Here is a 69,590-nt window from a genome sequence, read left to right on the forward strand (position 1 = left end):
GCCCTCCCCGTGGAGACGGGCACTGTCTCACTATGATGTGCTGAGAAGGAGGTACGCAGGATGCACAGATCCGTACAGTCCAGTCGCTGGCTTCTAGCAAGAGAGAATGAGTCTCACTCACAACATTCAAGCTTGCCGACTTCAGGTTAGGAAAACCACCTCCATGTCACTCTTCCCAACTCCTGAATGTCATCGCGAGAATAGAGTCTCCTCAGACCAATCTGCTGCTACAGAGTGTGTGTGTGTGTGTGTGTGTGTGTGTGTGTGACTTGAACCAAGGGGCATGCTATCTCAGAACTATGCTTTACAACAACTAACTAGAAGTAGGATTGGTCTGCACTTTCCCTACACACTTTCCATCCTCCTCCCCTTAAATGTGCATTTCTAGTTAAAGAAGACCAGTGACTATTTTAAATTCACAGCGCCACTTCCCCCACGTACCCGGCTCCAGGTGCATCGCTGTGTGGCCGTTCACCATCCCACTGGCCACGTCTGTGTCTCCCAGCGTGAGGACCACCGGAGGCTGGAGCTCGAGCTCCTCCCGAATTCTGTCCAAGCTGCTCTTCATCTGAGAGGAACTTACATAGTTAAAATGCCACTTCATCTTCTGAATGATGCTGTCTGCAGAGAGAGCCCACAGTGAGCATTTCATTAGGGCGTCACAAGGCAGTGCACAGAGCCAAGCGGACACTTCCGCGCGAGCCCAGGGACCCGCCGGAGCACGGAGGCCGGGAAGGTACACGGGGCCACGCAGCTACTACTGAGCAGCACGAGTCTGATCTACTCTGCAGAGCAGAAGGGTAAACTGTGACTGCAGAGAATCAGTCATCCATCACAGGACCACAGCACCGAGGGTGTCAGGCAGGAAGGGCCGGCGTCTCAGCTCGGCTGCCGTGACAATTCACAGAATAAACTTGAAAATGGGAATAGTAATTCCTGATTTATCTCACACAAAAAAAGTCTGTTTGAAATGACAAGTGAATATGAGTATCTTGTGCAAACTAGGATGAGATCCTGGTTTGCATTCTTCTATGTTAATATGAGTCTATTACCAAACCTTAGGAAGCTTTCAAAGCCTCACACATATTGGCAAAGTGAACTCGTGTCCAATTCCACAATCAGCATGCTCTGACTCATTCTGCTCCTACTCAGTAACGCTCCACGGGGCGCAGTGAAAGGTGTGCTGCTTTGTAAGGAGGCCCGTGCAGAGACGAGGGGAGAGAAACACGGCGCCCACGTCAACCGGCGGCACGGCTTGCTGCAGTTGTGGTCCACCCAGGGACGGCACACCCTCTTCATGGGAAGAAGCGGGGCTGGGGCCAGTGGCGACTAAAGCCACAGAGAGCAACTGGGAGCCAGCTCTTGGTCTAGCACAGGCCAGCCGGGGAGCTGCATGCCAGGGAGCTCCCGAGCTCCTTCAGGGGGCACTCAGAGGGCACTGGTCCCACTTTTTTTGCAGGTCTAGGGATGGAGCCCTATTTTTTTATTTTGAAACAGGGTCTCACTAAGTTGCGGACGGCCTAAGTAGCTGAGGCTGTCTGCAAACCTTGATCCTCCTGTCTCAGTCTCCCAAATACTGAGATTACAAGCGTGCACCACCACACATGGCTTAAAAATACAACTTTTAAAAATCATAGCCATGTCAAATTAGCCTAAGAATTTCTTCCTTCCTTCCTTTCTTTTTCTGGTTTTGTGATACTGAGGATAGAAGCCAGAGAGGGTTCTACCTCCAGGCAATACCCCCAGCCCTGTTTTATTTTTTGTTTGGAAACAGGGGCTCGCTAGGTCGATGAGAGTCTCACTACTTGATGAGGCTGTCCTCGAACCTACGATCCTCCCATCTTAGTCTCCTAAGTGCTGGGCTGTGCCACCACGCTCTGCTCAGCCTAAGAATTTCAAACACTGCTGCTCACTGTCTGCTCCCCCGGGGCGAGTGAGCTGCTCTGGAGCAGGAGCCGGCAAGACTTGCCAACAGTGCTGGGTGGTAAATATCGACGTCCGGAGGCCTCCGTGGTCTCCGTCATGACGGCGCAATCCAGCTGTTTGGCAGAAAAGCACCCATAGGTGACTTGCACAAGACTGAGCAGGTTGGTGCATCTTCACTTAGGAGATGCGATGTCTTGAGAGGCCTGCTCTTTGGGAGACTGCGTTTGTGGTGATGGCGCACTGAGGTTTTTGATTAATCTCATTAAAGAGACACTGCTCATTCCAGTATTTCAGAACAAATCCCACCGTAATGCTGGGCTCACACAACTACTGAGGACGCTGATACGGCTCGTACATCGTGCTTTTTGACTTGTTTTTCTATGACTGTTGTTCGTCTGTTTATAGCTCACACCCGTGACTCCTGTTAGTCGACCTGAGTGTTGATGCTGTAGCCTATTCTACTGTGTAATCTGCCTATCGGGTGCTCTGTATTTTTTATTCCTCTTGAATAAATCCCCCTTGAAAATGTAAATAAACATATTTTAAATACTGTTTCAATTAAAAAAAATAAATAAGAACGCGCAGGGCTGTGTCTCGCGTCCCTGGCAAGCACAGGCGGCTGCCTTCTGGGCCAGCGTTCACTGCCCAGAACGAGCCACGCAGGCTCCGGCCAGGCGGTCCTCCACCTCGCCAGCCTTGGAGCCGCGAGGAGCCAGTGTCAGACCCAGGCTCCTGGGCCTCACGGGCAGCCGGAAGCCGCCTCCGTGGTCTGTGGACGCGCCGCCACAACTTTCCGTGATGGCCAAAGCCAAACCTAAACCATGCGTTCACGTGCGCAATGCCGCGGGGGAGACCAAGAAACGTGGAGGCTGCTACAGACCAAACTGGAGAAAAGCGTAAGGCCGGGAGGCGAGGCCGATGCAGGTGGTGTCGTAGGAAGCTGTGAACTCCCACCAGAGGGTTTCCAGGAAGCAGAAGGCCATGGCTGCCGGACACTGGCGGGAGCAGATAGCCATGCACGCCACGTCCCCAGAAGAAGAAAAACTGAAACAAAAAGGACATCTGGGTTACCAGGCGCGGACGGCAGAGCGCCCCACCGCTGGGCACAGGCCTGGCCGCAGCTGCCTGCGACAGCTCCCGTCTCCTCAGCTACAACGTCTCCCACCGTGTGTTTCTTGGGCTGCCTCTCGGATGCCTAGCAGTGTCAGCCACCAACAGCGTGTGGTCACTCTTGTGCACGCATGAGGGAAGTGTGTTCTACAGGGGAATGAGCCTCAGTCGCTGCACAGAGAACAGCGCCGGCACCCACCGACGGCAGCAGGCAACTGGGGCCAGGTGCCTGGGGCTCCGCGCACACCCTCGCCCTTCCTGAAGCTGCTGCTGTAAACACACACCTTGGACCGCTGTGTGACACCACACCTACTTTGTGTGTGTATGTGGGCACTAGGACTGAACCCAGGGGCATTCTACTCTGCGCCGCAAGCCCCAGCCCTTTCCACTTTTATTTTGAAATGGGGTCTAAGTTGCTGAGGGTCCTGCTGATTTGCTAAGGCTGGCCTCAAACCCGGGATCTGCCTGTCTCCGCCTGCCTTCCGGATCCACTTTAACATGTGTCCCATCCGTGCGTGTTACCTCAACCGGTGTTTAAAAGTAACCGAGGTTTTGCTGATTTCTGAAACCACAAAGTGCACGCTTACTGTATGGTGAAGTCACGGGTTTCGGCACAGCCCCGGCCAGGATGCTGGGCCAGCCGCGAGGCTAAGGTCTTGAGCCGTCTCCTGCATTCCAGAAAGTCCTGGGAGTGGTAAAAGTCAGTAGAGGCCGAGAGCGGTAGTCCATCCCTCACCCGCACCACGCTGGCGAAAAGGATCATGGACATGGTCCGTGCGCGAAGTCATGAGGGCACCTGAGGGCGGCAAGGGTGGCGCGTCAGTGGGGCCGTTGATGGGCCAGGCTCTTCAGGTGTCCCGGGTTGCCCCACCCGGCCCGCTATCATTGCAGACGAGGCCTTTATTGTAATTCCCCTGTCCTCTCCCACTGTGCCATTCTCCTCCCTCCTTTTCCTTCTCTCTCAAGAATCTCTCCCTCTCCAGAAGCAGGCCAACTGGGATGAGGGCACAGGGACAGCGAGGCAAGAAGACAGGGCCAGCGGGGCACAGGAGCGACGGCCGCCATGACAGACTGCAAGACATCGCGCAAGACAGCCATGAGGGACAGAAGGGCCCGGCGCAGAGGCGGCAGGGACCTGTGCGCCCGGGAGGCAGGTGCCAGGCAGCTTAGCTGCTGTGTCTTCACCTGTGAGGAGACTGAGGGAGGCGTAGGGTTCTGAGCACCTAACCCAGTGCCCCCGGCGGGGAGAGCAGAGGAGAAGGGGGCCATGTCTGCCTCGACTGCTGCAAATGCTTGATACGGAGCCAGGCCCCATCACGACTGAGTCCCTACAGGTGGTTAAAGGGAGTCATTTAGCAAATTATAATACAGCGAGATACTAAATATTTGGCCAGGATAAGTGAGTGCATGAAGAAACCAAAGAAAACAGACCTGAGCCCTCAGGATTCCTTAGGCAAAACAGAAAAAGTGCCTCTCGGGAAGCGAGCAGGCGGCCGGGGTCAGCTGGCAGAGGTGGCGGGTCACCCGTCAACTCCGCCGATGCCCCACAGGGCAGCACCTGCCCATCCGCGGGGCGGCCCTGCAGCTAGGGATCAGTGAGGTGGCCAGAGCAACTTTCACGGCTCTTCAGATCATGCTTCACAGATCCCGTCTGTCGGATGTTCTCCTTGGTCGGATGTTAACAGGTCGACCAGTGGGCCTGTCTGCCAAAGAACTCTGGGGGTGCAGCCTGACTCTACATCTCAATTCTTCCTCATCTCAAATCCAGGAGCATCAGGTGCCGACGCTGTCTGCCTGCTCCTCGGCACAGTCTTCACTGGGTCTGCAATGTCGCTCCCCAAGTCCACTTCCAAGTCCAATCCAGGACTGCCTGATTCACTGGTGAAATGAAGCCCTTCCCAGGCGTGCCCAGCTGGGGGCGCTCTCCCCCCATGTCAGCACTTAGAAACCTACCGCACAGTCAGTTCACTGTACCAATTTAGCATGTCCACTACCTAAGAGTTAGTCCAAGAACAAAGTCCACGTCTGCAATGGATAAGTGAAAGATTATTCAATGGTATATGCACAGAAACTGCAGGGGTACACCGCCCACTGGGGCCATTTCCCCACACCTTCCCTCGAGAAGGAAAAATATAAAACCCCCAGGAAAAATCCCTCCCCACAAAAGCCACGGAGCATCAACAGGGCCAGGCCAACTGCAAGAGGGCACCGTGGGCTTCAGCCAGGCACAGCCAATGCCAGGCCTTCGACTCCAGAAAGGAAATCGGGGACAGGAGTAGAGGAGCAACGCACTGTCAGCTACATGCTCACAAATGTTTGAAATATTAATATAAAACATTTTTAATGCTGGGCGTAGTGGCACAGGCCTATAATCCCAGTACTTGGGAGGCTGAGACAGGAGGATCGCGGGTTCATGGCCAGCCTCAGCTTCTTAGTGAGGCCCTCTGCAACTTAGTGGGACCCTGTTTCAAAAATAAAGAATAAGCTGGGCGTGGTGGCACACACTTGTAATCCCCGCGCTTGGAAGGCAGAGACAGGAGGATTGAGCAGGTTCGAAACCAGCCTCGCTAGCTTGAGACCCTTTTCCAAATAAAAATATAAAAAATAGGTGTCTGAAAGTGTAGCCTGGAGGTAGAAGGGTTCCATCCCCAATACAACAACAACAAAAGAATAAAAAATTGGGCAGGGGGGTGTAGCTCAGAGGTAGAATGCTCCTGGGTTCAATTCCCAGTACCACAAATAGAGAGAAGGGGGAAGAGAGAGGGAGGGAGGAAGGAAGACATTTTAAAAAATTATAAAACATGAGGTTTTAACAGAGATAGGTTAAGACTATAAGATCAATTTGAGACCAGGGCTTATAACTCCAAGAGCCTTAAACCATGATATGGAGACACTGAGAAAGGAGGTGGAGGAAGAGGAAAAGGAAGAAGAAAAGGAGGAGGAGGAGGAGGAGGAGGAGGAGGAGGAGGAGGAGGAGAAGGAGGAGGAGGAGGAGGGGATTAATACTAAAAGGGAGGATCTCATCTTCATGGGACTGGACATTTGTGATTTGAGGTTATGAGCTACTTGAGACAATCTGTAAGAAGAATTCTGAGCACTGCTCAAAGAAGAAAGAGGTTCTGCTTCCGGAAAGAAGGAGAACTTTTCCCTACTTCTCCTACTGAACACAATTCTAAAAGGGCATTTTATGTAAAATAGACATAAGCAGATTCTAAACAGTAGAGAGAAGAATGCTGACTGGGTGGGGTTCTGGGACCTAGCTCACTAGGTATTCTTTATGCCTCATGCATCCCAGACTTGGTGCTGGAGACACCAGCACCTCATAAATGACAAGCGGTAGGGAAGAGCAACGCCAGAGCCACTGCAGCCACAAGCCAGCTCTCTCTGGCCCAGGAACTGGGGAGCAGAGAACGTTTAGATTAAAACTCTCTTTCTTCTAGCCCCGCCAGCAAAGGCCAGTGGAGAGCCAAGCAAGCCTTCTACCTGTCCTGCAGGACCAGGCGCCTGTCCTCCGCCCCTACCTCACCGCGCAGCAGTGCACAGAGACCAACAGGGGCTACATGGAAGAAATGAGCACCCCACACTCTGCCCACAAGGCAACAAGAGCCCATCTCCGCCAAGCAGCCATGGGCAGCCCCTTCCCCCAGGAGGTCCACAGAGGCCATGCGGTCAGCCTGGACTGTTACTCTTCCAGAGTGGTGTTGACAAAGGCCAACTACAATAGACCATTTATTCTTTTTAATTATAATTCTTAACATAAACTAATTACAAATTCCTGAGATTCACTCTGATATTTTCATAGTGCACATATGATGCACTGACCGTGTCCATCATCCACCCTTTTACCTTCTCCCGGCCTCCTCCTTTGCCATCTCACCCCATCCCTCCTCCCAGCCCCTAATAACCACCTCTTTTCTTGTGTGATATTGGAGAGCTACACCTTTGGCCCTTTTTAAATTTTTGAAACAGGGTCTCACTAGATTGCTGAGAAGCTAAGTTGCTGAGGCTGGTCTCACCTGTGATCTTCCTGTCCTAACCTCCCAAGTACTAGGATCACAGGTGTGATCCTTCTCCTTCTGCTCTTCTTTATCCTTCTCCTCCTCCTTCTTTTTTGGTGGTACTGGGGATTGAACCCAGAGGCATTCTACTCTGAGCTACACCTCCCAGCCCTATTGTGTGTGTGTGTGTGTGTGTGTGTGTGTGTGTGTGTGTGTGTGTGTGTGTTATGTATATATGGTACTGGGGATTGAACTCAAGGCTACACCTTCAGCCTTATTTATTATTTATTTACTGTGGTACTGAGGACTGAGCCCAGGGGCATTCTATCTCTGAGCTACACCTCCAGTCCTACTTTATTCTTTATTTTGAAACAGAGTCCTGCTAAACTGCTGAGGCTGGCCTCAATCAAGCCTCTGACTCTCCTCTCTCAGCCTCCCAACTACTGGGATTGTAGGTGTGTACCACCATACCCAGCTCAAACCACTACTGTGCTAATTTACTTCTATTTAGCAACCTCAAACCACTTCCTACGGCTTCCCTTTTCAAGCTTTACTAAACTCATCTTAACCAAGAACAAGTTTCCTTTGAAAAATTTAGTAAAGATTTGCCTTATCTCCCCGGTAACTTTTTTTTTTTTGGGGGGGGGCGTGTCACAAACTTTCGCCCGATTACTTTTATCACTGGGACTATTCTATCCGCACCCTTGGTTCCCGCAAATCCAATTCTTCCCCGAACGCTTTATTCTCCTGGCTCTGGAGGTCTACGAAATGGACACATGACCTGTCCAGGTCCATCCTACACCTGATGTTCAGCAAAGCTCGGTCGGGGGTGTCCAGCCTTGGACGCAGCAGGTCCCACGGTGTCGGCCCGCTAAGAGGAGTTTGCAGTTGGCCGACAGTGGCGTGAGCTTCGCGCACATGCAGGGAAGGCGACTCCTCCGGCGGAGGACGGCCCGCGCGTGTCCATCCCCGGGATCGGTGCAGGTGCGGCCGAGCCGAGCGGGTCCGGGGCCGCAGGACGGACCCGGGAGCCCCGCGCCCCGCGGGCGCAGAGGCGGCGGGCCAGGCCGCCTCCAGCTCCAGGCCCGCCCCGCGCCCGCCGCCCGGCCAGCGGCCCTCGCCCCGGCGCCGCGGCCCTCACCTCGCCCCGACGGCGGCTCCGGAGTCGGCGCCCGCCGCCCGCGCCTCCAAGGCACCCCCAGCCCGGGGCGGACCCGCGCAGGTCACCGGTCCCGGCGCAGGTCGGCGGCGGTGCGCACGCGCGAGCCCTGAGCCCCCATTCGCTGCTGCTAAGCGACGCCCGCACCCAAACCGACCAATCCCGGCGCGCCCCCGCCGCCCGGGCTCCGCGGAGTCGCGAACGCGGAGGTTTTTAAAGGGATGCGACCCACGGCCCGGGGGCGTGACCCGACCGCGCCTCCCGGGCTCCTCCGGGTCCCCGGCTCTCACCCGCACGGGTCTCAGGCCCCGGCCTGTAATTGGCGTCCGTGGAGGATCCAAGAGGCTTCGTGGTCTAGGCCCGATTCCTGACGGGAAGCAGACACGGCCGCTGTCTGCAGGCGGGAGGCTCCGCGTGACCGAGCGACACTCCCTGGGCGTAGGTTTCTGAGGTCTGCCCGGCTGGGCTGGGGGCCCGAGATAGGCTAACGGAAGGGCACGGCCCACTGCCAGGCTGGAGGAGCTGCCAAAGTCCGACCCGGGAGCGACACACCCCAAGCTGGGGGCGGAGACTCCCGCAGAAGGATGGATGGATGGATGAATAGACGGGGAGGGAGGCTGGGCAGCACGTTTGCCCTTTATTCTTTCAACAAGTACTGAAGACCCACTGTGTTCCAGGCACTGGACCCAGCACGGAACTCCTGGTACTTAACACTGTGCCAAGAGAGGGGGCAAGCCAGGCGTGATGGTGTATGCTTGCAATCCCAGCACTTGGAAGGCTGAAGCTGGAAGATGGCAGGTTCCAAACCAGCCTCAACAATTAAGCGACATTTTGGAAAACTTAGCAAAACCCTGTTTCAAAAATACAAAAACAAAAACAAAAAAACCTAAAATGTCTGAGGTACACACAGCTGGGAAGTAGACTGAGTTCAACCCCCAGTACACACAGAGAGAGAACAAGAACCAGCTGAACACCCGAATAAATACAAACTACTCATCAAAGAGAAGTGGGGGGTTTTGAGAGAATTTACAGGCGCTTCTGGCATCGACTCGGGAATCCGGAGTATTCCGGAGTAGCAAGCGGTCACTAGGCAAAGAAGAGAGGAAGCAGTAGCTTACTTAGACAAAGGAGAGAGGAAGTATGCTTAGGCCGGCATGTATAAAGGCCTCTCTGTGTGAGGCAACAGGGTTCCTTTGATGGAGGAAGAAAGCCAGCTGGGGGTGGAAGGGTAATGGAGAGTTTGTACTTGATGGAACAAAATTTTAGTTGGGGAAGATTTAAAAGCTTAGAAAAGCCAGGCCAGGTGGCACAGGCCTGTAATCCCAGTATTTGGGAGGCTGAGACAGGAGGATCTCAGGTTCAAGACCAACCTCAGCAATTTACTGAGACTCTTATTTCCAAGTGAAAAAATTAAAAAGTCCATCTGGAGGTATAGGTCAGAGGTGGAGTGCCTCTGGGTTCAATTCCCAGTACCATAAATAAATAAGTAAATAAATTAATTAATACTCTGAAAACAAATGGTGAATATGGTGATGGTTGCGATACAGTGCAAATGTCCTAAATAACAGAGGTGTGTGTGTGTGTGTGTGTGTGTGTGTGTGTGTGTGTGTGTGTGTGTGTGTGTCCAGGGATTCTACCTTTGAGCTATACCCCCATTCCTATTTTATTTTACAACAGGGTCTCACTAAATTGCTGAGGGCCTCATTCAGTTGCTGAAGCTGGTCTCAAACCCTGATCTTCCTGTGTTTGTCTCTCAAGTCCTGGAATTACAGGGATATGTCACCAGGCCCAGTGAATGTCTAAAATGGCAAAATTTATGTTATGCATATTTTAGTGCATAAAGAAAGAAGGAAAAAGATGCAAGGACTAGGAAGTAAAGGAGTGGAATGAGAGCCCCTCCAGAGAGCAGAAGGCCCAGACCATGGGGCCCTTTATACAGGCCACCACGGAAGGCTTAGCCCAGCAGAAACCTGGCCCAATTTGCATTTTTTTAAAAAACCCTTTGGGTGCAAAAGTCAAAATATAGAAGACTCAAAGGAAGCTGTGCGGGAGCGGAGTGTGTTGGCTCACACTTGTAACCCCAGTATTAGAGAGGCTGAGACCAGAGGATCGCAGTTTTGCGGCCAGCCTCAGGTACTCAGTGAGGGCCTCTGCACCTTAGTGAGATCATGTTTCAAAACAAATAATAAAATAGGGCAGCCAGGTGTGGTGGCGCACGCTTGTAATCCCTACGCTTGGGAGGCTGAGACAGGAGGATCGCACAGGTTCAAAGCCAGCCCCAGCTATTTAGTGAGGCTCTCAGCAACTTAATGAGACCCTGTTTCCAAATAAAATATAAAATAGGTCTGGGAGTATAGTCCAGAGGTAGAAAGCCTCTCGTTCCACCCCCAGTACCACCAAAATAAAATAAAATAGGGTTGGGGATGTAGCTCAGAAGTAGAATGCCCTTGGCTTCTATCCCCGTACTGCAAAAAAAAAAGAAGAAGAAGAAGAAGAAGAAGAAGAAGAAGAAGAAGGAGGAGGAGGAGGAGGAGGAGGAGGAGGAGGAGGAGGAGCAGCAGCAGCAGCAGCAGCAGCAGCAGCGGCTGTGTTTGGGCTGGCCAGGAAGCCATCCTCCTCATCTGGGCCAGAGAGCGCGGAGCTGTAGTGTGGACTGGGTGATAAAGAAGAAGAGAACTGGGCAGACTGCAGAGGCGTGGAGGAGCAAAGTCAGCAGGGCTTGGTGATGGTTGGATGTGAAAGGGGATGAGGAAGAGCCGAGCATGACGTCGCTGTTCAGCCTTGGAGGATGGATGGATGGCAGAAGGACTCACAGATATGGAGAACAGGGGAAGGAGACCCGAGTTGGAAGAGAAGGCTGATGACTAGTTTCATCTTAGACAAGTTGGACTTCAGGCACCTCTGAGACTGCTGGTTAGGATGCTGTGGCATTAGTTTCAGGTGTCGACTAGACTAAGGGATACCTAGATGAGGGATAGGGCAATATTAATGGATGTACTTGTGACGGTGCTTCTGGAAGTGGTTGGCATCTGTTGCTGAGGCTGGTCTCTTTTATTTTTTGTGATACTAGGGATTAAACTCAGGGGCATTCTACCTCCAAGCTACACCCCTAGCCCTACATTATTTTTTATTTGTAAACAGGACCTCACTAAGTTGTGGAGGCTGTCTGTGAACCTGCAATCCCCCTGTCTCAGCCTCCCAAGGACTAGGATTATAGGCATACTCCACCACATCCCATAAGAGCTACTAACTTTTTAAAAGGAGACATTTTAAGCTGGGTGTGGTGGTGCACACACGGTGGTGCATACCTGTAATTTCAGTACTTGGGAGGCTGAGACAGGAGGATGGGAGGTTCACCGCCAGCCTCAGCAATTTAGTGAGGCCCTTTGCAACTCAGTGAAACCCTGTTTCAAAAATAAAGAATAAAAAATAGGGCTGAGGGTGTAACTTGAAGGTAGAATGCCCCTGGGTTCCATCCCTGGTACCTCAAAAAATTAATAATAATAATAACCTTTAAGTGAGGCATAGTGGCTCACACTTGCAATCCCAGCATTCAGGAGGATGAGACTGGAGGACTGCAGTTTGCAGACAGCCTCAGCTACTTAGTGAGGCCCTCTGCAACTTAGTGAGACCCTGTTTCAAAATAAGGAATACAAAATAGGGCAGGGAGTACAGCTCAGAGGTTGAATGCCCCTGGGTTCCATCCCTAGACAACTAATAATAATAATAATAATAATAATAATAATAATAATAATAGGTTAGGGGTATAGCTCAGAAGTAGAATGCTGATAGGTTCAATCCCCAGTAACACACACACACACACACACACACACACACACACACACGTCAGTCTTGCTCTCACTCTCCTGCAGCTGGAACGCCATTTTTTCTCCTGCTATGCCACCAAAACACTAGGCTGTCCAGCACCCCAGGTTCTCAGGACTCCTGCCTCAGACTAAGAGTAACACCACCACCTTCCAAGTCAGGACGGACTTCACGGAGCCTCCCTACTTCTCAGATCTCCAGCTTATAGATGATCTACTATGGGACTTCTAGCCTCCCTAACTGTGTGAGCCACTCCCCCCCACAATTCCTATCACATCCCTATAGAGAGCCTATCCATCTCTCTGGAGAACATGAATACAGATGTCAGCACAGGGGCTGGACATGCCAGTTGCAGTTCAGTGTAGATGTTGGACTGAAAACCGGTTTCTGGAAGCCCTCACTCCCTGGCTGGGAATAGAGAGGCTTACATTACAGAGAGCGATTGCGGCTGGAAACAGAGGAGCACTGTGTAAGTGGCCATGATGGCCCCAGGTGTCACTGCCCCGTGGGATTGGGGCCCTGCTGTGGCCCCTCCTCCTGAGTCAGGACTGGCCTGTTTGACAGGTTGTAACAGGCACCAAAAAGGAAATCCGGGAGATTCTGTGCTGGGAAGGGAGATAGAAAATGCTGTTGTGGCCAGGCATGATGGCACACACTTTTAATCCCAGTACTTGGGAGGCTGGGTACAGGTAATGGCCACCCTCAGCAACTTAATGAGGCCATCTGCAACTTAGTGAGGTCCTGTTTTAAAACAAACTAATAAAGTAGGACTGGAGGTGTAGTTCAGAAGTAGAATGCCCCTGGATTTCATCCCCAGTATCACAAAAAAAAAAAAAAGGAAAATGCGGTAGTCCGTGTGGTAGGGCTAGATGGAAAGGGAAAGGCTGGTGCTAGGCCTGCAACATCCTGACGCTTTCATGTGGAGCCTTGACTCTCACCTGTGCCATGCGAGCCTTAGAGTAGGGCCCCGAAACCTCTACTCCCCACTACAACTCAGACACTTGCTCTCTGACCTGACCTGTCCTTCGGCAACTGTCTGCGCTCCTCCCGCTGCTCTCTGGCCCGTGGAAGCCTGCAGTTCAGGTGTCTCTCTACTTTGCTCTGTTTATCAGCCCTCCTCGGTTTTCCCTTCCCACCCATCAGCTGAGAGTCCAGGGGCCATCGCTTCCATCCCCTGCACAGTCACCTTCGGCCACACCTTCCTGGCCCTGCTCCAGCCCTGGAAGCATCCGACCCTCGGCCTTCCCTAAATCTGCTCCGGGGCTGTAAGCGCTGTTGCACAAAATCTCACCCCGCACACCGATCGGTGTTACAGATGCTGCCAAGCTCAGCCGGCTCCTCAACGCCGGCCCGCAGTCCTGGGCTTCACCAGCCAGCTCTCTCTCTCCAGTTCTCCCCAACACCAAATGCCACGTCTCCCCCAACTCGCAACCCTCTCTGCTCTTCTGCACCCGCCGGGCACCGTCCAGTGCTGCCCATCAGCTCCCAACGCCTCTGCCCAGGGTTCTGGCGCCAGAGGCACCAGGGTAATGTGGACTTGGAGCCCTGTGATCCGAGAACGTTGTTCACGCCAACAGCCTTAGTACACACGCCCCGAGCTCCAGGAGCAGAGGACGGGGCAGGCGGACAACAGACCTGGCAGGGTTCCCACGTTAGTTATCTTCACGGACCTCACAAGAGAACGCCGCCCAAGATCCCTGAGACTCGGGCCGAGGCCTCGTTGAGGCCCGCCCCCAAACAAATGACGCCATTGGCCCCGCCCTGCAACCAGGAGGCCCAATCAACGCCGAGGGCGTGGCCCCGTCCGTCGCAGCCCCGCGTCCAATCACAAGTGACGTCCCTGCAGGCCCCGCCCCGCAGGCAGGAGGTCCAATCAGCGTCGAGGACGCAGCCCGCGGGGGCCCGCCGCGCCCAGCTCGCGCACGTCTGGACGCGCGGGGAACAGCGTTTCCCGGGCCGGCGCCGACGAGGTCTCGGGATGTCGATCGCTTTCGTGCCAGACTGGCTGCGGGGCAAGGCGGAAGTGAATCAAGAGACTATCCAGCGGGTGGGTGTCTACACCGGCGGGAGGGGAGCTTCCTGGAAGGGTACGCCGGTCAGGGTGGGATGGGGACCGCGGCGGCTGGACGGCCGCAGGGTCGGTGCTTACGTCACGCACTGGCGTCCGGTCTTGCAGCTCCTGGAGGAGAATGACCAGCTGATCCGCTGTATCGTGGAGTATCAGAACAAGGGCCGAGCCAACGAGTGTGTCCAGTAAGTGGCCCCGTGTGGTTTTGCCGGTGTGAGCAGGAGACTTGGGTGGTGGGCCGCAGAGGAGCCTCACTTTACAGCCCAGCACAGGAGCCCAGCCAAGAAAGAGGCTGCCACCTGCCCGAGACCACAGATAGCCATTGCCATTCTAGAGCCTCGAGCAGGTGTGGGGCCCTCCTTCCAACTGGATTATTCTCGCTACAAAGCCGCTTTCGCGAGAAGCCAAGCCGGCCGACGACACCAGGGATGGGGAGGGGAGCACAGGAAGACCAGGCTCAGAAGATGAGAGCCGTGGGCGCCTTTACCATCATGGGTTTCTGTTTTATACCCGCCCCCATTAAGTAAGAAAGTCAGATCATTTGACTGCGAAAGCGCCTTCCCTTTCTTTCTTTCCTTTCCCCTCTCCCTCTTTCCCTCCCTTTCTCCCTCTGGGGATGAAAACCAGAACCCAGGGCCGCATGCATGGTAGGCAGGCACTGTACCATTGAGCCACACCTCCAACATCTTCCTCTCCTTTCCAACTTGCAGTCAATCTGGGACACACATGAAGACCGAGAGACAAATTCCAAGGCAAAGATAAACGCCACATAGTAATTTGACGTGCATGTTAGCTCAGATACGGAGAAAAGCAGAGGCTGAGTCTCTTTCAAAATCTAGCCCAGGAGTTATACTCTATTTCTTACAATATTTTTACTAAAAATAATGTTTTAAGAATGCCATGCTTGCCGGGCGTGGTGGCACACGCTTGTGATCCCCACGCTTGGGAGGCAAAGACAGGAGGACTGCACAGGTTAAAAGCCAGCCTCGCTGGCTTGAGACCCTGTTTCAAAAAAATGTGTGTGTGTGTGTCTGGGAGTGTAGCCCGGAGGTAGAAGGGTTTCCAGGAACCCCAGTACCACCAAAATAAAATAAAACAAAAATAATGCCATGCTTTGCCTACTCCTTTAAAAAAGTCACCTGCAGCTAGGCATGGAGGTGCACACCTGTAATTCCAGTACTTGGGAGGCCGAGACAGAAGAACCGCAGATTAGGGGCCAGCCTCAACAACTTAGCAGACCCGGTTTCAAAACAAAAACTAAGAAATAGTAGCAATATCCATTTAGGGGTCTATTTGTTTACCGTGACACTTGGTAATTTTATTTTTTACAGTTTATAGTAAACACTTTCTCATTTTCCTATATGGAAAGTGATTGCAAACGTTTGACTTCCTAACCCAGGAGTAAGGAGGTTATCTAAATCTCCTGGTGGACTTTTGCACAAGGCCCTGCTTCCTGAGCGGTTCTGATGTGTCTCCTGAGTGGGAGCTCTCCGCTGTGTGGGCAGTGCTGCTGACTTGATCATGGAAGCATCTTGGCCCTTCCTGAAGTTTATTCAGCAGTACTGGGGAGGACCAGGCAGTGTGTGAGGCAGAGGGAAATCAGTAGCAAAGAAAGATAGCCATTCTGCTCGTACAGAGCTGACGTGCTAGACTCTAGAATCCCTCTCGGGATGAACTATATAATTAGGCACATAATAATGGGCGCTTTGAGAATACAGCAGGTTGGGTGTGTAGCTCAATGGTAAGACACCGGCCGCATGAGTGGGGCGCTGGGCTTGGTAGGGTAGGTGTGTGGGGTGCTGTTTTACCCAGGGCATCTGCAGTAAGGTGACGCCTGAGCAGAGACCTAAGGTGAGGGAACGGCCATGCTGGTAAGTAAAGCGGAGAGGGATGGGGTGGGAAGCCCTGGGAGGAGCGTGCTGGCTGGCGTTCTGTCACAGCAAGGCCACTGTGGCCAGAACTCAGCAAAAGGAAAGCCAGAGGCGGTGAGGCCAGAGGTCACCGGGGCGTCCACCCATAGGGCCTTGGGGCGCCAAGAGTGGCTCAGCTTGCCTTCAGTGAGATGGGGGCCCTTTGTGGGTTTAAACAGCTAGGCTGTGATCTGGACTTTGCGTACAGCAGACTGCTCTCTGGAGAGTAAAGAGGGGCTGCAAAGGCAGCGCGAGGTGACTGCTGCTACAGGCTAAGCAAGAAATGGCGGCTCAGCCTCGGGGTGCTGTGGAAGCGTGGGTGGGAACGCGCGATCTCCACGTGCTCCCTGGGGATGTTTGACAAGAACAGCTCAGTCGATGGACGTGCCGGCCCCCCGGGTGGGTGACCGCAAAAACAAGCCTTTAATCTTGGCCCGTTTTCACTCCCAGGTACCAGCATGTGTTACACAGAAATCTCATTTATTTAGCTACCATCGCAGATGCCAGCCCCACCAGTACTCCAAAACCAGTGGAATGATCTCCCAGTTGGCTGTGGTGGGGAGCGACCGGGTGTAGCCTCTCTCCTACAAACGGACACAGGATCTTGACAGCTCAGCCGCTCGGAATGCCAGTGAGACCCCCATGGTTCCTCTCCAGTGTGGCAGTGCCAAGAAAGCTGCTAACGACTGTCTTGTCTGTGTAAATATATATTTTAATAATTAACCAAACCACTCAACAAGCTGACCTCAGGTTTCCTCTCCTGGAAGGGGAGTGCATTTCAAGACTTCTGTTCAGTTGCAACCTGAAGAGGAAGCTTAGCAGGAGCTGGGGGTGCTCCCTACTGAGACCTTGCCAGAGGACATCGGTGTGCTCCCTACCAGTGTGCAGATATGCTCCCTTACGGCTCTTCTCAGGTTCTGTGAAATAAAGCTTCCTTTTCCGTGAAAGGACGGTATGGAGATCTAGAAGTTTCCACGAAATATCTGTTCTATTTGGTTTCTTCAAAAACTATAAGGACAGCCGGGTGTGGTGGCGCACGCTTGTAATCCCAGCATTTGGGAGGCGGAGACAGGAGGATTGCGCAGTTTCAAAGCCAGCCTCAGCTGGCTTAATAGACTGTTTCCAAATAAAATATAAAATAGGTCTGGGAGTGTAGCCAAGAGGTAGAAGGACCCTGGGTTCCATCCCCAGTACCACCAAAAAAAATTAAAAAATAAAGAATAAAAAATCGGGCTGGGGGTGTAGCTTGGAGGTAGAATACCCCTGTGTTTCATCCCTGGTACCACACACACACACACACACACAAAAGTAAGGGCTTAATATTTATAAGGCTATTATAAATATTATATATTATACAAAGTAGTGGTTCCTAATACCTAGTATCACTTGATAACAAGTGGTGTGTGCTTTTTAAATTATCACACAATATTGTCTGTCGACTCGTCTGGATAGAGCCAAAGATCCACACGTTGTATTGTGCTGAAGTCACCTCAGCAAGTCTTTGCAATTCTCCCCCAGCCCTCTGCTACTTTCAAATAACTAGGCTATTTGCTCTAGAATTTCTCATGCTCTGGATTCATCCTGTGTCCCTCTATTCTCATCAGCTATGTTCCTGTCACCCGCTTCCCTGTAAGTTGGTCTGGGAAGTTGCTCAGACGCCGGTTCTTTTTCTTTTGGTACTGGGGACTGAGCCTTGGGCCATTCTATCGCCAAGCTACACCCCCAGCACTTTTTGTTTTCTATTTTTTGTTTTGAAATGGTCTTGCTAGGTTGCCGAGAGTCTCTTTAAGTTGCTGAGGCAACCATTCAATGTATGTTAGCTATCGAGGGCTCTGGCCTCTTCTAGCCCTTGGCAAAGCTCAGCCTGCTCCTTTGCTGCCCTGCCAGTCTGCTATCCTTGCCATCCATATGGTTTAACCCCCCCGGGAGTTGTCCTCCCCACTCAGCCATGCACTTGGTGCCACCCTCTACCACCTGGTACAAGGGGACTGCCCATGGGCCTGGTTCGGTCAGCAGATGTGTTTCTAGCTCTGAATTAGTTGCTAGCATCTTAAAAGCGTTCACCCTGAAGTCTGGGTCTCTAGCAATGCAGGGCTTGCAGTGCCACGCGGCGACCGTCAGCTGGGGTGGAATAGCAGCCGCCCCTCTCCTGGGCAGCTTGACCTGCCTGTGGGGCCTGGCACTCGCGCAAGGACACTGGCTGGATGTGAACGCCAACTGGGCTGCCGTACCATCTTGAGCCCCAGGCAATGCCTGAGACAAGTGCTTGGAAGCCGGCAGACTGTTTGGGAGATGCCTCAGGAAGCAGGAGCAGCAACCGAGCAGAGTGGGACTGGGAAGGAAGAAAGGCCACTGTCGGCGCTGGGGCAATGGGGGCTCAATTCTGTGGGGCCTTTGAGAACCTCCGTCTGAAGTGCCAAGGGTCTCACTAGACTTTATATATGTGGAACAGGTACAGAAACAGGGTAGAAAGTAAGTGAACAGAATTTTGTTTCCTACAGAACTACAGTAGTCAAAAGTTTGCCATTTTATTAGAATGGTAATTATCAAAAGCCCAAAAAATAAGTGTTGGTGAGGATGTGGGGAAATGAGAACACAGTGCTCTCGGGGGTGTAAATAGCGAAGCTCCTCTGGAAAATATGGACGTTCCTCGAAAAATCAAAATGCAGCTAGCCTATGATTCAGCTACTCCAATTCAGGGCACTTCCCACAAACACTTGAAAGCAGGGCATGGAACAGACATCTGTACATCCGTGTTCACAACAGCCAGAAATGGAATCAACGGTGTCCACCGATACAGATACAAAATGTGTATATACATACACATACAATGACTTTAACAAAGGAAATGTTAAGCATGGTGCAGTGGTGCACCTGTAATTCCAGGACTGGGGAGGCTGTGACAGGAGGATTGCAAATTCAAAGCCAGCCTCAGCAACTCAGGAAGACCCTAAGTAACTTAGACTCTGTTCCAAAGTAAAATATAAAAAGGGTTAGGGGTGTAACTTAGTGGTAGAGCACCTCTGGGTTCTAATTTTCCCACATCCTCACCAATGCTTAATTTGGGGCTACAAGAAAAAAAATTGAGATGAACAAAACTTGCAGACATGCTGAGTGAAATCAGCCAGTCACAAAAGGGCAAATTCTGTTTGATTCAACTCATACTAGGTACTTAACAGTAATCATCAGACTCCTACAGAAAGTAGAAGGGTGGTTGCCAGGAGATAGGAGAGGATGATGCAGAGTTGTTTAATGGGTGCAGAGCTGCAAGATGGAAAATGTCCCGTGGTGGCCAGGCCCCCCATGCTTGTAATCACAGCAGCTTGAGAGGCTGAGGCAGGAGAGTAGCAAATTGGAAGCCAGCCTGGGCAACTTAGTGAGATCCTGTCTCAAAATTTAAAAAACGGGAGCCAGGGTGGTAGTGCATGCCTGTAATCCCTGTTCTTGGGAGGCTAAGACAGGAGGATCGAAGGTTCAAGGATACTCGCAGCAACCTAGAGTGACCATATTTCCAAACAAGGAATAAAATTCAGCTGGGTGTGGTGGCGCAGGCTTGTAATCCCAGCATTTGGGAGGCTGAGACAGGAGGATCCTGGACAGCCTTAGCAACTTAGTGAAGCCCTTTGCAACTCAGTGAGACCCTGTTTTGAAATAAAGAATAAAAAATAGGGCTGGGGTGTCACTCAGAGGTAGAATGCCCCTGGGTTCCATCCCCAGTACCACAAAAAAGGAGGAGGAGGAGGGGGAGGAGGAGGAGGAGGGGGAGGAGGAGGAGGAGGGGGAGGAGGAGGAAAATCAGGGGTGTAGAATGCCTCTTGGTTCAATCCCTGGTACCACAATCAATAGACAGACAGACAGATGGTCTAGGGATGTAACTCAGTGGTAAGAGTCCCTGCATTCAATCCCCAGTAAGACACACACACACACACACACACACACACACACACTTCTGTGATAGATGGTTCCAGCACAAAGTCAATATACCTAATACCACTGAACTATACACTTAAAAATGGCTAAAATGGTAAACTTTACATAATGTATGTTTTACAATTTAAATGTAATTTTACAGAAACAGTGTGGCACTGATCTAGATATCTAGATCAGTGGAATAAAAGTCCAGAAATAGATATATCCTAAAGCCAAGGTAATTCAATAACAGTCTTGGGTATGTGTGTTACTGGGGATTGAACCCAGGGCATTCTACCTCTGAGCTCCATCCACAGCCCTATTTTTTATTCTTTATTTTGAAACAAGGTCTCACTAAGTAGCTGGAGTTGGCTGTGAACCTGGGATCCTCCTGTCTCAGCCTCCCAAGTACTGGGATTACAGGCGTGCATGATCACACCCGGCTTAATGAAAGTCTCTCCACACGTCTCTTCAACAAGTGGTGATGGAATGAACCTCTACCAGACGCTAAGCAAAAGTGATTACAAGCCGAGGCTATGACTCAATGGTAAAAGTGCCTGCCTGGCGAGGTCTTGGGTTTGGTGCCGGCATGACAAAAAGTAAATATGTCTGTACACTTGAGCATAAAAGGTAAAACTATAAAAATTTTCAGATGAAAACATGAGAAAGTCTTTACGAATTTGTGATAGGCAGAGATTTTTTTCTTTTTTTGCAGGTCTGAGGATGGAACCCAGAGGCATTCGACCTCTGAGCTACACCCCCTGCCCTGTATTTTATTCTTTTTAATTTGAAACAGGGTCTCACTAAATTGCGGAGGGCCTAAGTAGCCGAGGCTGTCTGCGTACCACTCCTACTGCTCCTCCGGTCTCAGCATCCCGAATGCTGGGATTACACGCGTGCGCCACCACGCCCGGCATAGGCAGAGATTTTTCTTTTTTCTTTCTCTTTCTCTTTCTCTCTCTCTCTCTCTCTCTCTCTCTCTCTCTCTCTCTCTCTCTCTCTCTCTCTCCTTTCTCTCTTTCCTTTCTTTCTTTGTGGTACTGGGGTTCCTGGAAGCCCTTCTACCTCCGGGCTACACTCCCAGACCTATTTTTACATTTTTATTTGGAAACAGGGTCTCCTAAGCCAGCGCGTGCGGCTGGCTTCGAACCTGCGTCATCCTCCTGTCTCTGCCTCCCAAGCGCGGGGATTACGAGCGTGCGCCACCACGTCCGGCATAGGCAGAGATTTCTAAGCTCTGAAAATGTACAAACCATAAAAGGAAAATAAAACACAAAATACGGATCGAATTTTACCAAAATTAAAACACCGTCTTGCCAAAAAAAAAAAAAAAGTCGAAACAATGAAAAGTCATGACTATTAGAAGCCGGGTGTCGACGAGCCTGTAATCCCAGGCAGGAGGATCGCAGGTTCAAGACCAGTCTCAGCAATTTGGAGATGTCCTAAGCAAGGACCAAACCAACCTCAGCTACGTAGGCCCTCCGCAACTCAGTGAGACCTTACTTCAAAATTAAAAATAAAATAGGGCTAGGGATGTAACTCAGTGGGAGAGCGCCCCTGGGTTCAACCCCCAGTTACGCGGGGAGGGGGAAATGAACCTAATTGAGAGAGCGGATGCGCACTTACGTCTCTAACTAAAAGATCTGTATCTAGAACATACATATGTGCACCTGATGAAAGCGTTGTGCTCAGAACTCTTACACTCAAGAGTAAGGCGGAAAACTAGGCGAAAAAATGGACAAGGTACTTCCCAAGCACTGGGACGGACACTGGCGTTGTCCGTGCAGGGGCAAGCGCGTCGCTCAGCCTCCGAGACCCTCGACGTGACACAGAACCAAGTGGTCCAGCTACTCCCCGCCGGACAGAGGACACGCCCCAGGGCCGCCTGACCCACCGCGGCCGAAGACCCGACCGGCAAGTTAACGCCGCGACAAAGAAGTCTCGCGATAGCGGGGCAGCGTGAGAAGTTGCAGACGGCGCAGGCGCACTCGGCCCTCCCCGATTGGGCGGCCGGCCGGCGGGGGCGGGGCCCGAGGACTCCCAGCTCCCGACACGCCCACGCGCGCAGCCGCCCCCTCGGCGAACCTCCGGGCTCGGGCTGTGCTCTCGCGGCACTCGTGCCAAGTCTCGCGGGGTTTGGCGTGGCCCGGGGAGGCCGGCCGCGGGAGGCGGCGGCGTTCCGTTAGTGGCGCAGGGCTCTGGCGGCGGCGCTTTCTCCTCCGCGGACGGGGAGCGGCCCGGCCCGGAGCCAGCCAGGTGAAGAGCTCGCCTGCATGTGTGCGCGCGGCCGGGGCGGGGCGCGGGCCGGTGCACCGCGCCCTGACCGCTCTCCTCCCTCCCGCAGCTCTCGCCGCCGCGATGGGCGCGCAGGACCGGCCGCAGTGCCACTTCGACATCGAGATCAACCGCGAGCCGGGTGAGCGGGCGGGCGGGCGGCCTTTGTGCGCGCGGGGCCGGGCCTGCGTCGGCCCCGGCACGCCCGGCGCGGAGAAGGAGGCTGCCGGCCTCTAGGAACTGCTTCTCCCCGTCTCCAGGGGCAAGCATCCCCGATTCCGATCCGGGATGGTTTGGACTGTGAAGCTGAGACTCTTTAATTTTCTATTTCCGATTCACTACACAGCAAGAGTGTAGAATTAACCCGGCTTAGGTTCCCCCTTTTTAAGGGTCTTTGGAGGGGGGTGTGCCGCTGGCGACGGAACCCCAGGGGTATTGTACCTCCGAGCTCCGCCCCCAGCTCTACTTTATTTTTAATTTTGAAACAGGTTCTCGACAAGTTGCTGAGGCTGGCTTTAAACCTGTGGTCCTCCCTGCCTCCGCCTTACGAGTACTGGGATTACAGGCGGGCAACGCCGCGCCCGGCACCCTTAAGAATCTTTACCTAGAGTTTCTTGGTTCCTGGGAAGATGATTTAGGGAACGTCTTGTGGAATAAGCCGGCATTCTGTAACAGCAGATGTCTGCACGAAGGCACTTAGCATTCCTGTTTTTAGGAAATCCTGCCGTTCATTAGTGTGAGTGTGTGTGTGTGTGTGTCTTGGGTGGAGGGAGTTTGGGGTTTAACAATAGCATTCTGTGTCCAGGGTACACCCCCAGCGCCCTTTTTAATTTTATTTTATCTTGAAACAGGGTATCACAAAAGTGCTGAGAGTATCGTCATATTGCCGAGGGCTGCCCTCCAACCCGCTCTCCCGTCAGCCTCCCAAGTATTGGGATTACTGATGTCCCTATCCATGCTACGCTATACATTTTTTAATTCACTCTGAGTAGTTGAGTATGCAAGTTTCCAGACAGTTGTATCCGCTCTTTTTGGTGCCTTTGACAGGTTTTAGTTGGAGGCATGTGTACCATCTTTGTGCTAAGGCTTGTTCTGCAGATGTAGGTGAGTAGTCTGTTACTATTACAGGCCCTGGAGCTACAGTAGTGACCAAGACAGCCCTTTTCTATAGTTATCTTCTGTTGGAAGAAGACAGGCAGTAAACTGGGAAAAACTACAGTGGTGCATAGTAGGGGTACTATTTTTTTTTCTTGTATGTGTACACATGTACAGTACCTAGGATGGAACCCAGGGCCTTCTACCTCTGAGCTATACCCCCAGACCTTTTTTATTTTGAAACAGGGTCTCTAAATTGCTGAGAGCCTCACTAAGTTGCTGAGGCTGGCATTGAACCTTCGATTACAAGCATGTGCCAGCATGCTTGGCTAGAGGTACTATTTTAATAAGTTGGTAGAATGACCTTAGTCATTCTGAGATGACTTTTAAGCAGATGAGGTGAGCCACGGGGATCTACTCTGGAAGGCCATTCCTGGTAGAGGGGAACAGTTAACATAGGCCCCGAGGAGGCGTGTATTTGTTTTCTTTTGAGAAATAGCAAAGAGTCCCCTGTGGCTGAAGTAGAGGAGGGAAGAGAATTAGTAGGACTTTGACACTGTGAGGTAGATAGATTACAGGGCCAGATGTGGTGTGGTTATGCACGCCTGTAATCCCAGTACTTGGGAGGCTGAGACAGGAGCCTTGCAGGTTCAGAGTCAGCCTCGACAACTTAGGCTGTCAGCAACTTAGTGACACCCTGTTTCCAAATTTTAAAAAGTGAAATGGGGCTGGGGTATAGCTTGGAGGTAGAAGGCCCCTGGGTTCTACCCCCAGTAACGCAGAAGCACGCGCGCACACACACAGTGTCTGTGTGTCTGTCTCTCTCTCTCTCTCTCTCTCTCTCTCTCTCTCTCTCTCTCTCATTGGTTTTGCTAAAAGGAAGGCACACTGTCTCAAAAACATCACTTTTTTTTTTTTCTGATTTGATGGAACCCAGGACTTCCTGCATGCTAAGCAAGCCCTCTGCCACTGAGCTATATCCCCAGCTCCACTGTTACTTTTCTATCTTTCTTTCTTTCTAGCCTTGCTGAAACTTAATCCCTATTAGTAGCAAATCCATGCTTCATATGACTATTCTTTTTTTTTTTAAAGAACTAAATGTAGCAGAACCCTGAAAAGTAGAAACAAAGCAGGTTCAGCACTCCTCTCATAGTGTGTGTTCATATTCCTGGATTTGCAGATAGCTGTTGGTGAAAAGTCTTCAGAATGTATTGGGTAAAAGTTAAATGAACGTCAGCTCTCAGTATCCAAACTAATTTTGGAAGAAGTGAGTAGCGCACTTGAAATGCTGAATCATATATGAAACAATGCTTACATTGTTCTAGATTTAAATCAGTTGGTAATTAGCAGTTTCATACGGTTCAGTCTTTTATATACTACAACTCTAGCACTTTTCATTATATTGTCTAGACAGTAGATACACAGGTTTTACATAGCTTTAAAGATCACTTGTATGAACTGATGGTCCTGTTTTGTAGGATTTAAGCATTATTCAGATACTCTTGACTTCTTTAGTAGTCCGTTTATTTGATGCAAGTCTTTGATTTACTTTGGTAAGAAAAGCTTGAGTGGTGACCGGTCCACATTAGGAAAGGTCAGGAGCTGTTGGTACCGATGCATTTGAATACAGCACAGTATGTCTTCTTTTTCATTCTCATCTGCACAGATGTATACAAACAAGGATTGAGTGATAAAGTCACTGAGTGAAAACAAACATCTATTAAAACAGGAAAAGTCACCGGGCGTGGTGGGCACGCTTGTCATCCCCACGCTTGGGAGGCAGAGACAGGAGGATCGCGCAGGTTGGAAGCCAGCCTGGCTTAAGAGACCCTGTTTCCAAATGAAAATATAAAAATAGGTCTGGGAGTGTAGCCCAGAGGTAGAAGGGCTTCCAGGAACCCCAGAACCACCAAAAAAAAAAAAAAAAAAGAGGAAAGGTCTTTAAGGTGTACATGAGTTTTTCCTTTGAATCCAATGAGATAGCTCCTATTTGAAGTATTTAGAAGACTGTTTATATGTAAATCTTTTCTTGAGATTTTTAACTAAGAATTTGATTTCTTTAATAAGTACAGAAATATTGTCTTATTTCTTCTTGAGTGAGTTTTAATAGTTGTGGCTTTTAAAAAAATTGATGCATCCTATCTAAGTTGTTTATGTGCATAGACTTGTTTGTGATAGCTGTAGTGATGTCCCTGGTCATTCCCGCTATTAATAATTTCTGCCTGTTGGTTTGTTTGGTTTTTTTTTTTTTTCTTGTTACTCTTTCTAGAAGTTTATCAGTTTTATTTTCAAAGAACCAGCCGGGCGTGGTGGCGCACGCTTGTAATCCCCGCGCTTGGGAGGCAGAGACAGGAGGATTGCGCAGGTTCGAAGCCAGCCGCGCGCGCTGGCTTAGGAGACCCTGTTTCCAAATAAAAATGTAAAAATAGGTCTGGGAGTGTAGCCCGGAGGTAGAAGGGCTTCCAGGAACCCCAGTACCACAAAAAAAAAAAAACAAAAAAAACAAAGAACCAGATTTTGGTCTTATTTGAATTGTTTTTCCTATTTTTTTGCTGTGTCTACTTGGGATTGAACTAGGGGCACTCTACCTCCGAGCTATACCCCCAGCCCCATTTTTTATCCTTTTATTTAGAACAGGGTCTCACTAAGTTGCAGAGGGCATCACAAGTAGCTGAGGCTAGCTACGAACCTGTGATTCTCCTGTCTCAGCCTCCCAAGTACTGAGATTACAAGTGTGTGTCACCACACCTGGCTAAATTTTTGTTTTTAATATTTCCTTTCTAATGCTTTCTTGCTTTATTTTGCTCCTTCTAGGTGTGTGTGTGTGTGTGTGTGTGTGTGTGTGTGTGTGTTTTGTGGGGTTTTTTTTGGGGGGATAGAACCCAAGGGCATTATACCTCTTGAGCTACACCCCAACCCCTATTTTATTCCTTATTTTGAAACATGATCTCACTGAGTTGCAAAGGGCCTCACTAAGTAGCTGAGGCTGTTCTAGAACCTCAGTCCTCCTGTTTCAGCTTCCCAAATGCTGGGATTACAAGCATGCCACCATGCCTGGCTTCCTTTCTAGTTCCTTAAAGTAAAAATTTAGATCATCTACTTGATAGGGTTCTTTTCTAATATAAGCATTTAATTATATAAATATAGAGGAAAATTTAAATGCATCCCACAAATTTTTATATGCTCATTTTCTTTCAGGTATACACTTGAAAGAAATTTATTCAGTTGAAATTGTTGATTATTATAGTAATTATTTGTTGCTTGTTATTAAATATTGATTTATTATTTTTTCAGTTACTCAATTGAAAGAAAATGAGCATATAAAGATTTGTGGAACACACACACACACACATACACACACACACACACACACACACACACGTACATACTTTTTTTGAATACTGGGGATTGAACCCAGGAGCATTCTACCTCTGAGCTACACCCCATCCATATATAATTTTTATTTTGAAACAAGGTCTCAGCAGGTTGCAGAGGGCCTCACTAAGTAGCTAGACTGGCTGTGAAGCTGTGATCCTTCTTCAGCATTCCAAGTACCGGGGTTACAAATGTGCATCACCATGCCCAGCTTTTAATTCATAATATTTTGATTTTCGAACAGTTAGTCTTCAGCTCATGAGTTATTTAAAAGTGTCTTAACCTCTTTTCTTCCTTCCATTTCTCTCTTCCTTTTCTTTCCTTCCTTTTCTGGGTGTCAAACCCAGGCCTTTGCATATACTAGGTAAGCACCACTAAGCCATATTCCCAGCCCTAGAAGTGTATTCATTTATTTATATTCTCATGAGGTGCAGTGCATTCCCCTCTTTCCTGTCTCCCAAGGTTTCTTCTAGGGGTGTTTTTTTTTTTTAATTATTTAATTGTGTGTGTTGTGTGTTTGTATGCATGTGTGTTGCTGAGGGTAGAACACAGGACTTCACACATGCTAAGTGAATACTTTGCCACTGAGTTACATCCCCAGGCCTTTTCTTATTTTGTTTTTAGACAGAGTCTTGCTTAATTACTCAGGCTGGCCTTGAATTTGTGATTCTCAATAGCTGGGATGCAGGGTTTAGATTCTGTGCGCATCACTGTTTTTGTACACATTTTACCCTGTGTGTGTGAGTGTGTGTGTGTGTGTGTGTGTGTGTGTGTGTGTGTGTGTTGGTGGTGGTGCTAGGGATTTAACCCAGGGACTTTTGCTGTAAGCACTCTACCACTGAGCTACACCCTCAGCCCCTAGAACTCTTTTTAACTTCTAAGTTAAAGTTGTATTTCTTTTTTCTTTTGCGGTACTAGGGATATTTTTTATTCTTTATTTTATTTTTTTTTTTTTTGTGGTACTGGGGTTCCTGGAAGCCCTTCTACCTCCGAGCTACACTCCCAGACCTATTTTATACTTTTTTATTTTGGATACAGGGTCTCTTAAGCCAGCAAGGCTGACTTCGAACCTGCACTATCCTCCTGTCTCGCCTCCCAAGCACGGGGATTACAGGATTACAAGCGTGTGCCACCACGCCCGGCTAAACTTGTTTTTTAAATGTCATAATTAGGGTGGTTTCTTTAAAGGATTTTATGACTATGGAATTTTTTTTATGTCAGCGTAAGTAATATCATAAATAACCTGGCAGTTTATCAAAGTAGATAAATATGAGGATAAAGTTGAAGTGGATGTTTTTATTTTATTGTTCATGATTCACAGAGTCTAGTGTGGTAGCACTGGCTTAGGAGACTGAGATAGGAAGATGAAAAGTTCAAGGTCAGTCTCAGCAATTTAGCAAGACCCTCGGCAACCTAGTAAGACACTCTTTCAAAATAAAAAATAAAATAGGGCTGGGGTGTGGCTTGCAGGTAGAATACCCCTAGGTTCAGTCTACAATACCACCAAAAGAAAACCAAAAAAGGATTCACAGCAAGACTAAAAGTGTGTTCTTGGTAAACACTATCAAGTATTTGGAAGCGATTCGGCGACAGAGATGCTAGTTTCAAGAGGCAGCACAGGAGTCAAGCAAACCTTGAGAACTACTGTGGCCTTGGTCAGACCACGTAAGCCCTTGGGGAAGCGGAAGCACTCTGCACATGTATCTTACGTGGTTCTGACCTGGCGTGGCGATTTACTTCTATTCACAACGATCCTTTAAACCAGAAGCTCTCATTTGAAATAGCTCTTCTTTGAGAGAGGCCTGTGGGGTCTGCTTTGCACGGAAGGAACTGCAAGAGTGCATCTCTTGGCTTAAGCTGACCTGGGCTTTCAGCTCGAAATAGTGACTAGCTGTGATAGACTACATTATTGAACTCAAGTGATCTCCAGCTTCTTTTCTTCTTCTGATGCTGGGAATTAGCCCAGAAACATTCTACCTCTGGGCTGTACTCCCAGACCTGTTTTATTTTTTAGTTTGAAATGGTCTCGCTAGGTTGCTGAGAGACTCACTAAGATGGTGAGGTGTCCTGCAACCTGGGATTCTCCTGATCCGCCTCCCGAGTACTGGAATTACAGGTGTGTGCCACCAAGTCCAACTACCTCCCCTTTTTATATGCTTATTAGTATAAAGGGTAATAATGGGATTCCAGTGTAGTAGTTTAAATATATTAAGATTGCCGAGAAGAGTGATTAAAGAATACAACCACCTGTCGTGTAGGTTGTGCTTGTAATATGAATTTACTCTAGTAGGAAGGACTAATTAGGAGCAGTTTTAATGGGGCAGTTAGATAGCCAGGTGAGAAGCCAGCAGGAGGAAAGTTGGACAGCGCTGCTCCTCCACGCCTCCTGTGCTGACGGTGCCTAGGGCACCGTGCTGGAACAGTGCTGGCCGAAGGTAGGTGTGAGGTGCGGTTGGTTGATTGAGGACTTGGGTGTTTAGATTTTACAATGCCTAGGTGTTTGTAGCTAAAAACATGTCTTCATTATCGATACTCCTAAAGGAAAAATAATGCTTGCCATAACCTGAAACCTCCTTGTCTCCCCCAACCTCCATTTCCACATAGAGGCAGTTTTTCTATATGCGATTTTTGATAATGACTTTTTTTTTGTACTGGTGATTGAATCCAGAGGCATTCTACCTCTGAGCTTCAATCCCGGCCTTATTTTTTATTTTGAAACAGGGTGTTGGCGGTCCTTGAACCTGTGATCCTCCTGTCTCAGGCTCCCAAGTACGGAGATCATAGGCCTGCATCACCGTGCCCAGCTAGTATTGGTTCAGTTTAAGAAGCGTCTCTCAGAGAGTCGAATGAGTATTAAGTGTGGATGGTGTAATTCAGGAAGTTGGCTCCCCTTACTGTATGAAGGGAGAAAGCTAAAAATAGAGCACAGAAGACCTTCTGGCAGTACTGGCCAGAATAGACTGTCTTGAGGGGCCAAGAGTATCCCCAGCCCGGCAAACTGCACGCCTATAATCCCAGTACTTGGGAAGCTGAGACAGGAGGTTCGTAGGTTCAAAGACCAGCCTTGGCAACTTAGATCCTGTTGCAAAAAATTGAACTGGGGATGTAGCTCTGAGGTAGGATGCCCCTGGGTTCAATCCCTAGTACTAAAATAAATAAATACCCTCCAGCCGGAGGGTAGGTCAGTGCTTGTCTAGCATGTGTGAAGCCCTGGGTTCCATCCCCAGCACCTCCAGCATCAAAAGAAGGTTGGTACTTCAGATAAGAGACCGTACTCAAAGGGATAGAAGACCCCTGTCAGAGATTCTTGCCGTCCCACAGTTTGGGGCGGGAGCCACTTGGGCTGCGCGTGTCTTGGCACTAGTGTGTCCAGTGGGTGGGTTTGGTCTCCAGCACCGCAGAGAGAAACAGTGAAGTTCCTGTCACTTGGGACCTCCCAGTTAAGTTTGTTCCCATTAAATCTTAAAAATGAAAATAAATTAGAGAAAATGGTCTTTCAGTTTCTCGGTTTATCTGTTTTCTGGCTCTTGTATAATAAATGGTGTATCTAATCAACGCACTTACTGCTTCTCTGTGTATTTGATTTCAGTTGGTCGCATTATGTTTCAGCTCTTCTCAGACATTTGTCCAAAAACATGCAAAAACTTCCTTTGCCTATGCTCAGGTAAGTGAATTTTAAAATTATTTCAAATGGGAAGTCATGGCTTACAGTTTTACCTTGCTTTACAGAGCAGATAAACTATTTTGTGATACTAGGGATTGACCCCAGAGGTGCTCTTCCTGGAGTTACACCCCTAGCCCTTTTTATTTTTTTGTTTTGAAGCATAGTCTCACTAGATAGCCGAGAGTCTAGCTACATTGCTGAGGCTATTCTTGAACCTCTGATCCTCCCGACTTGGCCTCCCAAGTACTGGGATTACAGGCATGAAGCACTACACCCAGCTGGTAAATTTTTAACATTAACTTTTTATATACTCTTATTGATTCATTGTAATTATGTGTCATAGATTCAAAGTAATGTGAACATGCATGCACACATCTTTTAGTTTATTTCCCTCTGTAGTAGTTTTTCTGAAAAAATAAAGGTCTGTAAAAGGGAATTTGCAGCCAAAAATATTTACACTGACTTCCTTATAAAATTAAGGAAGCCTTTCTTCAGACGAAAAGAGGGAGAGAAGTAGTCTTAGAATGAAAAAGAATCTACTTTTTCTAGTAGACTCCCCTCTCTAGTTTATTTTTTTATTATTTCTTTTTTGTGGTACTGGGAATTGAACCCCCGGGGGCTTTCTACCGCTGAGCTACACCCCCAGCCCTGTTTTGTATTTTTATTTGAAAAGAGGGTCTTGCCAGGTTGATGAGATTCTCAGTGCTTGTTGAGGCTGTCTTTGAACCTGCCATCCTCCTGTCTCAGCCTCCCAAGTACTGAAATGACAGGTGTTCATCTCCATGCCCAGCTTAGTTTATGAAAAATAGGCATATTCAAACTTGATTTGCCTTGGTAGAATTTTACCAATTTCCATACTTGGAAGAAATTTGCATCTCACATTTCACAAGAAATGTAGGGCTGAAAGGTAAAGAGGTGAAACACAGTGAAGTTGGTCTTTATTATATGTAATTGGACTTATAGTCTAATTAACAGAAAAATAGCCGGGCGTGGTGGTGCATGCTTGTGATCCCAGTACTCGGGAGGCTGAGTCAGGAGGATGGCAGGCTTGCGGCCAGCCTCAGATCCTTAGTGAGGCCCTCTGCAATAACTTAGTGAGACCTTGTTTAAAAAAAAAAAAAAAAAAAGATAAAAAATTTGGGCTAGGGTATAGCTCAGAGGTAGAATGCCCCTGGGTTCAATCTCTAGTACTGCAAAACAAAAAAAAAAAAAAAAAGAGAGAGAGATAATGTTAGTTTAAAGTTAAGAATAGCAAAGTAAAATTTTGAAACCCATATGTGCATACACACGTGCATACGCACACATATTTGCACCAACTTGCTTATTTGTTTTTAGAGAAACATCTCCGGGCTCCTCCTCCAGTACATAGCGTTTGCACCGTGTGGAAGCGCTCTGTGCCCCTTCGTGTCCCCCATTTGGTTTGTTCCTGTTAAACTGCCAGCTATTTTCTCCATCTCTCAGGGTACCCAAGAGGAGGGTGTAGCGGCAGCTCGCTCGCTCGGTGCTTTCTGTGGAGGATGCGTTTGTAGCTAAGCTTCATTTCTTTTTTACCCCCACAGGAGAGAAAGGCCTTGGGAAAACCACTGGGAAGAAGCTGTGTTATAAAGGTTCTACATTCCACCGTGTGGTTAAAAACTTCATGATTCAGGGTGGGGATTTCAGTGAAGGTAGAGCTGAAAGTTCTGTTCCTGCTCATTCTGCCTCTTGTTTCTGCAGTACTTCATTCCTACTCCTACTTGTAAATCATGTCGCAGAACGATCTGAATCTGTGTGGTCAGTGCGAAGTTGCGGGGTCCGTGGAGATTGTAGACACGACGCATGAAAAAGTGACACCCCCTGCCGTCTTGCTTAGTTTTCTTCTTCTTAACTTGAGTAATATTATCATTACTTGACGCGTTTCCTTAAAATGAACGCCCAAGTACTGTGCCGCTGCATTTGTTCTAGAGTTTTCTTGGTATGGCTAATATTTCAGATAAGTGGGTGGGGAAAATCATTTTGTGCTGGTTTGTAACATGTTGAAGATAGCTGACTGAGGCCCCTTAGGTTTTCTTCAGCAAACTGAAGCCATCGCACGTAACTTACATGTGTTACTGTATTGAAATTTTTCTCCGTGGCTTAATGTAGCTCATTATTTGTAGGTAATGGCAAAGGTGGAGAATCTATTTATGGTGGATATTTTAAAGGTAAGGCCTATATTTTATGGTCTTCTGTTTCAGTTCTGATGTTAAAGCAAGTTTGATCATATACTTTTAATGAGAAGAGGTTTACTTATAGTTCACTTTTTGCATGAAACTAATGCTGCATGAAGTACTTTATTTGCATGAATTTGGGGATGAATTATATTGTAATATAACTTTAATTGGCAAGATTAATTAAGGCTAACTTATGGTTAAACGTGACTTTCAGCATGGAGGTTAGGCAACTTTATTCATGAAAACTCCTATCTTCCTGCCTAAAACTGTCAACATATTCTTTTGTTTATAGAGAATGTGGTCTTTTGCAAAATGAAAAGGTAAGAGAACAAAGCTCAGTAACACAAACTCCAACTCTGCTCCTTTGCACCCTTCCTCATGATTATGGACAGTCTGGGTCAGGTGTGGCTGGACTTCTGTAGTGCTTGAAGACTTGGAAAATTCTGAATGTTATTTCTTACATGCATCTGTATCTTTTCTTTCCCCAATGGGTTTTTAGTTGTACATCAGGGAAAAGATTCTAGTTCAGTTTTTTTTTTCTCCCTTAAACTAAGCAATTTCTTTAAATGAAATTGGTATTTTCTCCTTTCTCAAAGGTTTGTATGTTTTATTTTGTATACTAGGACTATATGATGGTATTTTATTTCTACAGTAGTAGCATTTGCATAAATCTAACTATTGCACTTCCCCAAAAAGCCTTAGAAAAGTCAGTTGCAGAGGTTTATAATGAGGTCCAATATTACTAGTTTTAATGCTCTAAAAGCTTCAGTGTTATAATAGTCTTTTATATTTCCTTTGGGAGAAAATGGATTACTACTCTTTTTCAGAAGCCTGTTCCCAAGGTAATCATTTTTTTTAAAGTTTTCTATGTTTCTGTTTGTTCTAAAGGAAGATTTGTTTGTATGAATGTTAAAAGGAAATTTAAGTTAGTTTTAAGGATATTTCTGATGGAATTAAAATCATCTCTAATCTGTATGACAAAATTTTTCCTTTGAATTAGTAAGAAGCAGCTGTGTTTAGCTGATTCTTTTAGCATCTACCAACTTAAACATAATGCCGTAGGCAACTTTAATGTGGTGGTTTTCTGTGGCAGATACTTTTGTACCTTAAAATTATATTTTGCCACTTAGAGTTTAATTTTTGCAAGACTATTCCTTAGGTAATTTTGCAATTCTTTTAATTATCCACATACTTCATTTAGATGTGTCCTTAAAACTCGATATAACTTTTTTGTTCTCATAGTCTAGCTCTGATTCAGTTGAATAATAAATTTACCATATAAGAACTGAGCACACAGGAAGACTGATTGTTAAACCTCACCCACGTATGGTATGCTTGGCAGGCTAATTGGAAATTTGGAGGAAATGAGCTTTACTGTAAAGATCTTTAAAAAAAAAATTCCTTATAGGTTTCCCTGAAAGTTAATCTTTTATGTATCTTTAGCCAAAGTATGTTACTACAAAAAGTGACTATTCTAAGGCTGTTTGTATAAAGTATTAAATATGTTCTTTCCCTCAAGGCTTGAATTAGTATCTTTTGGCCTTTCTATGCTTTTTGTTATTTGATTAGTTAAAAATTTTTTCCTAAATATTGTCAAGTATCTGTACTGACCAGAAGAGGAATTTCATCCTTTGCTTTCTGTTTATTACATGAACGTTACTTTAAACGTAGCTTATAGTTGGAGACTGACAAGCTTGTGTTTTTTTCAAACAGATGAAAACTTTATTCTCAAACATGACAGAGCGTTCCTTTTGTCCATGGCTAATCGGGGGAAGCATACCAATGGTTCCCAGTTTTTCATGTGAGTAGGCGTAAGTCAGAGATAAGCCTTTCCTAAGCAGAGAAGCGCTGTTCATGGGAAAGACGGCATAGCTAACCCGACCTTAGCGGACACGTGCTACGTGGGTCGTGTTGTCAGTGTCTGGCATTGTGGTAGCTGATAACATCTAAGGACCGCCTAAGGCATGCATCCTGGATTTGAAGACTGGGACTTAAAATATGTAACTTGAATGAAAGTTTAAAATGGTATTATCATGAGAAAAGGAATTGGCTTTCGTCCCTACCAAATTTGAGATTCCAGTTTATGAAAACTAGATTGGAATATAAGCTATTGGTAAACATTTAAAAATCGTTTGTAGACGATAGGTCCATATGTCCCCTCTGCATGGACAGCAGTTGGTTTGAGTAAACCATTGTATAGTTGATTTTTTTTTTTTTTTTAACTGTTGCTCTGAGAGCCAGTTTTGAGAGCGGTATCATTGGTTTTTGATGTTTAGAAATAGGTGATTTGCTTTTGAATCAATATTTTAAAAAATTTAGAATATTAACTAAGGGTACTCTAAAGCCTATTTTTGCTATAAATTCATCCTATAAAGTATGAAAGAAATGTCCAGCGTGAGGTTTAATGCTTTTGATTAGAAATAAGTCTGAGCTGTGCTACCGTTGGAGAAACATTTTGTTCATGGCTTATCAGAAAACGTTTCTGTTGACATCTTTCTGAATAAATGAGTATGAATGGCGCTTCCCTGTCTTAAAGGAGTAAATTATTCATGCAAAAAAAAAAAAACCCTTACATTTTAAATCTGTCTGAAAAATAGATTTCCAATATGATCTGATAAGGTTCAGATAAGGGGCATTCTGTTTCTAAGACTGCCCTAAAAATGGAAAACACAGGGAAAGAAACAAAAACTCTGTATCTTGTTTTGATCCCATAGACTGTTGATTGTAACACCTTTTACTACAGTAATTTTCTATTCTTAATCTTCCTAAGGGCCAACCAAAAGTAGAAATACCTTTCAAAACTCTTTGTAGTGACTTAATGTAGAAGCGCGTTACTCTGAGTCCCCATTTCCATTTTTAAGCTTATCTGAACTGTGACATGAAAAACGAATGATTCACTGGTCAAGAAGCTGTCGTCTGAGGGCTCTAAAGTTTCTTCTAGGTTTCCTTTTTATGTCATTACATTTAGAATCTGACTTATCAAGTAGCGGCAGCTTCACACCATTGCCACAGCAGACCAGCTGCTCAGATTGTCAGGGTAAAAGCTGCTGTGCTGCGGGTGCTGGAGGTCGAGTCCACGATCTGTCCTTTGGAAGATCCAGAGTATCTGGTTTTCATAGAATTCAGTACTTGTTTTTTCCTAGGAATGTTGAATAAAAGTTGTTCCTATTTTCTGCCTGGCCCAACTTTTCGTTGGACTCCTGTTCGTTTATTTTCATAATTAATTGAAGATGCCACTAAGATCGCTATTAACTTGTGATCAAAAGAAAATTTCTGCATTTAGTTTGGTGAGAATTTAGTTTGAAGTTTACTTCTGTAAAGAAGTTTGTAGTTTAGAGTAACCTTGCAGTAATTGAGATTTTTGTACACACACACACACATACACACACACACACACACACACTTCTCATCTCTTTTTCTGTTTTTTTAAGAAATGGTTGTGCCTGCATACTTTCCTTATAAAGGCTGAAATACCAGATTTAGCGAGCTATACAATAAAATCAAACTGAAATTCACATTTCCGAGTAAAACGTATCCTCATGTTTATGGATAGTTGAGAGAAGCTAGTTTGTAAGAGGAAACTCTTTGAAGCTGTGCGGTGCAAGCCCAGATCCTTTGGGAGGTGGAAGTGGTCAAAAGTGCAGTCTCCAGGTGGTGTGTAGCGTCGCAGATAGTCACTGTGACGGCCACGTTAGCTGACGGCTCCGGGCCGCCCCGCCTGGCACGTCCCGAGGGCCCACGTGGTGCCTGGGCAGCAGTTCTCAAGTCCAGAAGAGAAGGGCGGTGTAGGCGCTGACGTTAGAGCAAGGCGGCCGCCTTAGTCCCCTGTCGGCCTCGAACTCCCCTCGGCATGGCATTAGCACCTGTTTTGCAAGATTGTATTTGTACTTTCCAAATTCTCCAGGAGTAGACTCGGCGCCTCAGCCTGCATGTTTGCAGTGTTGTTCAGGATATCTGCACCTTGCACATTTTCTACTCTTATTACTTATGCATTTAACAACTCCCTCCTAATGTACATGCCATTCGTACTAAACATAATTGTTCACATATTACTTTCTTTGTCTGGAACAATTATGGATGTATGTGATGAAAATCAGATTTTCTTCTCTAAAGCTATTTGTAATTTTTATAATAACTGCTTATATCTAGTAATATGTCATAATGGCTTTACTTTGGGGTACTTATAGAAGAAAACTGATTCTTTTTGAAATAGTACTTCCCAAGAAACATGGACAAGGTAGTAACCTGCCACTATCCCAGTGAATCACTAAGAAAACAATAATCTGTTCACGGGAAGTGTTTGGGAAGGGTAAAGGCTGGGGGCCGCAGGCATGGTGGCGCTCTGCTCTACTCCCGGTACTGGAGGTTCAAGGCAGCTTGTGGTAACCTGGGTAGGATGCCCTGGGTCAATTCCCAGTATCACCACCAAAATGAGAGAGGCTTGCAGGTGTCTGCTCACCTGAGGGAAAGGCGTGCTCCTGGCTTCTGAGTAGCCAAACCAGGCAGGGGAGGGGTGGCTGGTTTCAAGAGACTTACAAAGTTAGGTCATTTGGGGGGGGGCGATTTGAGGTAGAAATGCCTTTTCACACCCACATCATAAATTGGTATGAAAAGAAATGCTAGTCAGTACCAATAACCTAAGACAGTCTAGCTTTTTCTTCCGTTTTTGGGGGACGGTTATACCTATCATTCTGTGTTTTTCTCCTGAGCGGAGATGTGTGTGATCCTTAGCTGAGCAGCCCCCCTGGATGTGTGGCGCCTCTCTGACACCAGCTCACTGTGTTCAGTGCTCCTGGACGTTCGCAGCAGCAACTCAAGGGCATGTGGCGCCTGCCGGGGCCACCCTGGTGCCCGGGCAGAGCTCTCCCGCCCGGTGCTCTGGAGCACAGGAGGAGAGGCCTCCGGGTGGCAGGACATTACTGCCCCAGGGAAGATTTGTCCTTCTCTACAATTTGTGCCTCTTTCTGCAAGCATCTGCTCCAGGTGCTGAACCGAAAGAGCCGCATGTCGAGAGCTGATGAGACCGACGTGGCCATCTTTATCCCTCTCCTGCACTATTTTATACCTCGTTCATTGAAAATGCCACATTATTGCAAACATTATGTTTTGTTTGACAATTATACACATACCATTGCCTTTCCAAGAATTAAAGCTTTTGCCGGGCGTGGTGGCGCACGCTTGTAATCCCCGCGCTTGGGAGGCTGAGACAGGAGGATCGTGTAGGTTCCAAGCCAGCCTCAGCTACTGAGTGAGGCTCTCAGCAACTTAGTGAGACCCCGTTTCCAAATAAAGTGTAAAATAGGTCTGGGAGTGTAGCCCCGGGGGTATAAAAGCCCCTGGGTTCCACCCCCAGTACCACAAAAAAAAAAAAGCAGGAAAAGAAAACACTGTAGCCAGGCTGGCCAGCACACACTCACACCTAATCTCTCTTGCCTTGTTGTCCTCTGAGAAAATCCTCAGGTTCTAGTTTTGTTGCCCTGTTGTCTTAGGACTCCTATGTCCTGTGACTTCACAGCCACGCGCGTGCAGGGCAGCGGGCAGCAGCTGCCGTACGCCCGCTCGCTGGCCTGGCCCGATCGCTCTGCGGCCAGGCGTCGGGAGAGCACGAGCCCCTTTGCCATTGATGTGGACGAATAGAAAGTTCCTTGAAATTGCATTTGTTTTGAATTAGACCTTAACTCAGTTTTTTCCAGTGAAATTTTTACTTTTGACTAGTAGTAAATGCCTTTGGGCTTTCAGATATTTATATTTATACTAAAGATATGTTATGTTGAGGAAGGTGGTAGTTTTACCTAGTTTGGGGGACTTTTGAAAGAAAATGTAGCATTTTGCTAGTAGCTATTTTTGGCACCCTGGTGTTAGAATCTGAAGCATCTGAACAGATTCCTTCTTCAACCACATTCCTTTTCTTAAGCATAATTCATCTCTACATAAATATCCTTTGTGAAAGAAAATTTAGAGCCCTCCATTTTAAAAAGCTTTCTTGCTTTGCATAAAACTCTAAAGTATTTAATTTCAAAGTTATATTGATATTAATACATAGATTCAGTTTTGTCTTTAAAGTGTATCACAATTTATTTCTTGCCATTTTTGTGTAAAATTTACAGAAAGAGTGTTGCATCCTGCGCTCCAAAGGTAACGTCTTATTACTATACAGCTCTTTCTATTTTTTTCTCTGCTTTTATCTTTAACTCTGTTGTTATGTGTGCTGGAACATTTTAAGAAAAACGCTTTCTGCTTGTTCTGTAGAGCAGTGCTAAGTGTAAACAGGCGTGTGTCTAGTAGTGCTCCTGGCTAGCCTGGGAAGCACATCTTCAGAGCAGTGGCTCGTCTACACTAAGTTTCCACAGCATCTTCTGGCGGGAGAATGGGATTCTATTTCATATTCAGGTTTCAATCTCATTTCAGTGCAGAATTAGTCATTTCTGCAGAAGGTGAAAAGTTTCTCCAAAGGTATAAAAATGTAAATTATTTTTAATACGTTTCTGGGATCTACAAGATCTAAATGAACCCTTGCACATAAATTTCTTAGGTAGATTCATGGGAGTATGGAACTGGAGAATCAGTAACTCTAAGTGGTGGGAGAAAATGGAAATGTATAAATAACAGTTTTATAACTTGAAGTGTCTTGTGGCTGTCTCTCCCTCGGGTGTCTTAATAAGCGTGTATGAGCTCACACGTGCATGACAGTCTCCAGCCTTCCCACAGTGTGGACCTACTCCGTGTGTCCACCACTGTGTGGCTCTTCAGAGAGCTGTCTAGTTCTGCAAGCTGGCTAGGTTAAGAGTTAGTGGGACGGGGCCTCCGCTGCTCCTGGCCGCCGGCCCTGAGCACTCACTGTCCTGCCCCCCTCGTGTTCCTTTATGGCCTAGCTGACGTTCTGTGTTCATGGGCCTCGGTGGTCTGCTTACGTGGGGACGCTACACCCGTGAGGCGCTCTCGGCACCCCAGGGGGCTGGCGCTAAGTGTCCCTGTAATGTCGTCCAGCCTGAAGTACAGATTTACGTTTCTGCATCCTGGATTGCAGACGAGTCGGTTACTCACATCGGTGTAGGCACCATGGCAGGCTGAAAGTTGTCCTCAAAAGAAAGGATTGCTCTTTCTCCATCTGTTTTCTTCACTACTGCAACCAAGGACAAGCATTCCTCAGTTTTCACTTGAACTGAAAGCAAGACTGGGGCCAGGCTTAGGGGCACACGCCTGTAATTCCATACTTGGCATGATGGTGGATCAAGGAGGATTGCAGGTTTGAGGCCAGGCTCGGCAACTTAGCAATTGAGTTAACAACCTTGACACCCAGAAGTTAGAAAGGCCTGGGAAGCGCTCAGAGGTATATGCCCCTGGGTGCAGTCCCTCGTACTCCCCTAAAACAGGAAGGAAAAAAGTGAGGCTTGGGGCTGGGAGTCTGAGTCAGTGGTAAAGGGGTAGAGTGTGTGCTTGGCACATGTGAAGACCTGGGTACAGTCCCCAGGACAGAGCCCCGGGTTCAAATGTCATAAAGACAACGATCCCATGTCCAGAAACCCTACAGTCAGCTGGAGTGCTCGTCTGACCACCTGCTTCAAAGCTTTGCCACGAGGCGGTTCTCGCAGTATGCCTGTCAGCCAGAGGGCACATGGAGTTGTCTGTGTGTTCCAGCAGTGCTGTGGCCTTTCCCCAGGTCCAGGGTCTCAGAGAGAGGGAAGGCAGGGTCGGGCGGAGCGTGTGCTCGCCGGCGCACAGCCCACCGTTGCCCTCCGTGTTGGAGACTGGCCCTCCTCCCTTGGGAGGTCCATCTCCTCAGAGCGCGCTTTGCACTTCTGCATATTGGAGTCTCTGTCTAGCTTTGTACTGGTCTCTTGTTTTCGGTGAGCTTCGGTGAGGTTTTGGAAGCCTGGGAAGCATGTTTCTGTTTTAAAGTTACTGTCCAGTTCACTTTCTGGCTGCTGGTTTAGGGCTGGCTAAGCAGTATTGGCTCAGCAGCTCCTTGGATCTCCTTTTTGCTGCCTGCCGCTATTGGCATAATTAAACTGGCTTGAATTTCTACTTCTCAATCTTCTGAGGAGTGATTGAGATTTGTAGTTTTAAAACTCAAGATTTCTTTTAAAATTCTAAAACTTAGCCAGGCGTGGTGGCACACATTTGTAATGCCCGTGCTTGGGAGGCTGAGACAGGAGGATCACACAGGTTCGAAGCGAGCCTCAGCTACTTAATGAGGCTCTCAGCAACTTACTGAGACCCTGTTTCCAAATAAAGTATAAAATAGGTCTGGGAGTATAGCCGGGAGGTAGAAAAGCCCCTGGGTTCCACCCCCAGTACCACACACACAAAAAAAAACTCTTAAAACTTCAGTTTAATTTTTTTAAACTAAATATTGTAGTCCTCTTACAGAACTAAATATAAGTATAAACAATATAATTGCTTGTACAGTAAAGATTTTCGGCTTTATTGTGAAAGTTAAAATTGTGTTGTTGATGTCCAAGTCTTAGAATTGCCTTGAAATAAACAAAAAATTACACAGGGGCTTTTCTAAACTAAGATGCTTGTAGTAATTCTGAGTCTCATTATCTGCTTTTGAATTTCCATACAATTTGCATAGCGTGAGGATTTGTGAAAATGCTCTGGGAAAACCAGCTTAGGTTCAGAGTATCTTAGCCAGGTGCCCTGCGGACGCCTCGGGAGCGCCTGCCTGTGGCTTGTGACTGTGGAGGGCCGGTCGGCGCCGGGACCGCAGGCACTTAGCTGTCTGGCGCGGCAGCTGTCCTCACTCTGCTGTCGATGGGAGCAGGTTGGAGCCCCTGAGTCTTTTGCATCACCAGAGTCGCTGTGAGTGGAGGGCAGGGAGGGTGAGGACAGCACACGGGCGCAGACCCACTCAGCCGGGAGACGGGAGCAGAAGGCCGCGTTCACATGCGCGGCCAAGAGCTGGTCACGCTTCCTTTCCATAGGGCGGGTGATTGCAGCTTTTCCTTATTTAATTTTGCTGATAAGTTTTGAGAATTTTTGTTTGTTTCTGTTGTTTTAGACTTGGTAATATCACAATTTTCATGTGTATTTAGGCTGTATATTTGTGGCTATAATGCGGTGGAAACCATATTTTGTATGCATATTATGTAATAGAGATGCTTTGTAATTATCTTGAACTTTTTATCAGTAAAATGGCTACTGTTGCTGTTTTGGTTTCTCTAAGGTTCGATGTACTTTATGTTTAACTTGTTCCCCATCTTTTTATGTTTACCTCTTTGTTCTCAACATGCTGTATTAAACCCTTCTTCACCTGAACGCATCGTTCTGACGTCATCGTTGTGGTGGCATTGTTACACAGCACTACAAAACCTGCTCCACACCTGGACGGGTAAGAGCCACGTGCTTCTGATCCTGGGGGCCCGGGTGGCCAGGGTAGACTGGGTGGTGGTGAGCCTTCTTAGGGCACTCCTGGCGCTGGGCGTCTCCCGTAACCACGTCTTCCTTGAGGATCGCAGGGAGCAGGAGGCTTGAGACCTGTGGATCTCGAGGCAGTGAAGGGCCTGTGCACATGGTGGCCTTCTCAGCCGTGGGTCTTGGATGTCCCAGTACAGACCGGTTCTCAGAATCAAGTACAATTTGTTATCAAACTCTACCGAAGATGGACTTAAGCCAGTGGCGGAGAGGAAAAAAACGGGCTCACTCTAATTGGGTCAAATTCCTGTTTCCTTTAGCGAAGTAGATGTGGGGTTCTCATTCCCAGCGTACATCAAGTGCTGGCTTTATTTCAGATCTGTGGGCATGGTAATCATTAAATACTCTTGGGTACTGGGTTTTTTTTTGTTGTTGTTGTTTGTTTGTTTTGTTTGTTTTGGTGGTACTGGGGTTCCTGGAAGCCCTTCTACCTCTGGGCTACACTCCCAAACCTATTTTATACTTTTTATTTGGAAACAGGGCCTCTTAGGCCAGCGCGGCTGGCTTCGAACCTGCTCGATCCTCCTGTCTCCGCCTCCCAAGCGTGGGGATTACAAGCGTGCGCCACCACGCCCGGCTTGGGTACTGTTTTGGGCTGAATTCTCATCAGACTAGTTACTTGGGTTTCTGTTGTGGCAGGGTGCATGTTGTCTTCGGACTGGTTATCTCTGGGTTTGAAGTAATCGAGCAAATTGAGAACCTGAAAACTGATGCTGCGAGCAGGCCATACGCTGACGTGCGAGTCATCGACTGCGGGGTGCTCGCCACCAAGCCCGCCAAGGACGGTAAGCGCTCAGCAGGGACGCCGCACTGTGTGCTGAGGACCAAGAACTCCGGATCGAGGTTGTGAAAAGGCACTCTGGCTTAACACATCTGCCTATGCCCTGTCTGTAGCACCCGCCTCTGGCCCGCCAGCAGCCCCCTTGACCCGCGCCTCCTCGGTACGCACTTGCTGCCAGGCCACGGCCCCTTCTGACTGCGCCACGCCAACTCTCGCTGCTCCCTGCCTTGCCCCCTGCTCTCCTGCGCTGTCTCCTCGCCAGTCTCCCGCGTGGCCTCCAGGACCTTGGTGTGCTCTCTACCGCACCCAGAGAGGCCGCGAGAGGCTGAGGCTCCTGCTCCAGACCTCCAGGCGCTCCCTTCTCCGCCAGCCAGCCCAGGCCCGAGGCAGCCCTTCACAGTGCTGTAAGGCACCCTGGCTCTTGCGGTCTTTCCGGCCTCATCCCTCATTCTGGCCATGTGCAGACGTGTCCCTTACATGGGGCCTTGGTTCTGGTTGCTGGTCTCTAGAACTCTGCACAGCCCTCCCTTCCCCACGCTGGGCCTCCACCCTGTTCCCTGGGCACTGTGGTGGCTTGTTGCAGCTGGCTGTGTCTTAGCAGTCACTATCTGTTACAGTAGCTCCCCCAGCTGGAAGACAGACTGCACAAGGACCAGGGCTTCATTACTGAACAGTCTTGCAGGAAAGTGTATTAGCAACTTGAAAAAAGTTTATTTAAATTTCATTTTTAAGCCGGGCATAGTGTCTCATGCTTGTAATTTCAGCATTTAGGAGGCTGAGACAGGAGGATTGCAGTTGGCAGACAGCCTCAGCTACTTAATGAGGCCCTCTGCAACTCAGTGAGACCCTGTTTCAAAGTAAAAAATAAAAATAGGGCTGGAGGTGTAGCTCGGAGGTAGAATGCCCATGAGTTCCATCCCCAGTACCACAAAATAAATAAATAACTTTTATTTTTAGTTTGCTATACATAGAGCCTAGCTTACAACACTAATTTTTAATGTGGTAGGGGTTTTTATGCATAGGTAGGTACTATACCTAGTCCTAATATTTTTGTTGATATTTAAAGTTTTTGAGAAAAAAAGGAAGAAGATAACACATTCAGAAGACTCGGATTCCTCTTCCAATTCCTCTTCCTGTTCAGAATCATCTTCAGAAAGTGCAGTTGAACGGGAGCGAGGCCGGAGGAGGAAGCACAAGAGGAGGCCTAAAGTTAAACATTCTAAAAAGAGACGCAGGGAAGCCAGCAGCTCAGAAGAGCCGAGGAGCAAGCGCGGAGGGAGCCCCCCAGGGTAAGCGTGGGCCTCCCGCGTCAGTGCCGGGATGGGGAGTGTGTCCAGGCGTAGCTCAGTGTTCCTGCCTCCGATTGACGGATAGCATCTTGCAAACCGAGGAGCAGCATAGTTTTTTTTTTGTTTTGTTTTGTTTTTTGTTTGTTTGTTTGTTATTGTTGTTTTTTTGGTGGTACTGGGGGTGGAACCTAGAGGCTTTCTACCTTCGGGCTATACTCCCAGACCCATTTTATATTTTATTTGGAAACAGGGTCTCACTAAGTTGTTGAGAGCCTCACTACGTAGCTGAGGCTGGCTTCGAACCTGTGTGATCCTCCTGTCTCAGCCTCCCAAGTGCAAGGATTACAAGTGTGCACCACCACGCCTGGCTTAGCATAGGCTTTTTAGTTATGTCTCCAGAGGAAGATTTGTGTGTTTTCAGGAAAATAATCTCTGAACCTCTTACAAAGAAAACAGGTAGGGCCAGGCATAGTGACACATGCCCACAACCCCAGCAACTCAGCAGGCTGAGGCAGGAGGATCTCAGTGTAGGAGGCCATCCTAGGCAACTTAGCAAGACCATGTCTCAAAATAAAAAGGGCTGAGGCTGTAGCTCAGGTATAGAACACTGCCACGCTCAATCCTCAGTACTAAAAGAAAAGAAAAATGCTAGGCTCATTTGACATTTTTCATGTCAAAATTACACTACGATGAATTTTTCACTGGGTTGAGGTTGTTATATGTACTTCTTTGAGGATCATGTAACCCTTTTGAGTGATCTTGAGAGCTCTCAGTTTTGCTGTTATTTTCACGTCTGATTTCATTATTTTGATATGCTTTTATTTGTGAGATGCCAGCGCTACACACCTTAGTGGGTGCTGGTTTGTTCTTTCAGTCACTCTGAGAGGAGCGACGCCGAAGAAAAGAGGTCAGTGGACTGCAGTGCTAAGCGGGAAAAGCCTGTGGTCCGCCCGGAGGAGATTCCACCCGTGCCGGAGAACCGCTTCTTACTACGAAGAGCCATGCCTGAGGCCAGCGCGGAGCCTGAACAGTAAGTGAGGTGGCTGGCCTGTGGGCTTTCGCTTCTCATGGCCGGTCCCACCGCTTCACTCAGCTTCATACGCGTGGCGAGCGTGGCCCGAGCTCCAAGCACTTTGAAAGCTAGTGTGGGTGGTGGCAGATTAAGCAGGGCACGTTCCTCACCTTCAGAATCCAGGTCGCTAAAGAGGTAAGGACAGGAGGCTGCGTTAAGGTGGTCAGGGGAGAGGTTCTTACTGGAGGTCTGCAAAGACTTCACTACTGATCCTACTGCCTTAGCCTTTCATTATAGAGAGGAGGTTTCGGTTAGTAGTTAATTCTGTGGGTACAGTTGAGTGGTTAAGCATTGTTCTTATTTTAATACTACATAATTAATTGCATGGTGATTGAAGATATAATAGTATCATAAATAAGTTACTGTTGTTAACTGGTAAAAGCTAATGTGGGTCTTTAGATTTGGTCTATACTTTTCTATTTTTAATGGTACTGGGAATTAAACCTAGGAGCATTTTATCTCTGAGCTATGCTTAGCGGGGTTTTTTTTTGTTTTTTTTGTTTTGTTTTGTTTTGTTTTGAAACAGTTTCGCTGAGGGACTCAGTAAATTGTTCAAGCTGACCTTGAACCTGCCACCCTCCTGTTTCAGCCTCCTTAATACTGGAATTACAGATATCTGCCTCCACAAACACTCAGCTAGCCTATACTATTTAATATATTTATATAGTTGACTTAAATTTAGAATTATTAAAATAATGTGTGAAGAAAAATACCATAAATGGCTAGTGTAATTGTAAGTTCCTTATGATTAGTTACTCTGAAAGCTGAGAAGTTATACAGATGTCTGTACATAAGGTTACTGTTTCATTTATTTAAAAAAAAAAAAATGGGGAGCCGGGCATGGCACACTTGTAATCCCAGTATTCCAGAGGCTGAGACCAGAGGATTGCAGTTTGCAGATAGCCTCAGCTACTTAGTGAGGCCCTCCACAACTTAGTGAGACCCTGTTTCAAAATAAAGAATAAAAAATTAGGCAGGAGTATAGCTCGGAGGTAGAATGCCCCTGGGTTTCATCCCCAGACCTGGGGGGAAAAAATGGGGAGATGCACTAGGGATGGAGCCCCACACCTTGTGCATTGCGCTCAGCACTCTACCACTGAGCTACACCCCAGCCTTCCACAGATGTCTTATGTTGTTTGGTAGTAGGGATTGAACCCAGGGCCTCACATGTGCTAGGCAAGTGCTCTACCACTGAGCTATCCATCCCCAGCTCCAGCCCTTTTTCTTGTATTTTGAGATGGAGTCTCACTGAATGATCCTCCTGCCTCAGCCCCCTGAGAAGCTGGGATCACAGGCATGCACCCCACAGATGCCTTTAAATAAAAGTATTACCAATTACAAGAATGGGGTTCTTTTGTGGGAGGAGTAGCTTAGTAAGGGTTCAAAGTTAGTGGCCCCTCTTAAAACAGCTAATGTTAATGCCATCCATCTGGTAACCATGATCTGCAGTGAGATTTCATATGTCACCTCTGGAAATACCTTTATACAGATGGGTGATGGGCGGAGCAATTTGAAATGCTATGTTTCTTTTATGGTGCTGAAGATCTAACCCAGGTGTCACACATGCTGGGTAAGCGCTAGCACTAAGATACATCTTAGCCCTCTTTATTTTATAGTGATGCAGGGTCTTGCTAAGTTGCCCGTGTTGGCCTTGACCTCGTGATCCTCCTGTCTCAGCCTCCCAGGGAGCTAGGATGGCAGGGGTGGGCGCTGTGCCCAGCTTGAACCAGTGTGCGGTGTGGCGTGGTGCACCGCGGGCAGCACAGGCATTGAGAGCAGCACCGTGGCAGCAAGCCCTCACGTGGGGGTGGAGCTGAGTCCCGGGTGTGGTCCTCTCTCGGGATGCGCGGAGCTTGTGGTGGGAGCGTCGGTCCTGTGTGTGAGTGGGGGCGCCTGGCACCTGCTCAGCCTTAATCCTCATCACCACTTCCCTTCTAGGAAGATTCCAGATGTCGCGCCCATCGTAAGCGATCAGAAGCCGTCGGTGTCGAAGTCTGGACGGAAGATTAAAGGAAGGGGTACAATCGTACGTGTGTTTAAACTTTCTTTTTTCAAACTGCTTACCTAAACAGTATTTTTTTGTTTGTTTGTTTTTAACCTATCAGCAAAGCCCCAACTTTGATTTTAGGTATAATTCAAAATCTGTTCCAGGACTTCATCAGTTATGGGAGGGGCCTGCTGTTGGGTGGGCCTTATGAAGTATCAGGGGACACGGGAGACAGTCAGTGCTCATGCTCGGTACTGAGTAAGCACGGCTGGGAAGGGAGCGGCCAGGACCTTGGAGAGGGGCCGGCGTGACCCCAGGCTTGCGAAAGGCAGCCCTTCCTGTCTCAGCGCCTGTGTCTGACACAGCTGCCTACATCTTGACTGCCTGTAAAGGGGCGTGGGTTGGGTCTTACCCGACTGCCCTCTAGCAGACAGTTGAGAAGCATTTTATAAGTAGGTCTTCCCTTCGTTGTGTTCAAAGCGCTATCACACGCCGCCACGGTCCCGGTCCTGTTCTGAGTCAGACCCTGACGACAGCAGCGAGACCCCTCCCCACTGGAAAGAGGAGATGCAGAGGCTGAGGGCGTACAGGCCCCCCAGCGGGGAGCGGTGGAGCAAAGGAGACAAGTAAGAGCTTCGCCTCTGAGTGCTGAGGGAGGGCGGGACCCTGGGCTGTCATTACCACTGACAGCTAGAATTGGCCAAGGGGACACTGGAGAAAGGAGCGCTCTTAACGAGGTGAGGTGATGGCACTGGGGCTCCTACCTCAGAATTCTGTCTTCTTTCCTGAGTATCTTCACGGACCTACTCAGTTGTAGAAATAATGTGGACCGGGAAGCTACAGCACCTTCTTTCCTAGCTGGACGTCTCAGTTTGATGGATTAATTGTGGGTGGGAAACCTGTAGCCAGTGCATACGTAACATCTGACCCAGGGACCACCGCCGGTGTGTCCCAGAAGTGTACCCAGCGCTCAGCGTTGGTGAGACCCTGCAGTGTAGAGCCTGTTTGGGACGTGGGGCTGGCTCCAGGAGAGCTAGTGGAAAACACACCGCGGGGCCTGTGCAACTCCTGGCGGGAGAACTTTTCTCTGGCCGCATCTGGCCATGTGCCTTGAAGCGGAGCCGGAGAAGGCGTGCGCCCGCTTTGTGGGAGCAGCTCGGCAGTGCTGTGGGCTCTCCCTTTAAGGCCTTGACATCACCGCTGGCACTGCTAGGCTGTCAGCTCCCGTGCAGTTCTGCTTCAATTTCTATTTTAAGTAGGTCACCTACAACCCTGAGGGGTCTCGATTGCCCATGTGAGGTAGGAAAAAAATGGGCCATTCTAGCTTCATAAGAAAAGCAGGCTTCCCGTTGGGTGTGGTGGTGCATGACTGTAATCTCAGTACTTGGGAGGCTGAGACAGGAGGAGCCAGGTTCAAGGCTAGCCTCCGCAACTTGAGGAGACCCTGTTTTAAAATAAAAAAATAGCCGGGCGTGGTGGCGCACGCTTGTAATCCCCGCGCTTGGGAGGCAGAGACAGGAGGATCGCGCTGGTTCGGAGCCAGCCTCACTGGCTTAAGAGACTCTGTTTCCACATAAAAATGTTAAAAAAAAAATAGGTCTGGGAGTGTAGCCCGTGGGAGTGTATACCGGAGGTAGAAGGGCTTCCAGGAACCCCAGTACCACCAAAAAAAAAAAACAAAAACAAAAATAAATAAATAAATAAATAAAATTGGGCTAGGGGTTTAGCTCAGAAGTAGAAAGCCTCTGCGTTCAACCTCTAGTACCAGAGAAAATAGTCTTCTCTTTAAAGAAAAAAAAAAGGTTGTTGTTTGGGTCAGGGCTGAGGGTGCTGGTGGCCAGTGCTCCATGGAGAGAGCTTGCCATGGTCTCCTGAGGCCCAGGCTCCGTCCCGAGCATCGCCCCACCCACACACGAGGCACAACAAAAGGTGGACGTTGGCGACTCTTAAAAACTGCTCCTGGAGGAAGAGGGTCTGAGCAGCTCACGGCGGGAAGCTCAGATGTCAACAGTGCGCTCATGATTCGCTGGTTTGGTTTTCACTAGCATTTTCTTAACAAATTGGAAATTTCTTGCTCAGCTTTGGAAAACCCTTTTTGTAAGTGAGCCTGTTAGTAGTTGTCATTATTTGTCTCTGAAAGTATAAGGTAGAGACCGGTGTCGTAATTCTGATTCACATGTCTTGTTTGTCCTTGAAGTGTTGATGTCATGGGCACTTTGATGTTAACTGAGAAAGTCTGGAAAGCACCTTACCAGTAACGCACGTGCTGTGTCCTTGTCTGTAGGTTACGTGGCCCCTGTTCAAGTCGCTGGGACGAAAGGAGCTTATCCCAGAGGTCCAGATCGTGGTCCTGCAGTGGACATCGTTCAGACCTTAGCACAGCACGGCCTCCTGACGGCCACCACAGAAAACACAGAAAAGGAAAAAAGGTTAAGCATAAAAAGAAGGCTAAGAAGCAGAAACACTACAGGAGACGTAAACAAACTGAGAAGAGAAGAGCTGTACCATCTGACATGGAATCCACAAAGTCTTCCGCGAGACAGGTGAAGTCCTCCTGGGACAGAGACAGGAGGTCGCGCTCCTCCTCCTCATCTCGCCACTCGTCCAAGAGGGCCTGGTCCAAGTCTGACAGAGATGACCGTAGTTCTTCCACCCATTCCAGCAGAGACTCCTACAGACCCAGGTCTCGCTCCCGGTCTCGTTCTAAAGGAAGCTCACGATCGAGGACTGCCTCGAAGTCTTCTTCACGTTCTCGGAGTAGATCAAAGTCCAGGTCAAGTTCCAAGTCTGGGCACCAGAGGACAGCATCAAAATCACCAAGAAGAACAGCTGCGCAGTTAAGTGAAAGTAAGCCAGTTAAAACAGAGCCGGTAGGAGCAGCGGTGCCTCCAGGTGAGACGGTGGGCGTGCAGCCGGTGGTGGCGGAAAGTCTTCCTGTGATACCGCTGAGCGACAGCCCCCCGCCCTCACGGTGGAAACCTGGGCAGAAGCCCTGGAAGCCCTCCTACGAGCGGATTCAGGAAATGCAAGCTGAAGCAGCCCGCTTGCTGCCCGCCCAGAGCACGTACAGCTTAGCAAACTTGAGAGGGGCTGGGAGTTCATCATCCTGCCGTAAGAGGGAGAAACGTTCCGACAGCGATCGGAGTGCTTATTCAAAATACAGTGACAGAAGCTCTGAAAGCTCGCCGAGGTCAGGGAGCAGATCTTACCGGAGTAGATCTTACTCTAGATCCTACACAAGGTCACGGAGCCCAGCCAGCTCACGTTCGCGGTCTCGGTCGCTGTCATCCAGGTCTCGTTCCCGAAGCCGGTACAGTGGTCGTTCACAGAGCAGTCGGTCCTCCTCCTACACCTCCACCAGCAGTAACGACGGACGGCGAGCCAGGAGGAAATTTAGATCCAGTAGGAAAAAAAGAGCTTCCAGTAAAAGGCGCAGCAGCATCTCTGAAAAGATGCTTCGCAGTAAATATGCCAAAGGTAGAGAGAAGTCTTCACGTCAGAGAGCAGGTCGCGAAAGCAGGTCATCTTTGGATTATTCTTCCAACAGTGAGCGGTCAAGTGTTCGGGTTACACAGTCAGCCCAGGACAAAGAAAAGCAGGGTAAAATGGAAATGATGAATAGCAAGCAGGAAAAAAGCAGAGATAAGGAGAAAGCCAAGCCTGGACGGGAATGCCCTCGAACAAAAAGCAGGACTTGGAAAGAGGCTCGCTCTGATCACTTTGGCAATGGCAGGAAACCCAAGAGGAAGAATCAGGCTGGGAGCAAGTGGGACTCAGAGTCAGACTCAGAGCGCGAGGTGGCCAAGAACAGCGAGAACGATGGCCCGCGGTCTTCTGATAAGGAGGAAGGCGAGGCCACGTCAGATTCTGAGTCCGAGGTTCCTGAGGTTCCCATCAAAGCCAAACCCAAGACAAAGCCTTCAGCAAGCGCTGCGCCGCCTGGTGACAGCGCCTGGGAACCGAGCAAGCAGCGGCGCTCCGCCTCTGCCTCGGAGGACTCCTGCTCTAACCCGGAACACACAGCGGCGCAGCCACGGAAGCACCAGCACGGGCCCCAGGGCGGCTTGAGAAGGGAGCACGCCAAAAAGGCCAGGGAGCACTCGAAAGGGAAGAAAGGCAAAAAGCACGAGGCTCCGAAACGGAAACAGGCCTTCCGCTGGCAGCCTCCGCTGGGATTTGGCGAGGAGGAGGAGGAGGAGAGTATCGAGAAGCCAGCTACTCAGAAGTCCAAGTTTGAAAAGGACCAGGTTTCTGGAAGCACTGGAACCATAAAAGATGGTATTCCCAAAGCTGAGAAACCTCGCGAGGAGGGTAGCCTTTCAGGCAGAGACGACCCCGTGGCGGCACCGGCACGCCTCGATCCGCTTGCTGAAGGAGGGAGCGAGCCCGGCACCTGTCCCACAGCTTTAAGTACTGAGGAGAGGGTGGCCAGCTCTCCCCCGACCCCTCAGCACGTGGAAGAGAGCGCCCCGAGCAGAGCAGAGGACGTGCTTCAGACAGATGACAATATGGAGATTTGCACTCCCGAGAGGGGCTCCCCAGCCAAGGCGGAGGGGGCTTCTCCTACAGCAGTGGACGCCGTGGAGACGGGCGTGCTCACAGAGAATCCCGAGCCCCAGGAGGTGAAGCCGGAGAGCAGGACACAGGACGCAGTGGGGCGGGGGGACGGCAGCTCCACCGGCCCTGCCGGTGCTGGCGAGGAGGTAGCTGAGAGGAGCCAGGTGGAGGTCCGCCTCACAGATAACAAGTGGAAACCCCTGCAGGGTGCGGGCCACCTGGCCGTGCCCACGGTCACCACATCCAGCGCCGTGGAAGCCAAGGCACTGGCCGCTGCGCCTGAAATGAAGCCGCAGGGCCTTAGGATAGAAATTAAGAGCAAAAGTAAAGTCCGGCCTGGGTCTCTCTTTGATGAAGTGAGAAAGACGGCACGTCTGAACCGCAGGCCGAGAAACCAGGAGAGTTCAAGCGACGAGCACACACCCAGCCGGGATGGCGATAGCCAGTCCCGGAGTCCAAGCCGCTCTCGCAGTAAATCTGAAACCAAATCCCGGCACAGAACGAGGTCTGACTCCTACAGTCACTCCCGAAGTCGATCGAGAAGCTCCACGTCGTCCCACCGGTAAGCCGTTCTCGCCTTTCTGTCTTCGCAGGAGAGGCTGGTTGTTGTTTAGTTGGAAAGACGTCAGCCTTAGGGACGGTACAACTATTCCAAATGTCTGGGAAGAAGTAGGTTATTCTATGTGACCCAGAGAAGGGAATAAAGATGAAACTTGGCTTAGTTTAACATACTGTTGTTATCAGTGAAAACACTATCAGTAGAAATGAGTTGCCCATAGCCGGCGTGGTGGCGCACGCTTGTAATCCCTGCGCTTGGGAGGTGGAGGCAGGTTCGCGCAGGTTCGAAGCCAGCCGCGCACGCTGGCTTAGGAGACCCTGTTTCCAAATTAAAAAATATAAGAAATAGGTCTGGGAGTGTAGCCCAGATGTAGAAGGGTTTCCAGGAACCCCAATACCACCAAAAAAAAAAAAAAAGGAAAAAAGAAAAGAAATGAGTACCCCCATAGGTGATGAGTTCACCATCTTTTTTTTTTGTGTGTGTGTGTGTGTGTGGTACTGGGGTTCCTGGAAGCCCTTCTACCTCCGGGCTACACTCCCAGACCTATTTTATATTTTTGAAACAGGGTCTCTCTTACACCAGGCTGGCTTTGAACTCTGCCTCCCAAGCGCGAGGATTACAAGCGTGCGCCACCACGCCCAGCCACCATCTTTATTTTATTCACCTTTCTTTATTGGCACTGGGGATTGAACCCAAGGGCATTGCATCCCCAAACTACATCTTCAGCCCTTTGTTGTTTGTTTATCTTTATTTGTTTATTTTTTGCGGTACTGGGGATGGAATCTAGGGGCACTCTACCTCCAAGCTACACTCCTAGCCCTATTTTTTAGTCTTTTTATATGTGAAACAGGGTCTCACAGAGTTGCAAAGGGCTTTGCTAAGTAGCTGAGGCTGTCTGCGAACTGCCGGTCTCAGCCTTCCGAATGCTGGATTGATTTATTTATTTATTTATTTATTTATTTATTTATTTATTTATTTATTTTGGTGGTACTGGGGTTCCTGGAAGCCCTTCTACCTCTGGGCTACACTCCCAGACCTATTTTATACTTTTTATTTGGAAACAGGATCTCTTAAGCCAGCGCGCACGGCTGGCTTCGAACCTGCATGATCCTCCTGTCTCCGCCTCCCAAGCGCGGGGATTACAAGCGTGTGCCACCGCGCCTGGCCTTATTATTTATTTTTAATTATTTACCATTCTGGGGGTGGAACTTAGGGACATTCTACTCCCAGCCCTATTTTATTCTTTTATTTTGAAACAGGGTCTCACTAAGTTGCTGAGGTTGTCTTTGAACCTGCAATCTACTTGTCTTCGCATCCCGAGTACTGGGATTACAGGTGTGCCACCATGCCAGCTTGCTTCTTTGTGTTGACACAGGCTCTCTAAAGGTGTGTGTGAGGCTGGTCCCTGACCTGGCCAGCGATGACTGTGAAGGGAACCTTGAGCTCACGGGCTCGCTGGGATTCAGAGGCCGTCCGTCTGGCCAGTATCTGCACGTGTGCCAAGGCGCGCTGCAGAGGCAAGGACACGCGTCTGCTCCATCTTCAGTTAGTGTGTGTGCGAGGGAGAGTGATCTTTAGGTGTTGCTGTGGTTCAGTTGCATCTGACTCTGCGATCAGTGTAGACTGGACAGCAGAGAGCCAGAGTGAACATCTCGAGGAGCTGGTGGAGGTGAGCTAGAGGTTAATATGTAGTTGATTTACGTTCTTTTTTTTTTGAGGGGGTGACACTGGGGACTGAACCCAGGGGCATTCTGTCTCCAAGCTCCACCCTCAGCCCTGTTTTTTAGTCTTTATTTTGAAACAGGGTCTCACTGAGTTGCCAGTGGCCTCACAAAGTAGCGGAGGCTGTCTGCAAACCGCGATCCTCCTGTCTCAGCCTCCCAAATGCTGGATGACAAGCGTGCGCCACCACGCCCGGCTTATTTTTATACTCCATTATATTGTGACTGCTTTGCATCATTAGAACTTACAGTAGAATCTCTGGCCACTCTTTCTTTTCTTATTCGTCAGTCCTTTTTCTTTCACAAACCAAGACTTGTTAAGAAAGGAACTACCAGTTGCCATGTACAGAAACTGTCCCCTTTACTTCTGTGCCCCTCCCCGTCTTGCCGGACTCACCAAGGGTTTCCTCTGCGTGCCAGTGCTGGCGCCTGGTTCAGCCCCTGCTGGAAGCCCTCCGCCAACTCTCCCTACTCCTCGGACCGTTTCACCTGGGTAGGCTTCTCTTCCTGCCAACCTCCCCAGGCCCAGAGGGCTGGTGATTCCTGGCCTTTTCGCCCAAGTTCTGGACTCCAAGGCCAGTTGTCTGCCAAGCTACGCCAGCTCCCTGCCGCTCAGGATCAGCCTGGCCATTTACAGGCCAGCAGCTGTGAGCTGTTGTGCCGGCCGGGCTTTTTCTAAGATGATAAGGGATAGGAGGGTGAGGGGATTTGCTTTGGGATGTGCGGCCCGTGCATGGTAGCAGAGGTGGCTCCTCCCGGCCGCTCTCATTTAGGCTCTCAGCTGCTTAAGCTCTCCATTAAGCCACCTCACAGAGTCTGGTTCTGTAGTTGAGTAATGGCTGGAACTTTCTTAGAAAGTATTCATTCTCTAGCAAGTCACGATAGAAGCAGGCGTGTGTTCTGACGAGTGCATAAGGATAACCCGAGAGAATGTCGCCCAAGTAGCCCGTGTACACTGTGCGCGCCTGAAGGGCAGGTTTAAAGTGGGGACCGGCGGGCCCAGGGGGGCAGAGGGCAGGACCACCCTCCGCCCTGTTTGAAGTTATTTTTTATCTTTTTTTTTTTTTATTTGTGGTACTGGGGTTCCTGGAAGCCCTTCTACCCCTGGACTACACTGCCAGACCTATTTTTTATATTTTTATTTGGAAACAGGGTCTCCTAAGCCAGCATGGCTGGCTTTGAACCTGCGCGATCCTCCTGTCTCCGCCTCCCAAGCGCGGGGATTACAAGCGTGCGCCACCACACCCGGCTTATTTTTTATCTTTTAATATTGAAGCTAGGAAAATAAATGCCCCAAGTATAAAACGTAATGCAACGCATGCCCTTGTACCTGCTAGCTGACTTGAAAACAGAGCCCTCGTGCACCACCACCCTGTTTCCTCACGCTCCTGGTGACCTGTTATTTCTAGGGTTATAACTTGGCCATTTCTTTACAGTTTTATCACACGTTGCTATCCTTCTCAGTGTTGCTTTTGGAACATTCTAGAAGTTTTAGAACTTTTACAGGTAAAAGCTTTCACACGTGCGTTCCACACTTCCTTTTCACTGATCGTGGTGTCGGGCCTGGCTGTCAGCTGCATGGTGGCTGCAGTCCCGCTAAGGGAGATGCAGCGGTCTCCTGGTGTCGCACTGGGCCCCTGCCCTTCTTGGCTTCCCTCTGTTGGTTCAGCCCGGGCTGGCCGGACGGCCGCCTCTGAGCAGCGCTGCCCGAGTCCGCTGCGCAGCGTGGGCCTTCCCTCGCTGCGGTCCCCGGCCCTTCCTGTGGCTCATCTCGCTGCTCTCACTGTAGGTCAAGAAGCTACTCCAGCAGCCGCAGCAGAGGGCGACACAGCCGAGGCCGCGGCCGCAGCAGCTCCTCCCGCAGTTATCACACTCACAGGTGGGCTGGGCCTCGGCGCCACGCGGTCTCCTGAGCTTGAGCTGCGGCTGGGAGGACAAATTGGCATTGCTGGGGACAGGCCTGCGCCCTCACCCAGCTCCTTCCTTCTCCCTGGCGGCTGCTCTTCAGAGGCCACCTTATCAGAAGGAGGATGAGAAGACCTGTGTCCCTCCCCAGAGGCCCCCTTCTTAACCAGAGCTCGAGCAGCCGCTGGCGTGGGCTGGAAGCGCAGTGGGGCGGCAGGGCAGTGGGAGGGAGGGTGTGCAGCCCCCTTTGCCCGGCCTCCGAGCTCCTGCCTGCTCCACATTTCATTGCATTCCTGCCTGGGTGGGCCTCCCCTCCCGACCACTTGGAGCCTCTGTCTGCCTGCCCCTGGCAGAGCTGCACAGAACCCGCTCTCTCTTAAGGAAACCATTGGGCATGAAGTCAAATAGAGTTAGGTTTCACTGTGTCTCCACGTGATGGGGAAAACGTCCAGGCTGTGATAGAGCCCGCCCTGCCCCACCCTTAAGATGACGGTCCTTCCTGTGATTCCTAGGACGTCCAGCAGGAGCAGGTCCAGGAGCAGCTCGTACGGTCCCCACGGCCGGTCCAGGTACGGACAGCGCTTGCGAACCACCACGGGCAGAGCTGGAAGACGGCTTTAAGCCCTTGTTCACAGTGTTGCGAAGGCGTTTTATTTTCCCGCTGAGAATTGAACCCATGGCCTCACGCACTAGGCATGCACTCTTCTGGCCTAAGCGCTGTGGGTGTTTTATTGACTCACTCAAACGCACATGCCTGTCTTTTGCGGTGCCGCCCTTCTGAAGGGGTCTTTTTGGACAGTTCCCATGGTGGGTCCTCATACTCCAGGGTCAGGGACAGAGCCTGTCAGGCTGCACTGGCGGGAGCTTGCTGAGGAGCTGCCTAACAAGACCCACGGCATTCGGTTGCACTCACTCTGTAACGGTGCGAGGACATTTCTCTCTTGACGTAAGCCTGACACGGGCGGTGCTTAGTGCTTCCAGGGCTTGTCACACGTGCATCGAGTGCCGTGCTCTGAGCAGAAGCACTCTGGAGGCCCAGCGGGCTCGTGTGGGCGCATGAATGGGAAAACTTAGCGTGCACCCTTGCTTTTCCAGTAGGTCCTACACTTACGACAGCGACTATAGCCGGAGCCGGAGCCGGAGCCGGAGCTGGAGCCGGAGCCGGAGGAGCGACAGTTACCGCCGGGGCAGAAGTTACAACAGGCGCTCCAGGTGGGTCCCCGGGCGCAGGCGCTCCAGGTGGGTCCCCAGATGGGTCCCCGGGTGCAGGCGGTCCAGGTGGGTCCCCAGGTGGGTCCCCGGGTGCAGGCGGTCCAGGTGGGTCCCCAGGTGGGTTCCCGGGCACAGGCGCTCCAGGTGGGTCCCCGGGCGCAGACGGTCCCGAGGGCACTGCGAGTGAGCACGGGCCGCCAATGTGGAGAAGGCGAGCCTACAGACATGGATGCTGGTTTCTACTTGAACCCCAGTGACTCCTGTACAGCTAGTAAAGTGGTCTTGGTGTCACATCACCAGGTGGCATTTGCTGGTTGGTCACATTTGAATCTGAAAAGGGCTTAAAAATAGTCACATGTCACTGAACAAACATTTCTTTGGAAGGGGGTAAAGAGAGCGAGCCACCAAATCATGGCCCACTTCCTTGCCGGGTGTGATGGCACATGCTTGTCATCCCAGTACTTGGGAAGCGGAGTCAGGAGGATCACAGGTTCAAAGCCAGCCTCAGCAACTTAGGCCCTCCACAACTGAGACCCTGTTTCAGCATAATAAAAAAAATAGGACTGAGGGTGTAGCTCAGAGGTCGAATGCCCCTGGGTTCAGTTCCCAGTACTGCAAAAACAAAATTAACTTAAGCCAGGCATGGTGGAACACACTTGGAATTCTAGTTCTCAGGAGGCTGAGACAGGAGGAGCACAAGTCCAAAGCCAGCCTCAGCACTTTAGGGAGGCCCTTCTTAGCGACCCAGTGGGACCCTGTTTCCAAGTCAGAAATAGTCAGGCTGGGGTGTGGCTTGGAAGGTCAATCCCCAGTACCAGAAACCTTAACGTACTAGTACCCGACTTGCCACGCTTGACCCGGTGTCCCGTGGCCTGTGTGCATGCCCACCTGCCCTCACTGGGCCACGGGTGGGTTCCCGTGCCGTTAGTGGAGCTGCTTCCTCGGGTGATCAAGTTACACACTGGTGCTCCTTTTGCACAGCACAGGAAATGCTCCTGCTCATATGCATGACTGGATTTCAAGGAGGGCCCAGCCTATGAGGTTTCTTTATAGACTCAGCCTTGACAGCGCCTCCGGTGTCACGTCACGTATACACGTATACCTATACCGGTCCCTCAAGGCCTGCTCGCCCCGGGCTCTGCCACAGCACTGGGGTTCGGAGCCACTTACATCAGAAAGGGAGGTCTGGAGCCGGGCGTGGTGGCCCACATTCCAATCCTAGTACTTGGGAGGCTGAGACAGGAGGATCCAGGTTCAAAGAAAGCTCAGCTACATAGTGAGGCCCTCTGCAACTTAGACCCTATTTCAAAATAAAGAATAAAAGATAAGACTAGGGGTGTAGCTTGTAGGTAGAATACCTCAGGGTTCAATCCCCAGTACTGCATAAAAAAAGAAATAAAGGGACCCAGGCGTGGTGGCACACGCTTGTAATCCCAGGAGGCTGAGACCAGAGGATTGCAGTTTGCATACAGCCAGACAGACTCAGCTACTTAGTTCCTCTACAACTTAGCAAGACCCTGTTTAAAATAAAGAATAAAAAATAGGGCAGGGGGTGTAGCTCAGAGGTCAGATGCCCCTGGGTTCCATCCCCAGACCTGCAAAAAAAAAAAAAAAAGAAAGAAAAGAGAAAGGGAGCCCAGGATAAGTCCAGAGGTGGGAGGTGGGGCGCTGAAGGGCTTGTGTGCTGTGTCTGGTTGCACAGGAGCTGTAGGTCCTATGGCTCTGACAGTGACAGCGACCGAAGTTACTCTCATCACCGGAGCCCCAGTGGGAGCAGCAGATACAGCTGAGGACGTCCTTTTCCGACGCGTCACGCCTGTTTTGTAAATATTCCAGTAACTTAAAGTTTAAGCAACTTAATGGCAGTCTGTGGTTCTGTTTCAGTATTAGAGATGAATTTCAAAGATAGGCACTTAGTTGTTTCCCATTCGTTCCTGTGTGTAGAATGATTTGGAAAATATAGACATGTCTCCTAGAAATTTTTATGCCACATGTTACAGTAGCCAACTACGGAATTTTCGTTTTCTTGAATCAAGAAATTCTGAAACTTATGTAAGTATATTTTGCAATATTATTTTAGGTGGACTTTCTCTTCATCTCATGTATTCCTTAGAATACAGATTCTTTTTGCCCGTTTTTCAGGTTTTAGCATACGTGCTGCCAAGCATAAAACTGTGAAGGAAAATTATTATAGGCAGCCAGATGTTTGTTTACCAGGGACATGGTCTTGTAAAAGACCACCCAGAGTCAGTACCGTGGCACCTGGGAGCAGCGGCGATGGCTCTGGGCTTCCCAGTTCACACCGCACTTCCTTGCCGCCTCAGAGCACTGGGCAGCGGGCCTCCCCCTGCCGGGCGTGCAGCGTGCATTGCTTCAGGCTGGCCGGGGAGCTGAAGAATAAATCAGCCTTAACCATAAACGCCTGCACTGTCTCTGCAGCGGTAGTATTTTGTGTGCTTTTTAATGACACCTGTCAGAAATTTGGGTTATAAAAAATCACTTTATTCCAGCTCGTGTTTTGGTGCTTGGTACATTTTGGTGCCTCTTTAAGGGTTATTCTTGTATAGGACACTTTAGGATACCATAAAATAGAGTAATTTTTTTTTTAAATTCACTGGCACCAAGAATGGATTCTTTTGAGTCGTCTTTGCCTGAATATTGGGGGTTTCTCTCAAGCTCCTGTGTGGCTTGGGGTCCCCTGAGGCAGGCAAGGTTGGCAGTAGAGGGCCGCCTGACTGCTGTGCTTCTGGAAGAGCCAGCTCGGCAGCGACGCTGGATTCCTGCCGCCGCCCTGGAGACAGCTCGCAGACACACTTTCATAAGCCTGCGAAAACTTAAACTTTTGAAAAGTTTAGGAATTTTCTAGGCCTTTCAAGTAAGGGATCTATCTGCTAGGATAGCAGCGGGACTGTCGTAACCAGCGTCTTCCTGGTTTTTGCCGTGACCCCCAGTGGCTCAGCCTCGCCTGACCGAGTGAGCCCAGACAGGAGGCAGGGAGTGCAGGAGAGGGCGCTGCATAAATTGTGTATTTACGTGGCTTTGGGCAGTTCCTCCAAAACCAATTTGACCTATAAAATCTAGTGTGATTTTATTCTTTATCTTTAGTTTGAGGTTTTTTCCCCCAAGTGTACTTAATCACCTGAGTGCCAATTTAATCCAGTTATGCAGAAGAAATTCATATTGGTGCCGGGCATAGTGGTGCACACCTGTAATCCCAGTTCTTGGGAGTCCAAGACAGGAGGGTCACAGGTTTGAGGCCAGTCGCAGCAACTTTGTGAGACACTCAACAACTTAGTAAGATTCTGTTTCAAAGTAAAAAATAGAAGCGTGGTGGCACACATTTGTAATCCCAGTACTAGGAGGCTGAGACAGAAGGATCGCAGGTTCAAGGACAGCCTCAGCAAGTAGTGAGACTCTAATCAACCTAACAAGACTCTGTTTGAAAATAAAAATAAAATAGGGCTTGGAGGTAGAATGCCCCTGGACTCAATCCCCACTACCACACACACACACAAAAAAAAACTCAGGCGTGGTGGCGCACGCTTATAATCCCAGCCTTTGGGAGGCTGAGACAGGAGGATTGCAGTTCGCTGGCCAGCCTCAGCTACTTAGTGAGGCCCTTTGCAACTCAGTGAAACCCTGTTTCAATATAAAGAATAAAAAATAGGGCTGAGAGTGTAGCTCAGAGGTAGAATGCCCCTGAGTTCCATCCCCAGTACCAAAAATAAAGATAAAAAATAAAATAGGATGGGCGGTATAGCTTGGAGGTGGAACACCACTGTGTTCAATTCCTAGTACCACAAAAAAAGTAGTAATATAAATTGGATAATTGGTGTAGAGGTCTGTGCCGCGCGGCCCCAGGCCTTGCCATGCTGGTGTATTTGGGACATGCAGGAACCGCCAGCTCTGGGGATTTGACAAGCGTGAAGGGCAGGGGTCACCCTGGGGCTGCGGTGGAGGAGTAGAGTGCGTGCTTGGCGTGCGTGAGGCCCTGGGTCCTGTCCTGCCACCTAGGAGGTGGGCGGGCAGGTCGGGGCATCCAGGACCGAGCGCCGGTGCTAGGCGGCGCCACGAGCTGAGAGAGCATGGCCACAGCTCCAGGAGCTGCCCACAGGGAGTGTTGTTTTTCTGTGCTAGTTGGTGAGAAAAAAGGCATTCAGAACCCAGTGGAGCTGCTGGGTCCAGTCAGGTGAAGAGCAGTGTGCGGGTTTTTTGTTGCCTTGACAAATTACTCCAAATTCAACAGCTTAACGACACCAGTTTTTGGTTCTTGGCGCTGTGGTTGGACTTGGAACGATGTGGCGTTGGAGGCCCTGGGGAGGCCCCCTCGCGGCTCCTCCAGGCCGTGCAGAGTAACTCCCTTGCCGGCTGCTGTCCAGGGCTCCTGTGAGGCTGCCTGCGTCCTTCCCTGCTGCCCTGTCCCTCCAAGCGGCCCCACCTTCACACCAGCAGTGGCCCTGCGGATCCCTCCGGGCTGTCCACAGGCCTCTGCCTTCCTCCTCCAGGGGCGCGGGACAGGCGGTGCCGCAGAGATCTGTTTTGAGGGCTGGGTTGGGAGTGCATGGGATGGGTGTGATGAGGTGGGGAGCCTCCTGCAGAGGGAGGCCTCGGGAAAGGAGGCTGGCGCTCTGCTGCACCGTCCAGCGGTCACTGAGGGAGCCAGGGGAACAGCTTTCTTCCTCAAGCAGATTATTCTGTATTTTGAAGTTTTTTTAATAATATTGAGTTGTGTTGTATAATGTGCTTAATAGAAAATGCATTATTGAACTTTTTGTAAATGTCCTATTTACTGCAAATGAAATAGCTGGTATTGTTAAATATAGAATATACTTTTGTACATACCACAATGTCTAATTTGTATACACTTGAGTTTCCCTAAAACTTGAAAGGGGACCTTGTAGAAATTAAAACACATGCTTAGTCTGAGTCTGAGCCTGCGCACGTTTCGTGTTATCACCAGGCTCCAGCTCGCCTTCTGGATGGGGACAGGGCCACGAGCCCCTGGCCGGCCTGGCCAGGGGACCTCTCTGCAGCTGCTCACGCTTCCCCCAAGAGGGCTGGCTGGGGCCAGAAAAGGCACCGGGCACCACTGTCCTCTCCACCCAGCCCACGTGGCTGCGTACACATGCCTCAAGTCGTACATCGGGACGGCCCGTGTGCCCACAGCCTGTCCACCTCCCCTCACCAGCAGCAGCCCACTGTGGCAGCACGTGCCGCCACGCACCCCTGGAGACAGCAATCATGGGCTATTTTTACACAGGAGAATTTCCAGGCTCTCCTTGGAGTCAGGAATGCGTGTTTCTTGAGTGAATACACAACCTTTCATTTGAAGGCATCAAGTTTTCCAGATTAACTGCACCCCAAGGTGGGCACCTGAAATGGGCAAAGCCGGTTTAGCTTTCAGCCATAAGGAAAGGCCGGAGTCTCTGCCGTCCACAAGTCCTTCATGGCCATACTTTAATGACTTTACCTGCTAGTGGTAAGCTTGGTGGGTTGGGCAGTATTGGCAGTTGGGGGCGTCAGGGGCTTTGCTCTTGACATGGGAATTAGCTGGGCATCAACAAGAAAGTGCCCTCCTTAGACAAAACCGGCTGCCAGGCATCACCGAAAGAACACAGAGGTCTGCGTGGTCTGAGGCCAGCAGCTGGGTGCGCCTTGGAAGCCATGCCTCGCCCGGTGGCAAGGGCTGGGTCCAGGTTTCCAAGAGGCACGGGTGGTTAGCACACGGAACCCACAGCTCCGGGAGTGGAGGGCCTGTGGGAGAGCGAGCTGGCCAGCCGGGCACAGCCACCCTGGGGTGCCGGCCCTCAGCACTCCGCGTGGCTCCAGGATCACAGTACCATGGCAGCAGAGTGGTCTCGCTGCCACAGCCTCCTGCCCTGGGAGTGGCGGGCTCCGTCTGCGGGACCCCAGCATGTGCAGTCTGAACCCAGCCACGCTGGATTACAGCGCTTCCACTTCTTGGAGACCTCGGACCCACCACCCACCATCTAAGCCATCGAGCTCCAGTTCTAGCCTGAGCTGCATGCCATGGTGGCAAGAAAAACCCAGGCTGGCCTGGGGAAGTGGGGGCTGCACCCCTCAACCAGGCAGAGCCACGAGGATACCAGGGGTTTGCAGACAAAGTCCTCCATTCTGCCTCGCCGGCCCGTTTCGAGGGTGTGTGGCTGGAGCCAGGGGACAGGCTAGATAACCAAGGCTCATCCCTTCCCTGCAGCCTGTGGGGAGGCTGCCTCCCCCGTGCCAGGCCCCAGCAACTAAAAGTTGCCAGGAGGGGCTCCCAGGCAAGATCCCCACCAGCGCCATCTCACTGCCTGTGGCCTAACTTCTTCTCTTGAAGAAAAAAAGAGGGCGCCTGTGAGCAGCTGCTCCCTGAGAGTCCTGGAGAACAGCTGCCACCAGGGGCCTGAGTTCAAGCTCCACCCCCACTGGATAACGGGGACCATCTGAAAAAAAAGCTGGGCTGCCAGGGACTTCCTGGAACTGGTGGATGAGCGCCGAGGACCAGGCACATGTCAAAATGGATGGGGCGGTGGTCCTGGGAGCACGGACACCCTCTCCCAGCGTCCATGTTCAGGCTCAGTCCCTAGCGTAGTGAAAGGCTGGGGTCTTTTGACCAACAGGGTAAGAGAAGGTCCAGGAGCTCCTGGGGAGGCCTGGGATGCTGAGGCCAAGGAGCGGGTTCCAGGAGAGTGAACCAAGTGACCGCCCCTGGGCAGCTGCAGCCCATTAGCACTGGGCTCCACAGAGCCGCAGCACAGGCCAGCCCACTCTGCAGGGCCCCAACCAGGGCCTAGTGGGCAGCTCTGAACTTCCCTGCCAGCCCGTCGCGCCCTCCTCCCTCAGCCCAGGCATCCTGTCCTCCATTTTGCCTGCCCAGCCGGGAGGCTGAGCTCTTCTCCATCCTCTCTACCCCACACAGAGCCTGGACTGCTTGTCCCAGGTCGTGTGGGGTGAGCCTCATTTCCCTGAAGCACCGTTTGGGGTGGAGTCTCCTTATGAGAAACTTGGGGCTACTCAGGGACGTTGTGGGGAAACCCACGAGCTGTATTCCAGAGGCAGGGGCATGGCCGTGCTGACTGCCAGCACCCCGCCCCAGCATCCGAAGGAACACAGAGCCCTGTCCTTGCCAGGTGAGTCCCGTTCAGACCCTCCCACAATTCAGCCCCACCTGCCCCTCCATGACTGTCACCGCGCCCAGAGCAGTTCCACCTGTCTACCAGGGCCCTCTCCCTCAAGTGTCAGGAGCTCACTCCGCCGCCCCCCTCGTGACCTCCCCAGACAAAACTTCCCAACAGGCGGTGCCCAGTGCCAACAGCCTTGCAGCCCTCGGGCTCTTCCCTGGGGCTCCCCGCAGATGAGCTGCAAGTCAGAAAGCAGGGAGGCCTTTGAGGACACCGGGCCCCCACCCTCCCTCGCACCAGCCTCCAGCCCCTCTGCCAGCATGGCTGACCTAGCCAAGGCCTCAGGCACCTGGTATCCCTCCCTGGTCTGCCAAGCTTTGGCTGGAAGTGGGCCTGGGAGTGTCCCCTGCAGCACTGACAGGCTCCTTCCAGCCCCCAGGGCCTGCCTGATGGGTCTTCCTCTGGGCCTCAGTGGCCTTATCCAGAGACTACAGAGCAGCCCTGCAGGGATGGCGATCAGGAGCAGGGGGTCAGCTGGGGCCCCGTGCAGGTGCAGGATGCCTGCAGCAGCGGCTAGGAGCCTCTTCGAAGCCCGGTTCCAGGACAGGTCCCAGGGCGAGCCGCTTCCTCTCCGGCCCATCCCGATCCATCAGCTCTTCACTCTTCACCTTCCATCTGGCTCTGAGCACCCCCACCCACCCCAGCACCATGTGACCCCATCTCTGCTCCCAGCTCTGGGGTTGCCACAGAGGCTGCTGCTGTCATGATTAGAAGTCTGCATGTGAACGGCCCGGGGTCACAATTAAATTATCATCAGAAATACAGGGCAGCTGAGGGGGGACAAAACCTGCCTCCTTCAACCAACCAGCATCCCCTTTTTTTTTTTTTTTAATTGAGGGCTTAATGTATTTTTTTCTCTCCATGTGTATGTATGTGCATGTGTGTATGCGTGTGTTACTAGGGACTGAACTCAGGGGCATTCCACCTCTGAGATACACTCCCAGCCCTATTTTTTTTATTGAAGCAGGATCTCACTGAGTTGCAGAAGACCTCACTAAGTAGCTGAGGCTGGTTGGGAACCTGCGACCCTCCTGTCTCAGCCTCCCAAATACTGAGATTACAAGCTTGTGCCACCACGCCTGGCTTAAAGCATTTCTTAAAATGACTAAACAGCGAGGAGGCCTCGGTTCAGGCGTGGGGAAGGCAGCCCTGTGCTGGCAGGGGCTGCAAGGCCGTCCTGCAGCCTTAAGGAAGGGAGCGTGAGCACTTGGGCCCCCACTGCTTGTTGTCCTTGGAAGCTTGTCTGCAAGCACACAGCTTCCACCTAGCGAGGTATTATGGACTTAGCTAAGCAGGTCCGAGATGCTGACCTCGGCGTGTGGGCCAAGAAGGCTCCCAACATGGAATAGCCCTGATCCGAGGGCCTCCCCAGTCTGGCCTCGCAGGACAGCTGTCAGGCTGGCTCGCGGTGCTCCTTCATGCTCAGTAAGGCTGCACACCCAGGGGATGGTGCCGCTGAGCAGGGCCGGGAGGAGTGGGGGTACAGAGGTGGGGCCAGGCAGCCGCTTGGGGTGCAGGTGGGGGTGCGGGGCCACCTGCGCGGCCCACAGTGGTAGCAGTCACCTCCTGGCCCGGCTGTGCTGGGCTCCCCAGTCCCCACCCTGCTGCGGCTCAGCCCGGCGGCCTTCTTGGCAGCCTCCTGCCGCGCAGCCAGTCCCCTGCCCCCATGCGTTCCTGCCAGAGCAGTGTTCCGCGAGCCTGGCTGCATCTCGGGCAGAGGCTGGGCAGCCAGGCCCCTCGGCGGGGGCCGGGTCACAGGCTGGGGGAGTCGCGGGCCGGGGCCTCTGCCCCCCATCCCCCGGTCCGGGCCAGCCACCGCGAGGGATGCGATCTCCGCAGCCCCCGGAGGCCGCCAGGTTGGTACGGGTCGCCGTCCTGGAGACCCCGCAACGTGAGCCCCGGCCGCCCTGGGGCGGGGCGGCCGAGCCGCTGGGCCCCCAGACTCACCCCAGTCGGCGGCCCGGGCCGGGGGTGGGGCGGCGCGCGGGGCCCGCTGGGGAGCAGGCGGAGTAGCCTCCCGCGGGCGGAGGGCGCGGCGCCCACCCGCCGTCGGCGCGGCCTGGCCCTTTAAGCGTCCCGACGGCGGCCCAGCTGACGCGCCCGCGCCAATCGGCGGCCCGCGCCCCGCCCGCCGCCCGAGGCCCGGCCGCGCCGCACGGCCCTCGCCTCCGCCGGCCGCGCCCCCGGGGCCATGGTCGCGGGGCCCTGCGCGGGGGCGGCCCCCAGCGCCGCGCTTCATGGAGCGGCCCGGGCCCGGCCGCCGGGGGCAGCGCCAGCCCGCGGGGCCCTGTGAGCCCCCCGCGCCGCGCCACCATGGTACGCGGGGCCCGCCTGTCCCCCCGCTTATCCGCCCACCTGCGCCGCCGCCGGCGGAGGGCCGGCGCAGCCCGGGGCGGCCGGGCGGGACGGGCACATTCCTGGGGTGGGGGCGCGAGCGGCGGCCCTGCGAGGCAGGCGGGGGGCGCTGCGCTGCCCCGGCTGGGTGGAGGGGGAAGGGGACTCGATTCCCGCCCGGCCCTGGGGCCACGTGGGCGCCGGAGCCGCGGGCCGGCCTGGGGGTGGGGGGTCTGGGCCCCCGGGCGGGCGGGGGGCGCCCTCCGCTGCGTGCAAACTCCTGTGTGACCTTGGGCCGGTCCCGCCCTCTCTGGGTCTTGTGGCCCTGGGAAGCAGGGGAGGCGTGAGCGGACCCCCCAAGCCGGAGCCTCCGTAGAGGTCTGAGCCGGGTCAGGGCAGTGGGCATGATGGCACTCCCCCGGCAGTGCAGCACAGCCCCTCCTGGCAGCCGGGCAGGTCCCCCCACCAGGCGAGGAAGCTGGGCAGTGTCCAGCCTGACCCCCTCAGAGCAGCCCGGTGCCAGGTGGCCCTCCTGGCCCACACCTTAGCTCAGCCGGCCGGGGGAGGGGGGGGCTATGGCTGCAGCTGGCACAGGGAGGGGAGGGGCACCCCAGCCCCAGGGAGCAGTACATCTGGCCCGGCCAGCCGGCCAGCATGCTGGTGGACGCTGCCCAGGGCCCTCTGGGCCTGCGGGGCTGGCCCTGGGGTCGGGCAGCCTTTCCCTGGTCAGGACTGGAGCGTTGTGACTGGGTGCACTGCATTGGCACAGAGGCTTGGGGCAGGGCTCCTCTGTTCCTGTACTGGTGCCAGAGGCCCGGACACACGAGCACATGGGGACCACCCCTTACCTGTGTGGGCTGGTCAGTAGATCTGGGGGCCCTGTGGTTGGGAGTGTGCTACCCCACCCAGGCCTGGCTTTGGGGAGCCCTTACCCAAGCCACTTCCCCTGCCATTGCCTGCTCCCTGGAGGCAGCTGGGTTGTACCTCACCCCCTCCCTGGGGAAAGGAGCCTGGGGCTGGGGGCAATGATGGGGTCTGGGAGATGCAGCTGACCCAGGTGTCTTCTGCTGCTGAAGTCATTTGAGGCTAAGCAATCTATCCTGGAGGAGGGTCCTGTCCAGCAAGGAGGGGTGCCCTCGGCCAGGGCTTTGGACTGGGGCCAAAGCCTACTCTGAGCCTATGCACTCAGAATGGGCCAGAGGAGAGAGGCAGGTGGGCCTGATACCCAGGCCCAGTTAGATTGCCCAGGCCTAGACCAGCCAGGCACTCTGAGAACTCAAGGAAGATGGCGCCCACCGCTAGGAGGGCCGTGCCGTACAGTGGCTTTGGAGGACGGGGTCCAGGCAGGCCTAGAAGCAGGCGGCCCTGGTGGCTCCTTGGGTTCCAGCTGGAGCACTGAGGGGCAAAGTGGAAAACACCACCAGGCCTGTGTAGCTGGGCCCCGCTGTAGCCTGGGGTGCGTGGCTACGGCCTGGCGTCCTCCCAGGGCCTCCAAGGAGGTGCGGTGCCGTGGCCGGGGAGCCAGGTGCCTCTCAAAGGTCGGAGGCTCTGACCCAGCTGGGCAGGGCCTGAGGAGAGCCAGAACCTGCGTGTCCGTCCAGCCGGGCTGGGAGTCAACCTGCTCTGGGTTTGCTCGGGACTGGCCTGGACCCAGCACGGGATAGTTCCCAGGGAACCCCTGCTTCCCAGCACCCCTGGCCTTTCTTCCCCTTCCCTCCCTGGAATGCCTTTGCCTCTCCATGGAGAAGCCGCTGGAAGCTGGGAACGCTTACTGATCCGCCCTGGAGCTGATTCGCAGCCCGGGATGGTCCCTGTGGGAACATCCACACTGTGGGTGGCTGCCCTGGGCCCTCACACCTCCTGTTCACCTCTTCCTCTGCTCTGTGCTGTGTCTCCTGTCGGTAGGGTTCCTCCTGACCCTGACCCGTCCCTCTCCTCTGCCCACAGTTGCTGGTTGAGAAGACCACCGACTCCCCGGCGGCCGAGTTCTCGCTGGTGGAGGACGTGGCCCTGCACTTCGCCTGCTTGATGGGCCGGCTGAACGAACAGCGCCTCTTCCAGCCGGACCTCTGCGACGTGGACCTGGTGCTGGTGCCGCAGCGCAGCGTCTTCCCGGCGCACAAGGGCGTGCTGGCTGCCTACAGCCAGTTCTTCCACTCGCTCTTCACCCAGAACAAGCAGCTCCAGCGCGTGGAGCTGTCCCTGGAGGCACTCGCGCCCGGCGGCCTGCAGCAGATCCTCAACTTCATCTACACGTCCAAGCTGCTGGTCAACGCCGCCAACGTGCACGAGGTGCTCAGCGCCGCCTCCTTGCTGCAGATGGCCGACATCGCCGCGTCCTGCCAGGAGCTGCTGGACGCCCGCTCCCTCGGCCCGCCGGGCACCAGCACCATGGCCCTGGCCCAGCCGGCCACCAGCTGCACCCCGGCTAAGCCGCCCTACTACTGTGACATCAAGCAAGAGGCCGAGGCCCCGGGGCTGCCCAAGATCTACGCCCGCGAGGGCTCTGACCCCTACTCGGTGCGTGTGGAGGACGGGGCGGGGGACGCTGCTGGCACGGTGCCGGCGGGCGCGGTGCCAGCCGCCGGCGGGCCAGCCCAGCCTTTCTTCAAGGAGGAGAAGGAGGCCGGCGGGGAGGAGGCCGGTGGTCCCCCAGGCAGCCTGTGTAAGCTGGAGGGCGGCGAGGAGCTGGAGGAGGAGCTCGGGGCCTCGGGCAGCTACAGCCGCCAGGAGCAGTCACAGATCATCGTGGAAGTGAACCTCAACAACCAGACACTGCATGTGTCCACCGGGCCGGAGGGCAAGCCGGGCCCCGGGCCCAGCCCAGCCACTGTGGTGCTGGGCCGGGAGGCCGTGCTGCAGCAGCCTTCAGAGGACGAGGTGGAGGAGGACGAGGAGGAGGACGAGGACGGGGATGGAAGTGGAGGGGGAGAGGAGGAGGAGGAGGAGGAGGAAGATGGTGGCAGTCAGGGAGAGGAGGAGGAGGAGGAGGAAGAAGGTGGCAGTCAGGGAGAGGAGGAGGAGGAGGAAGAGGAAGGGCACAGTGAGCAGGATGCAGGGAGCGAGG

At 51.0% G+C, this 69,590-nt stretch overlaps 4 protein-coding genes across 5 annotated transcripts in view; 3 read left to right on the top strand and 1 right to left on the bottom strand.

Moving 5' to 3' along the window:
• The window catches only part of SEC22C (SEC22 homolog C, vesicle trafficking protein), a gene marked incomplete at both ends in the record, with an annotated part of 10,688 nt that extends 6,883 nt beyond the window's left edge, over nt 1-3,805 (bottom strand). The window contains 3 exons of the mRNA XM_080715806.1: nt 442-617; nt 2,803-2,970; nt 3,624-3,805. Coding sequence (XP_080571932.1) covers nt 442-617; nt 2,803-2,970; nt 3,624-3,805 — 526 coding nt within the window. The remainder of the gene's footprint in view (nt 1-441; nt 618-2,802; nt 2,971-3,623) is intronic.
• A 10,191-nt stretch (nt 3,806-13,996) lies between these two features.
• On the top strand, nt 13,997-16,534 carry SS18L2 (SS18 like 2; the record flags this gene model as incomplete). The annotated part of the gene is made up of 3 exons (XM_080715255.1): nt 13,997-14,065; nt 14,195-14,271; nt 16,447-16,534. 3 exons carry the CDS (start codon nt 13,997-13,999, stop codon nt 16,532-16,534), a joined length of 234 nt encoding a protein of 77 aa, XP_080571381.1.
• Nucleotides 16,535-22,263: 5,729 nt separating this feature from the next.
• NKTR (natural killer cell triggering receptor) lies at nt 22,264-58,795 on the top strand (the record flags this gene model as incomplete). Of its 2 annotated transcripts, none has more annotated exons than XM_080715923.1 (16): nt 22,264-22,321; nt 30,239-30,313; nt 31,873-31,980; nt 32,452-32,496; nt 34,219-34,306; nt 41,810-41,839; nt 42,562-42,707; nt 43,770-43,992; nt 44,867-45,022; nt 47,003-47,090; nt 47,532-47,677; nt 49,336-52,170; nt 55,678-55,767; nt 56,306-56,362; nt 56,889-57,005; nt 58,708-58,795. In XM_080715923.1, the coding sequence occupies 16 exons, from the start codon at nt 22,264-22,266 to the stop codon at nt 58,793-58,795; spliced, it is 4,350 nt and encodes a 1,449-aa protein (XP_080572049.1). The 2 variants fall into 2 exon arrangements, with proteins under 2 accessions (XP_080572049.1, XP_080572050.1); XM_080715924.1 differs by having other exon boundaries at nt 56,892-57,005.
• Nucleotides 58,796-68,473: 9,678 nt separating this feature from the next.
• The window catches only part of ZBTB47 (zinc finger and BTB domain containing 47), a gene marked incomplete at its 3' end in the record, with an annotated part of 5,111 nt that continues 3,994 nt past the window's right edge, over nt 68,474-69,590 (top strand). The window contains exon 1 of the mRNA XM_080715874.1: nt 68,474-69,590. This exon is cut by the window's right edge and continues 437 nt beyond it. Within this exon, the coding sequence (XP_080572000.1) occupies nt 68,552-69,590 (1,039 nt within the window). The 5' untranslated portion in view covers nt 68,474-68,551.

Source organism: Muscardinus avellanarius (assembly GCF_963383645.1).
Source record: "Muscardinus avellanarius genome assembly, chromosome: 18".
Lineage (NCBI taxonomy): Eukaryota > Metazoa > Chordata > Mammalia > Rodentia > Gliridae > Muscardinus > Muscardinus avellanarius.